Below are 57,278 nucleotides of genomic sequence, written 5' to 3' on the forward strand. Positions count from 1 at the left end.
ATGATCATTGGTGTCAAAAGCAGCACTGAGGTCATGTACTACCAGCAGCGCCACTTGTTGAGACATAATTCTACAAAGCACATTCTTCCATGCTATGAAACTGTATATATCCAGATTGATGATCCGGAAGAGGAGCATCAATCTGCATATGAATAGAGGTGTCAGGTGAAATTCTATTCAAAGTGGAACTTTTGGTTTGATAAATCTGTCCTCAATAAAGATGTGCCTGATAAGAGATTATTACAGAACCGAATTGCAAAAAAGGCAAAGCGTGAAAATACAACTGGTTATGGCGACTAACCTGAAATATACAGAAACACAGTTTTACATGTTGCCGTTCTGGCTACAGGCTTGAACTGTCATGCTTCCTGGCACTTTTGCTTTTAACTGACAGGGACGTGGGAAAAGGTGCGAGTGCTGCTACGTGTACGTGTTGCTATTGGTGGATTAAAATGCAAAAGAGATGTACACATGGTACGGATGGGTTTGTTGCATAGCCAGCCAGATGAAACGTTACTGTGTGGATAATCAAATAACATAAAACATGACAAACACTCGGCCCATATTCACCAAAGATTTCAGATAAAACGGCCAATTACGGCTTGAATATGCAATGATAAGAAAACGTTTTCTGGCGTTGATACAACACTGCACCAAAAACTCTGGAAACTTGCATTTACGTGGAGCTCAATTACGTAAGTGTGATCGTGTGATCAGGTTTTTTTTGAAACGTGTGTGATCATAAATTGACCTGGTTGCCATGATTGAAAGCCGTTGCCCAATATGGGCTTAAAGTATAAAAATTCAATCGCAGATATGGCAAAACAACTTGCACAAAACGTACAGTACTGTACACAATGTAATTATTACAAACCAGTTTTCTCAATTTCGAAATAAAGGAAACAAAATGAAAGCAAATTGTGTTTGTGTTCGAAACCTTCAAAAAAGCAGTAATTGATATTAATAAATTACGCAGTTTGATATTTCAGACCACTCAAACTTCCAACAGAACCATGACAAAATGTTGTGAACTATAACAAGGTTTTTGATGATTTTAACTACTCAAAGAAATGAAATAAACTATGAGATTAAATCAAGCAATTCTATATCTGCATCTTATTCAAAGACAAATAAATGTAATTCATTACGTACGTAACTAATCTAACCAAATCGAAATAGACTTGAAAAATTACGCCTGGAAACCTGCGTCACAATTATATAACCATAATTGAAAGAAATCAACGAATTCAAAATATTGGAAGCTTCCAAATGAAATTTAAGGAACCTAAAACGAACGAGTCTAGAAAATCCTCCAAAGTACGTTACATTTCTGCCAGACAATGATTCCATGGTCATGGGAGTATTCACAGCAATACTATAAAAACGCCGGTATTAAAAGTACACTAATGTGGAGACTACATCATATACATGTATTTACACACATTCTGAGCGTATAGTCTTGCAGCATTACATTTATGTAATTGTTACAATATTTTAAACAGAAATAACGATTGGATTCGTATTTGCGGTATCCGACGTTCAAGTGTATGCAGGCAAACAAATAACAAAAATTCGTTAGCAATTATATCATAGAGTCCTGGTGTCCCGTTATTCACCGGAGAGTTCAAGAAATTGACTAAAATATCACGGTAGTTCAGAAAAAAAAAAATTTTTAGTCTGAATTGTCTTTTTTTTTTTTTTTTTTTTTTTTTTTTTATTATTATTAATAATGACTTCCACAGCCGAGGCCATTTATGGAAGACTGTTAGTAAAAATACAGGTACAGAGTTTAAGCAAGAAGACAAGACGAACAAACTTTAACAAATACTGAAAAATAATGTTTTAAAACATTTTTAAAACCATTTAAATTTACAGAAAAAGGATCAATGTCATTGTATTCGTTTAAAAGCAAATTAAATTGTCTCGGAATTCTACTAAAAAGAGAGTCACGAACACAATTAACTCTACCAAATGGCACATGAAACAAAGTAGTACGCCGAGTTGAAAACCTTGGTACATGAATACTAAAAAATGAAGCTAAAGCATTAACATTAAACTTTGCATTTATGCATTTGTATAAAAATATATAATCAAATATAGTCCTCCTTGATTTTAATGACTGTAAATTGTAAATATTGCACAACGAGTCAATGTCATCACTGTAAAAACCAGTAATTCTTTTATGAAGAAATGTTAAAAATTTATGCTGTACTCTTTCAATTCTATCAGACTGGTGTTTACTAATACTGTTCCAAATAACAGAAGCATATTCAAGCTTAGACCTTACAAGGTAAAGTACAATAATTTTAAAACGTGCACACTGTTAATACAATGGCTATTCCTCATAATAAAACCGAGAGCTTTTCTAGCACCTTGAATCATGTTATTTACATGGTCACAAAAATATAATCTTTGGTCAATAATAACACCGAGATCTCTCATGCTACTGACTCTACTCAATGCATGAGTGTCGAGTTTGTAAGGGAAAATATGAACATTCTTTTCAATGAAACAGTAAGAACTCTACATTTAGTAGGATTAAGATTCAATAACCAAGTGTCGGACCAGCTGACAATTCTATCGATATCAGATTGCAGCAATAAAGAGTCATTATCCGAATCAATGATACGATAAATCTTCATGTCATCGGCAAAAAGTAACGAATCCGACACAAGATTATCAGAGATGTCATTAATGAAAAGAATAAATAAAAGTGGACCAAGGTGAGAACCCTGAGGAACGCCCGAAAGGACGGGAGTCCACTCAGAAAAAGCATTTTTTATAATCACTCTGTGTAGTTTGTTATCAAGATATGAATTAAACCATTTCAGATAAGTGCCCTGGACACCAAAAGAAGTCAACTTATGAAGTAAAAGTTTATGATTTATACTATCGAATGCTTTAGCAAAATCGGTATAAATGATATCACATTGTGATTTGCTGTTAACTGCTAAGAGGAGATCTTTCATAAGAATAGATAAATTAGTGATACAAGATCTACCTGAAACAAAGCCATGCTGATTAGTAGATATGGAATTGGAAACATGATGTGAGAGTTGTCTGTGAACTATCTTTTCAAAGATTTTAGACAGACTTGGTAAAATGGAAATCGGCGGTAATTTTCAACTTTTGAACGACTTCCTAATTTGAAAATAGGGATAATGTTTGCACGTTTCCAGATATCAGGAAAAATCCCCTCTTTAATAGACTTATTGAATAAGATGGTAATTGGTATAGCAAGTTCATTTGCACATTCCCTCAAAAACATATTGGGAATGCCATCACTTCCTATAGCTTTGCTGGTGCTAATGCAAAGCAACTCTTTCCTGACACTATCGACATCAATATCAATAGAAAATTGGTCGTCAATTATAGTAGCAACATCGGGAATATCAGCAGCAATATTGTTATTGAAAACTGAATTGAAAAATTTACAAAACAAATTGGCCTTTTCAAAATCAGAGCTCGCCTTTAAATCATTATTGTACGTAAGAACAGATGGAAAACCTTTTATACGCTTACGTGACTGCAGCAATGTCCAAAAACGCTTAGGATTGGTTGGTATATCATCTGCAATTGAGTTAATGTAAAGAGCATAGTTGTCTTTGACCCTCTTTTTAAAGGAGGACCTAATTTGATTATACCTTTCACGGTTGTGCAAGGTGGATTTTCTTTAAAGATCTCCAATATGCTTCCTTTGTTTTCAAAAGGTCAAAAACCTCGTCATCAAACCATGGTGGAACTGGTTTTTTCGCATGGATAAGAGGAACATGATCTTTTAAAACAGAAAAACAAATGTCATAGAATATATTACACGCGCTATTTAGAGAGTCAGACAACAAAGAACTCCATGGAATGGCATGGAGGTCGGCTTTGATGTCATCCCAGTTAGCCCTCTTGAAATGATAGAATTTACGGTGTGTCGGAAAGCCAATGTTAGAATGGTTATACGTGGGAATACTCAATGTAAGAGAAGAATGATCAGAATCAAGCAAGTTCTCACCAATATAAATTGGAATGCACTCAAATGAAGACAAAACCAGGTCAAGGATATAAATGAAGACAAAACCAGGTCAAGGATATAGGTCTTAGACCTGTTAACCTTGTAGTCAACGAATGCTGAAAACACAGCCACGAAACTATCGCTGGCCGGGCGACAGTCCAGGTCATCACTGCTATCAGTTCACCATACACACTCTGCGCAGAGATTTTTCCTACTCGGGTTAAAACATCGCGCCTACCCGATAATTCACCAAAGTCCAGTTTGGCTTAGCTACACTTCGGCACTGTCACAAACCCACTACCTGAGAGGTCGTCTCTGAAGCACGGAAGTCGGGTTTGGACGTGTCCTCTTTAACCGTTGAGGGCGCCGCATCCACCAAAATCACAGTCCATGGAATTGCCACCCGGCCGACTACACCATTCTGTCACGGTTCCGTTCTTATATGGATACTCTTTACACCAGTTGCAGTTGAAACTGTCAAACTTTTATTACACTTAGAACTGAAACATAGAGAAGAACTGTTTTACATGCTGCTGTTCAGGGCTACAGGCTTGACCTGAGAACATTACAAGCATAAACACACTGAAAGACTAGAGTACTGAAATATACATAAAACAGTTTTACATGCTGCCGTTCAGGGCTACAGGCTTGACCTGAGAACATTACAAACATATTAAAACACTTGAAAAGATTAGACTGTAGAATAATTACATATATATACATTGACTTTTTCGACAAAAAAGAAAAGTATTTGGAAAAATTCTCCTTGGACAAAATACTCTTTGCAAACGTTCACGTTAAAAATTACACATTACACGGTACTAAATTGTGAATTACTTCAGAAATCAATTGCAAAAAAGTTAAGCGTGAAAATACAACTGGTAATGCACACAGTTTTACATGTTGCCTTTCCGGCTACAGGCTTGAACTGGCATCCTCCTGGCACTTTTTATTTTAACTGACAGGGACGCGGGAAAAGGTGCAAATGCTGCTACGTGTACGTTTTGCTATTGGTGGATTAAAATGCAAAAGAGATGTACACATGGTACGGATGGGTTTGTTGCATAGCTAGCCAGATGAAACGTTACTGTGTGGATAATCAAATATAATAAAACATGACAAACAATCGGCCCATATTCACCCAACATTTCAAAAACAAAACGACCAATTACATTCAAGACAATTACCCTGGAACCCAATCAAATTAACGCACAAAATCCAACCGAAAAATTATAAGTGCGACATATGCGATCTACTATCTCTGCACAGACAGCTTCTTAGGGAGCCTGTTTCCATATTTATACTCACAGTGCCTTGTGTACCCACGTTTCTCCAGCCCTTCACTTCGGACGGCCATTGACATTCATAATATGCCGCGTGTACCCATGATTTTTGCTCTCATATAGTTTCCCAACTGTTTGTAGTTCTTATAAGTTCATCAAATCCGATCAATTTTTTTTTATTATTATAAACTTTATTTCGGACTCATTGTCCATATAACAACAAAAGAAAATCTGGTGATAAATATACACAGCTTGGTTAAGTTATACAAAAAGAAGCTTATTCCATAACTTTATCATTTCAGAGTTTAAATATAATGAGTCATACACACATCGTACAATATCATTACTGCTTCTTAGAAGTCTTTGCTTTAAACCATAAATTTGCCTTCGCAGCAATTTATGATCATTGTTGCTCACAGAGATCTTAGTTTTTTCTTGTACTGGTAACTTTCTTCTTTCAACTACGATAAATCTGTCCTTGAAAGGTTAAAGCCGTACACTTTCAAGACAATACACAATGGAGTCCATGCTGGTTGGTATTGCACACTGTTTGTTTGGTTTGTTTGGCGTGTAAGAGGCAGATCGCAAGATGGGTGCAGCAACATAATTACACACGATGGACTCCATAATACATTGTATACGTATTAGTCTACTTTGTTTGAACTGTGAGAAGCAGGTCGCAAAGGTCAGGGCACTGAGTTCTTAAGTTTCATGACGTCACCATCTCACAACCAACAACAATTTCGAAAGAGGGGTAGCATGGAGTGGTCTTATCAAAAGCTATGAAGATGACCAACAATTGTGGATTCTAAACCTAGCCTTCTTAGACGTCATCAGTTTGAAAGGAAAACTTGCTTGATAACGTCGATATCATGTCAACACACATTAATGACCTGAGTACAACACAGGCATACCTATGCCAGGCTAATATTTCATCAGAAATCTAATTGACTCTTGAGAAACGCCTTTTCAGAAAATATGTGCCCACAATTACGCATAAATTTGCTAATGGCCTCACTCATACAAAAGTATGCCCACTAAAACTACTGACAGATACAAATCTTCTGAAAAAGCTAATATTATGAAGATATGATGCTGAAGCCTTAAACTTGTCGGCGTCTGTTTGAGACTTTCATTTGTAACTCGCCTGGGCGTACGCGGTAGTTACTGGCTTCGCTTTTCTCACGTCTTTTCTAAAACCATGTGTTGTTCACCTCGACCATCCACGTTCACTTCACAATTGTGCGATAACATATCCATCAACGGGAGGGTGTCCTTGACTTCATTTCTTCAGTTCACACGGTTATTGGACAAGTTCAACTGAGTATGAAAAGATAATTCATGAAGTTGACAGGCAGAATAATATATCATTGTATCATGTGTTTAATGTTATATTAATACTTCGATTAAATTTTATGTTCATCATGCAAATTTGCCATGACAAAAGACAAGGAAACTTGTTTCCTCCATGTATAATGTATTTGTTTATTCGTATAATGTATTTGTTTATTTATTTATTTGCTTGCTTAATTCTATTATACTTGATACCCCACTATCAAGGTATTCTATCGTGAGTAAGGGAGTACACCAATACATAGATACATTCACATTTCTTTGTAAGGTTATATTGTATGACAATCTTTGAGTAGTATACTCAATACCACACACTGCCACATGTAAACTGTAAATGCAAAGGTTTATCTTTGGGGAGTCTTCGTTTTCACGGACAGCATGGTGTGAAATTTAAAATTTTACTCTAGCTCACAACGAATACTTACGTTGGTCAGAAGCTGGTGCTTATTGTAAAAGACTGCAATTCAAAATCAGAGTACATATTTGTCTTGAATAAAAGTAGAAGAGATAAATCTTTGGTAGTCATCTGAATTGTCAAAACAAAACCATGTATGTGCCATATGTTCCCCAATTTTAGGCAAACACCCAAGATACTGATTAACTAAAAAAGTCAGACTGATGTGGTCATTCAGATACTGGATCTCAGCGCTGCCTTTGACACAGTAGATCATCAAATCTTGCTCCACACTATGAAGGCTGAATTTGGATTAGATAACACAGTTTTGCATTGGCTTTCATCTTATCTAAGTGATAGAACACAAAGAGTACTGATATCCGACAGTTTGTCTGAAAAGTGTGGTATCAGATTTGGTGTTCCACAGGGATCTTGCCTTGGACCGGTTCTGTTTACAGCTTATTCAACTACATTGTTTCACGTCATTAACAAACATTTATTATACAGTCATGGTTATGCAGACGATACACAGCTCCTGAAAGTGTTTGCACCGAGAGCTGATGATGAGACCCAGCACTTGAATGTGTACAAAACTGTGTTTGTGGTATTCAAACTTGGATGTTGGAACATAGGTTGAAACTTAATAATAACAAAACAGAGCTGTTGATTTTGGTGCCAAACAACAGCTCACCAGATTAACTTGTGACCATGTTCAAATTGGTAATGACAGAATCAAAATTGTTAACAAGGTTTCGTAATTTAGGAGGATATCTTGATTCGACCTTGTCGAAGGAGCACCATGTCAACCAGATTTGTAAAAAAGCCAGTCACAGCTTATACAACCTCCGACGTATTCGTCATTATTTGAATCAAGACACTACTGAAATTCTTGTTCACGCTCTCATTAGCTCCCACCTCGACTACGCCAATTCAATCTTATATGGCATGCCAAATCAGCATTTTAATAAATTACAGCGTGTCCAAAATGATGCAGCAAGAGTGGTAATGCATCTGAGAAAGTATGATGGTGTGACTGACTCACTGATCCAACTACACTGGCTTCCAGTAAAGGCCAGGGTTAATTTCAAAATTATCGTGCAGGTCTTTAAGGCTCTAAATGGTATGGCACCACAGTATATTTGTGACTTGGTAGAAAAAGTCAGCGTTATAATCTGCGGATAATTTCCGGTATGAATCTTGTAGTACCAAGATCTTATAAACCATCACTATGCTATACTTTAGTATGTTAACTTCAATGATTCAATGGAAACTGTTTTGACGACACACTAATAACAGATCGACAGGTACATAGAACCGTTAACAATGACATGACCTTACCATTCATCATATCTGGGTCTGTTTCAACTGAACTACCAACTCAGTAGTGGGGTTCGGTAGGTCAGGGCAGAATTAGACTGGCTGTTTGTAGAAAGTGTCCGTTTCAGAATTTAATCATATAGTCAGCGTAAACCATCTACTAATAAAGCAAAGTATTGGATTCAACTGCTCCTGCTACTTACTTCAAAATGTCGCAACTCAACGGCAATTATCACAACTAGAAATCCCTATGGGAATATGGTAGAGTCCGTTGTCATGGAGCTGAATAATGCCTTTCCATTGGCCTATTTCATATATGTGTACATTATCACATTGCATCGTTCAGTTACAGCAAGACAACGAAGGGACATTTTTAAGGTAGGTATTTCGTTCGGATTCAAACTTTGTCCCCTTTCAGCAAATTTTAGATACTTCATTTAACCTTTAATGCTAATAATTCGCAATTCAACATGGAGGCAGATTGTCACCTACATTGCTGAAATATATTGAACTTTGTCGAGATTCATAATTCTCGTTCTTTTAACAAAATTAACTTTTATAAGGGAAGATATCACAAATAGATCGGACTTAATGAACGTTTACCATTTTATATTAACAATTCTGCCAGATTATGAATTTTCCGTAAATTTCATCTTTTTTCTGCCTGATTTGTTTGTAAGCAGCTTAACGACCTAAAGTTACTTTTTACCAGGCGATACATACTAGGAAACGCACATTTTGAAAATTGTCACTATTCGTATTTTACATCATAGCATTAATCTTTACATGAACGATTACATCAACGTTTGTTGGAAGACACTTTCTGTAGCGTTTACTCAGAACGCAATCATGCTCAATCAAGTCGTTTTGCTTTCCGTAGATACAATTAAGTTTCATAGCGTTGCCTGTATCCTGAATGTTATTGTGGATGTATTTAGGTTGCATGGCATGGTACTTCGTTTAAAAATGTACAATGTCAGAAATGTCGGATGTGTGTATTTGTTTATTTGTTGGCTTGTTTGTGATTTTATTAAGTACACAATAAGTACTATTGTAGAATGCAGAAAGGTACCGATAAAGTGTTTTAAATGGCGTACATTTAATGTATTTTTAAATGTACAGTGTCAGTGATTGAGGTCATATTCAGGTGGAAAAAGTATTCCATTTGCTTAGAGAGGAAACGAACCGTCAAACTATCAGTCCTTCGTACGGGCATTTGTCGTCATGGAGATCGTAAATAGAGACGTGATTGTGGTGAGTTTTGAGCATGCGCGCGCACACCTGTTCCCCGTTCCACTGAGCTACGATGTGCTACGATTAGACTCTCCACAGTCGCTGTGCCTTGTTTTGTGCGCGCCCAAGGTGGGCCTGCATTCGAAGGCTACGCTGTGCAGCTAGGAGCACGCGCTGCCAGACACAGCGACTGTCCGTTTTTGCAAGTATATGAATATTCATAAGGGCAGTGACGTCAAAAGAAACATCTATCTAACTGGGCGGAGAGAATATATACTAGTAGCTGGTACACTTATATACGCGGTATGTTTTTATTTTTCATTTTTCATTTTATTTGGCTATGGTACTTGTCTTTTTTATTTTGATTAACGGATGTGCGGAGTTCTATAAAGTACCCGGATCAGGCAGAAATCCAACCGGTCGCTTGCAAGAACGTCCAGACCCTGGGATTCGCGTCGCGTCTCTGAAGGGCGCGCGCGTGTTCTAACAGGGAAGAACGCGAATCGCAGGGTCTCTGCCAGACTATGCTACGATGTGCTACGCTTTCACGATTTGTAATACAATTACCCTAGTTTGGCTCAACCAATCGAGAACGTGAAGAAGATTGGGTTACAGGCCTTTCTGTTTATCGGGTATTTGACCATATACAAAGAAAGGGTACATGGTCTTTAGAAAAAACTTAAATTCTTGTTCACAGGCAATCGGTAAAATGCGCAAATAACTTTGTGTTAGCTATCACCATCATGGCTTTCGTCAGAACAACATTGTCAGTAATTTTCGTCGTCCTGCGTGCGAGCCATACTCCGCTAGACATATTTTGTATAAGATTTGCTATGACCGTGGTATCACTTTTCATGACTAAGCTTATGTATTTTGCCGTTCCCCGTTTCGTCCAAATAGTTGAAATGTGTTATCATTTCTGCCTGATGGACTTGTGGTGTCTTCCAATAATGTAACGAACATTTAATATTTCCATTATCATCAGCCACGGTTTGCAATGCTTGTAGATTTTTTTTGTTTCTGTTTGTTAAAATAATGTAGTGAGTCCAGTATATCTGTGAAGTAGCTATCATAAAGTCGCTAGAAAAGCCTATTGCATTCAGAGATTGACGCATGCGTCCAGACATTCGTTATGAAAGTAGGTTACAGAGGAGTGGAGGGTCAACAAACTTATGTGTTTGTAGGCTACTGTTGGCACGTAAATAAATCACACTGTACAGATCAAATTTAAGTAGATGACGCCATACTATTTGTAGGTTTTGAAATCTTTGTTGTTATGGCTACGGCACTCTTAGGTCACATGACAGTGTGTGGCGTACGTGCTTTCAATAGATTTCTTACGTTTCACCACGATTTTTGGAGGGACCGGGTTTTGCATACAAACAAAGGAAAGAAAAGGTTGCTGACGGGGAATATTGAGAGAAACAGAAGATGAAAGTATTCTGGATATCGCTATAATTGGCGATCTCTGATGTACTATTGAATTTTCAGCGTTTACCGTATTTTTTTTTCCAAATTAATAAGACGTTTGTTTTTCTAATTTGATCTGTCTTGGTGTGTTTTAGTGGCGTTCATCGTTTTCAGTTTGCTTGTTGAGTTTGGACGATTTGTTGATCAGTTTGAATAAAGTAATAAGAAAATAAAAGAAATGAGAAAATAGAATTTATATTCATTAAATGACATATTAAATCATTTAAATGTAATTCCTAGTCATTGACAGTTATTGTGTACTGGGGTATTTATCGTAGAAAAGATCTATCCCTGCATCCAATATATTGTGATTCCGTCGTATACCTTTTAATTCATGTCTTCGCATTATTATCAGACGGAGTTTTCACACAAGTATTTCCTTTAGCTTCAGCTTTATCTTCCACTAGCTTCAGAAGTAATCTTAAAACTTATTTACTGAAGCGTTTGCTTCATAACTATTCAGCGCCTCTGAACTATGGAAACAAAGGATACTGGCTCTTTACAAATAATTGGATTGATTGATTGATTGATTGATTGATTGATTGATTGATTGATTGATTGATTAACGCTTTATTATTTAATCTGTATTACAATGTCATTTATTTTTCTATGTCTTTCCTTTAAATATGAGTAATTAATGATTTACAAACATTTTCCCCTTGTCTTGATTCGACTCTCTACAGGTAAACGAAAGTTTCTAAAACTGTTTTAATCAACTCGTTGAGGATAAAGCCCCTTTGAAGGTTTTTTCAGTCTTTCTGACGTCATACTACAAGTTACAGATTAAAACGTAATGTCCATTATAGAGCTCTGTTTTCTATATAGCCATTGAAACTACAACGTCGTTTACTTTTTTCAGATTATTAGTTCGAAGACTTCCACTGCAACTTGAGAAGATGGAAAAGGCATTTGTACTCTCAATTTTACTCGTCTGCAGTAAGTCATTATACAATATAAAACTTCATGGCACAAACCTTAAGTGCGTTGTTCCACATGCGCAGTCCAAGCTCTTTATTTCACAGTCATGCGATTGTTGCCTGCAAAACAGAACATTCATAACATCACGTTTCTATTGCTCTCTCGAATTGATTTCCAAGCTTGACATTTTAGGCTTTGAAACTAGTCGATAATCCTTAACGTTAAGTTGTAGTGAATTTGTAAGTTTCCAGCAATGTTATAAACCATCAGTGTGAAGCTATCCATTCAGGTATTTGTTTGAATGATACATTCAAATTCATCTTTTCATAATTGCATCGTCTACCGCCTTTCATCGGGTCAAAATACAATATTCTGACCAATCAGAACCAATGATTTAACAATCCTCACGATTCCTCATCATCTCACAATTCTGATTTTTAACACCAGCATCACAGCCTGCAATGATGTGAGATATGTCCTTTTCTTTAATTTCATGAAATACTTTAAGATTTTCAAGACATCAACGTGTTGGCATATATAGACTACCGGTATTAATTAATCAGTTGAATAGAATTTGGTTCAAAGAGACAAAGTCGGCCATTTTTCATGAATTTTATTTGATATGAGACAGTATTTATATTGTTTGACATGTTGAAAGATACTGAATGAATGGGTGACCATGAATATTTGACCGCGGTTTTAGACGATACATGAAACCGACTAGAGAAAGAACAAATTGTCATGACCATTTATTCTTTTTCGGGATGGTTTCATTTTATTTGTCTAAAACCGGGGTCGAATATATGCATGGTCATCCATTCATTCAGTATCTTTCAACATGTCAAACAACGTAAATAGTGTCGCGTATCCAACGAAATTTATGAAAAATGGCCGATTTTGTCCCTTTAATGATTCGTCATTGGATATTGGATATTGCTCACTAACAATTGACCAGATATGGATAATCTTCTGCCGAATTTTGCATTTTCCGTTGTTATCAGTTGTCTTTCAAAAATACATTTCCAGAGAAAAAAACACGTGATTTTCCTTGATCCTCATCCAATGCTTTAATCTAGAAGGGTCATCCATTAAATAGGTTATGCAGAAATCTTTTCTTTTTTCAGTAATGTAATGTGACACATGTCGACTTGATCTCGTGAGACGCGACTTGAACCGAATTAATATGGTCAAATTGTTTTCGAATTACCTTACAGTGTATACAACCTGTGTGCAATCTCTGGAATGTGTATCATGTGACTACGATGAAGTTTGGTACGACACTAATCGAGCCTGTCTCACAGACCCGTCGTCTATCACTACCGTTAGTTGTGACACTCAGTGCTACACCTATGCTTACTATGAATCATGTAAGTAGGGGAATCGAGGGGAGGGGGCCTGGGTAGAGGGCGTCCATGAAACAGGAGCAGAGTGACAACGTTAGACAGAAACATGGCTTAAGGTAGCCGCCATTATTTACGGCCGAGGGTTCGGAGGAATGTGAGGGGGTCACTCAAAAATTGAAAACTTCAAGAGGGTTGCTCAAAATGTGGAGAGGAAGAAGGGGGTTACTCAATTTTTTGTTAAAACACCTCTCAGATTGCATCATTACACACATCAAGTTCTCAAAATTTTCGATTCGAGGTGGCCCTTCTCCCGTGCTCTCCCCCTTGGGGTGTTCTAACAGTTTTACTTAGTAAAAAAACAAATTAAAAACGCCTCTCAGATTACACCAGACTGCACCACTGCACACATCAATATCTCAAAATTTTCCATACAAACTAGGAGAAAGCCCCTCAGACACACTCCCCTCAGCCTCTCGCGTGTTCTCCCCTTGTACTTTCAAATTCTGCCAAGTCAGATATCCTAGTGAAAACCCTGTCGTGATACCCATCTATATTAAACAATATACATGTACTATATGGTTATAGCGTGAGCTTTTATATCTGTATTTTATTGTGCCTTTGAACTTCAGTTTGATAGTTTCACCTTTTTCAACTGTCATGAGGTAACTAATGATAATCTAGTAGGCTTCATTAGGATTCGAAAGGTCTTTACTGTTGCTGTATTTTGTAAATTTTACAAATACATTTATTGGTATTTAACTTTTCTAAGTGTGTGTGTGTGTGGTTGGGAGGGGGTCAGTCAAAATTCCTGTGTTAGAGAGGGGAGTTACTCAAATTCATCCTGGTTTGGGGGGATGTTACTCGAAATTTCGGAGTTTTCGATGAAATTCCTCCGATCCCCCAGGCCGTAAATAATGATGGCTCCCTTAGTGGCAAATAGAATACAGACAAATACTGAGATAAAGGTACAGGAACAAATCAAAGGAAGAAAAGAAGAAGAACGCTATAAACGTGCAAAAATAGTTCCAGTTGCTGTGAGAATTAATTCACAGTTGATAGACTTGAAATACATAAATCACAGTCACTCCATAAAGTGAATAAATATAGCTCAACATTCTAAGGCTCTATGAAGTAAGATAAATTGTCTCTCTGATATACTGAAAAGATTTAATCAGCTGTAAGTTCTTTGAGTAGATTACGTCCACGATTTGATTGCAAATAATACAGAAGTGCAGTATAAACTTAGGAAACAAAACTTCAAGCCTTACTTTTGTTTCCACAACAGCTGTTTTCAGCGATGCACCAGTACTGAATGTGAAGCGAGGTTGCGCCACCAGCAATCAGTTTGCAGATCTTGACAACGAATGTGATAACAGAGCTGTTTACAGTATCTACGAAGGTTACGTGTGTACTTGTAACGATACGGACAGCTGTAATGCAGTCGATACAGGTAGGATTTTCGTTAGGTGTGTACTTGTAACTATACGGACAGCTGTAATGCAGACGATACAGGTAGGATTTTCGTTAGGTGTGTACTTGTAACGATACGTACAGCTGTAATGCAGACGATACAGGTAGGATTTTCGTTACGTGTGCACTTGTAACGACACGTACAGCTATAATGCAGACGATACAGGTAGGATTTTCGTTACGTGTGCACTTGTAACGACACGTACAGCTATAATGCAGACGATACAGGTAGGATTTTCGTTAGGTGTGTACTTGTAACTATACGTACAGCTGTAATGCAGACGATACAGGTAGGATTTTCGTTACGTGTGCACTTGTAACGACACGTAGGCCTACAGCTATAATGCAGACGATACAGGTAGGATTTTCGTTACATGTGAACTTGTAACGACACGTACAGCTATAATACAGACGATACAGGTAGGATTTTCGTTAGGTGTGCACTTGTAACGACACGTGCAGCTATAATGCAGACGATACAGGTAGGATTTTCGTTACGTGTGTACTTGTAACGATACGTACAGCTGTAATGCAGACGATACAGGTAGGATTTTCGTTAGGTGTGTACTTGTAACTATACGGACAGCTGTAATGCAGTCGATACCGATAGGATTTTCGTTAGATGTGTACTTGTGACGATACGTACAGCTGTAATGCAGACGATACAGGTAGGATTTTCGTTACGTGTGCACTTGTAACGACACGTACAGCTATAATGCAGACGATACAGGTAGGATTTTCGTTAGGTGTGTACTTGTAACGATACGTACAGCTGTAATGCAGACGATACAGGTAGGATTTTCGTTAGGTGTGCACTTGTAACGACACGTACAGCTATAATGCAGACGATACAGGTAGGATTTTCGTTACGTGTGCACTTGTAACGACACGTGCAGCTATAATGCAGACGATACAGGTAGGATTTTCGTTAGGTGTGTACTTGTAACGATACGTACAGCTGTAATGCAGACGATACAGGTAGGATTTTCGTTACGTGTGTACTTGTAACGATACGTACAGCTGTAATGCAGACGATACAGGTAGGATTTTCGTTAGGTGTGTACTTGTAACTATACGGACAGCTGTAATGCAGTCGATACAGATAGGATTTTCGTTAGATGTGTACTTGTGACGATACGTACAGCTGTAATGCAGACGATACAGGTAGGATTCCGTTACGTTTGCACTTGTAACGACACGTACAGCTATAATGCAGACGATACAGGTAGGATTTTCGTTAGGTGTGTACTTGTAACGATACGTACAGCTGTAATGCAGACGATACAGGTAGGATTTTCGTTACGTGTGCACTTGTAACGACACGTACAGCTATAATGTAGACGATACAGGTAGGATTTTTGTTAGGTGTGTACTTGTAACTATACGGACAGCTGTAATGCAGACGATACAGGTAGGATTTTCGTTAGGTGTGTACTTGTAACGATACGTACAGCTGTAATGCAGACGATACAGGTAGGATTTTCGTTAGGTGTGTACTTGTAACTATACGGACAGCTGTAATGCAGACGATACAGGTAGGATTTTCGTTAGGTGTGTACTTGTAACGATACGTACAGCTGTAATGCAGACGATACAGGTAGGATTTTCGTTAGGTGTGTACTTGTAACGATACGTACAGCTGTAATGCAGACGATACAGGTAGGATTTTTGTTAGATGTGTACTTGTAACGATACGTACAGCTGTAATGCAGACGATACAGGTAGGATTTTCGTTACGTGTGCACTTGTAACGACACGCACAGCTATGCAGACGATACAGGTAGGATTTTCGTTACGTGTGTACTTGTAACTATATGTACAGCTGTAATGCAGACGCTACAGGTAGGATTTTCGTTACGTGTGCACTTGTAACGATACGGACAGCTATAATGCAGACGATACAGGTAGGATTTTCGTTAGGTGTGTACTTGTAACGATACGGACAGCTGTTATGCAGACGATACAGGTTCACTTGTACAGAAATTTGCGAGAAATTTGCGAGAAATGGACACTTTCTCGCGAGAATACATAACTTTCTCGCAATAACTTAGCGAGAATTTAGTTTTCTCGCAATCAGCTTGCGAGAACTGTGTTTTCTCGCTAAGCATCTGCGAAAAACCACAGAGTAATATCATAGACAGAGTGGCAACAGCTATTGTTTAAGGCGTGAAGCGGTTACGTAAGCAATCCATGTTTGCCTCGCCTCACGAAGCTCTTGGCTCTCTTTTCCGAAGAGTGCCGACCATGCACCCTTCGGTAATTTTCGGATTTTCACCAATTGTTAAGCGAAAGTATGTTCGACAAAGCTTGTGTTGTTGTTGTCGTGTGGTGCTGATCGGAATTGATGTGCTGGCGAAAACGGGAGTGTTTTGAGCTTCAGGAAAGTGGGTTGTACCGTTTTAAAAATTCCTCTCATATTTTTATGAATATATAATGAGTGTGTTTGAACCAAATTTGAAAGTCTTTTATCGATACTGTCTGGTTTTACTCAATGGTTTTACGGTCAGTCATACCGTCTTTTACACGTGCGCCAAGAAAGGACATGTTTATGAAACTGCTGGCGTGTTATGTTTTGATTGGCGTGAGGCAGTGTTTCTGGCCTGAGAGCTCACAAAGTAACTATGGTTGCTACGCGACTGGCAGTACGATGCCATCTCGTCGTATGTTTCGCATAATCTCGTGTAATTATCAACCACAAACCAAGCCTCCAAAAAGTTTAACACCTTTTAAGCTCATTTTAATATGAAAAGCCAATAGTCTACCCAGACGACCATGGAACAAAAGGCATGCAAGTGTTGCCACTCTGTCTATGATATTACTCTGTGCGAAAAACTGAATTCTCGCAATCAATCAGCGAGAAATTTGTTTTCTCGCTTTGCATCTGCGAGAAATTGTATTCTTCTTTGTAAGCATTTCACAAAAATTTCATAATTTCTCGCAGATGCAGAGCGAGAAAACATAGTTCTCGCATGAATGATTGCGAGAATTCAATTTCTAGCAGATGCATGCGAGAAAGCACAGTTCTCGCACTTACTTCTCGCAGTGATACAGTGAGAAATTGTCAATTTCTCACAAATTTTTCGCAAATTTCTGTACTAGTGGTAGGATTTTCGTTACGTGTGTACTTGTAACGATACGGATAGCTGTTATGCAGACGATACAGGTAGTATTTTCGTCCTCTTTTGTAGCATGTTACCGGCTGATTAACAATGCTCTGTACAATGTTCGGTTAGTACCTCTATAACAAGTACGTATTTGCTTTAAACCATGATAGACTAGCATTTTTCTACAGCTCTACCCGGTACATGTCAAATGTTATACCGTGAAAACACTGATTTGATAGTATTTAATAATACTTATTAATTATCAAGAAATACTTCAGACTTGCATACTTAAAAGCAATCTGTTCGTCACATAGCAGTTGCTTCATCAACCACGTAAATTGCACTAGCTCTTGTATGACACTGTTCTCGTTATTTTAAGTTAATATCTTTTGGTTGCTAGGTTACCATCGTTGCCATCAATGCAATACCGATGATGACAGCACGATTATGCCATGTGAAGCCAACGACGACAATTTACACCCTTGTCTTGGCGGAGAACAAGAATGTGGGGCTTTACGCGTTGATTATGACAGCTGTGAGTATATTTGTCCAAGTTGTTGTCAACCTATAAATTACGGAATAGCTAATACCTGGCAGTAAAGTGGATACGAATTGTTTCAAAGTAATCTTTGATCATCATATTGAGTCACTTTTAGTTCTTGTCAGTGCAATTTGTGCTGCAGACAGTGATCCAAGTCGAGTACTACAAAAGCCATACGATCATTCTGACACACTACAACGAATAGTTGATACTGGGTTATAATCAATTCATCACACTTCAATGCCAAGTATTTTTTTTAAAATGGCGTAAACCCTGAACATAAAGACTCGAGTTATATCCCTTCTTTATACGCGTGAATATAAAACAATGATTTAGGCCACACTCGTAACTTCTGTTACGTCGTCACTAAACAATGTAGTATTACCACTACGCAAGTTTGATAACTAGATGTCGACTGAATATACCCTCGTGTTTCAGTCCGTGTAATGTGTGGTGTTGACTGTCAATTGATTCTCTTCTTATGTAGTATGCACAAATTTTAACTTTGTCAAAGAGAAAGTTCTCTGTACGTACAATTGAACGGATAAAGTCGTTCGTTTTTCACCTTTTTGTGATGTTAAGAACACGTACAATGCTTGTATAAAGTCACTCAGTGTACAAAATGATGACCTTACATTGCTTTAAGTGTAAGATTTGCTGAATGCAACCAGATTATTTCAGTTGTGATCTTTTGACACGTTGATATATTCTCATTCCGACGTGGTTTCCTTCAAAAAAGACCGCCATTTTTAGGTGAACGTTGTAATCCTAATCTATATGAAAGACACTGCAATCAAAGTTGTAATCCTAATCTATATGAAAGACACTGCAATCAAAGTTGTAATCCTAATCTATATGAAAGACACTGCAATCAAAGTTGTAATCCTAATCTATATGAAAGACACTGCAATCAAAGTTGTAATCCTAATCTATATGAAAGACACTGCAATCAAAGTTGTAATCCTAATCTATATGAAAGACACTGCAGTCAAAGTTGTAATCCTAATCTATATGAAAGACACTGCAATCAAAGTTGTAATCCTAATCTATATGAAAGACACTGCAATCAAAGTTGTAATCCTAATCTATATGAAAGACACTGCAATCAAAGTTGTAATCCTAATCTATATGAAAGACACTGCAATCAAAGTTGTAATCCTAATCTATATGAAAGACACTGCAATCAAAGTTGTAATCCTAATCTATATGAAAGACACTGCAATCAAAGTTGTAATCCTAATCTATATGAAAGACACTGCAATCAAAGTTGTAATCCTAATCTATATGAAAGACACTGCAATCAAAGTTGTAATCTTAATCTATATGAAAGACACTGCAATCAAAGTTGTAATCCTAATCTATATGAAAGACACTGCAATCAAAGTTGTAATCCTAATCTATATGAAAGACACTGCAGTCAAAGTTGTAATCCTAATCTATATGAAAGACACTGCAATCAAAGTTGTAATCCTAATCTATATGAAAGACACTGCAATCAAAGTTGTAATCCTAATCTATATGAAAGACACTGCAATCAAAGTTGTAATCGTAATCTTATGAAAGACACTGCAGTCAAAGTTGTAATCGTAATCTATATGAAAGACACTGCAATCAAAGTTGTAATCCTAATCTATATGAAAGACACTGCAATCAAAGTTGTAATCCTAATCTATATGAAAGACACTGCAATCAAAGTTGTAATCCTAATCTATATGAAAGACACTGCAATCAAAGTTGTAATCCTAATCTATATGAAAGACACTGCAATCAAAGTTGTAATCCTAATCTATATGAAAGACACTGCAATCAAAGTTGTAATCCTAATCTATATGAAAGACACTGCAATCAAAGTTGTAATCCTAATCTATATGAAAGACACTGCAATCAAAGTTGTAATCCTAATCTATATGAAAGACACTGCAATCAAAGTTGTAATCCTATTCTATATGAAAGACACTGCAGTCAAAGTTGTAATCCTAATGAAAGACACTGCAATCAAGTTGTAATCCTAATCTATATGAAAGGCACTGCAATCAAAGTTGTAATCTTAATCTATATGAAAGACACTGCAGTCAAAGTTGTAATCCTAATCTATATGAAAGACACTGCAATCAAAGTTGTAATCCTAATCTATATGAAAGACACTGCAGTCAAAGTTGTAATCCTAATCTATATGAAAGACACTGCAATCAAAGTTGTAATCCTAATCTATATGAAAGACACTGCAATCAAAGTTGTAATCTTAATCTATATGAAAGACACTGCAATCAAAGTTGTAATCTTAATCTATATGAAAGACACTGCAATCAAAGTTGTAATCCTAATCTATATGAAAGACACTGCAGTCAAAGTTGTAATCCTAATGAAAAGACACTGCAGTCAAAGTTGTAATCCTAATCTATATGAAAGACACTGCAATCAAAGTTGTAATCCTAATCTATATGAAAGACACTGCAATCAAAGTTGTAATCCTAATCTATATGAAAGACACTGCAGTCAAAGTTGTAATCCTAATCTATATGAAAGACACTGCAATCAAAGTTGTAATCTAATCTATATGAAAGACACTGCAATCAAAGTTGTAATCTTAATCTATATGAAAGACACTGCAATCAAAGTTGTATCTTAATCTATATGAAAGACACTGCAATCAAAGTTGTAATCCTAATCTATATGAAAGACACTGCAGTCAAAGTTGTAATCCTAATGAAAGACACTGCAATCAAAGTTGTAATCCTAATCATATGAAAGACACTGCAATCAAAGTTGTAATCCTAATCTATATGAAAGACACTGCAATCAAAGTTGTAATCTTAATCTATATGAAAGACACTGCAATCAAAGTTGTAATCCTAATCTATATGAAAGACACTGCAATCAAAGTTGTAATCCTAATCTATATGAAAGACACTGCAATCAAAGTTGTAATCGTAATCTATATGAAAGACACTGCAATCAAAGTTGTAATCCTAATCTATATGAAAGACACTGCAATCAAAGTTGTAATCCTAATCTATATGACAGGCACTGCAATCAAAGTTGTAATCCTAATCTATATGAAAGACACTGCAATCAAAGTTGTAATCCTAATCTATATGAAAGACACTGCAATCAAAGTTGTAATCCTAATCTATATGAAAGACACTGCAATCAAAGTTTAGAATGTTTTGCATTTTCCCATTTTTTTTGGCGGCCCCTTTCACTATTACGGTTTTTAATGCATCATTGCGAAACGATATAGAACATAAATACAGTATTTAACCCGCTAAAAATACCGATGTTCCAAAACTTTCCATTTTGTTCGTATACTCGGAACAAACATTTAGTGTGGTTCGAGAATATCCCTGTATTCATTATTGCATTACCTCTTGTCTCTTATCCAGGGGTGTTCACTGACGTTACTTATCGCTATTGTACTAGCGACACAGCAGATGATGGTGGTGACTGTGAGGATGATACTCTGTCAAGAAACTGCGCATATAGTTGTAGAGAAGAGGGATGTAATGCCTACCCAGGTGGCGCAGCTTGTTCAACGGTTTCTTTATTTCTCATGGTCGCCATGTTATTCCTTGCATCACGTGTTTAGTTCACTTAGTAAATTCTACGTATCATAACCTTTAGTTAAACATTTATGTTTAGCTCAAATTTATATGGTAGATGTAAACAATCAATGATAAATTAATTACTTTCGTATGACAGGTATTTTTGAGAAGATATTTACTGAAAAGCAAAGCTGTGTTTAGATTGTACCGGGATACTAACTAGCGTGTTAGAATCCTCATTAATAAATATATGTATAACGTCAGCATCTATTCAACATCTTGTACATAACATAATATTATAATCATTTCTCTGTTTTGAATTGTGACATTGTTTTATCTACTCTCAATGAGTATCTTCACTTTAGCATATACTTTACATTGTATATAATTCCATTTCATGGCGCCGCACTGAATGTGTAAAATATTGTGCCATAAATATTCCACATACGAAAAATATAATTTCTATAATGATCCCATAGTTCAGAAAGTATATGCAAGGAAGTATATTTCACAGTTCTTCCTTCTGATGTAGGGTTTCTGTTACAATCGTAAATTCCCAGTGTTTTGGGCAGATGAGCAGGCAGATTGGATTTCGTTTTTCATCAAAAAGTCGTCATAATTGCTGGATATGAAGAGTTTAACAAACATATCATCTACTACTGTCGCATTATCATGTGCCTGCTATGCAAACTTTTGGTACATTCTGCTATGCAAAGTTATAGCATATTCTAATGTTTGTAAAAAGGTTCAGATGACATACCGATTGTGTGTTTGTCTTTTAACATTCGGTGCCTCAATTCTCAGTGTGACCACTAACCTGACTTTGTCGATATTTGTCACTCCGCGTCCTTGTGACATTGTTAATGACAGTAAAACAATAAAACATGGATATCATGGGTATCTAAAGACTACGGTTATATTGTCTCGCTATAATTGTCAGTATATTCCATAGTTTCCAGACGTAATGCTCTAAAGATGCATGATTGAGATTTCCGTCAATGTAGTTTATTGTTTCATAGAGAATTGGCAAAGATATCTATCAGAAGTATACTTAAAAAGGAAAACAACAATACGCTTCGACCGTGATACTGAAACGATTTGGTTTATGTATGCAAGAGATAACTGGGCCACAAACTTAACTATCAGGGAAACCAAACGCGTAAACATTTTGAAATGCTTCCAGTATCATTCAGATCGTTTTATATTTCTATGTGAATTGTGGCTAGTGACAGTCATTGCTCAACAACACACGGAGTGCGGTAAGGCAAAATTACAAAGCTCAAACGTAGTTACATTAACAAAGTTGTCTATGCTGCTGGAGGAGGAAGTAAAGTATGAAAAATATATTTCACAAGAGGTAGTTTATCTTTCAGAGTAGAGATATTAATTAACTTTTCTCTTCAATGGACGTCAGACGTGCGGTATCTCGTCTCGCCTGCCAGATCTCAAACCTGCGTCTGCGCTGGATTTGCGCCACGAACGCCAGCTACCTGTTTTTTCATAAAACGGTTGCGCAGAGACAGCGCAGAGACAGGTTTTAGGTCTGACATGCGAGATCCACTTTTGCTTGCCGAGGTCTCTTGTCAGGGAAGCTTGATTCTCCTCGAAAACAGAGACTATGGTCGAACTAATGACCCCTGGCGAGTGGACAGTGTGCCAGACTAGGCGGCATCGAGTGTTCAATAAAGATTACCGTCACCTTTTCCGAGAGATAAAGTACGGGAGCTTTTAGGGCCACGGTTTCTTGCTTTTCATGCGTTTTCTTTCACATTTTCCTATATTTAGTAACTTCGGTTTTCCTTAGTAGTTTTTTATTTGTTTTTCGTCCGTATTCTTTTATCTCCTTTTCCTTTTGTCTTGGACCATTGCAAATTGTGACATGAGGGCGCACTTTTCAGTTCGGGCAACAAAGGGTATGGTCTGTGCTGTGGTTAATGCAACCTGGATTCGCTGGACTACCAGACGTTGCAATTGTATTCTTGAAAAACCAATTTCCTTTTTTTAAAAACCTTCTTTTTGTAGAAACACATTTTCTTTTTGTAAAAAACTATTTTCTTTTTGTAAAATCCATTTCCTTTGTGTAAAATCCAACGTTTTTCAAGAATATTGGAACGTTTACTGGCCATACTAGACCATGTATCTACTTTTGAGTTGTGATCGTCCACGATGGCTAGGCAGTATAAAATTAGAAATAGATGAGGGGTTGCTGGAGTATCTAGCTAGCAGACGACTTTCTTCATGTAATGCCTTTTTTTATTGTAGACAGGTTGTAAAATCTTGACCCCAGACCAAGTGACGACTGTTGTAAATTCAACGGCCTGATATCATAAGAACTTTTCCAAAATGTTGATATTCAAAGTATTTTAGATGTTCAATACGGCATCGTTCTAAGTATTAGACATTTCAAAATGTCTTCGAAGTGGCTTGGGTTATATTATCGGAAGTACAAAAGTGACAAAAGTCATATGACAGAATTTATTGAAGGACAATTACAATGCTCTGGGCAACTTCGGGATACAGATGGATGCATCCCAGATGTATATAAAGCAGATTATTCGTTGAAAGGTAAACTGTAAAGCTATTTCTGCTGATCCTTGGGCCCGAAGGGCTTCGATTACGTAGCAAACGACGCCTAAGACGTCACGATATTGTGCCTGTTACCACATTTTATTCGGCACCTTGATTCCTACGATGAGGTAAAGGTACAGGATTATTGTAAATTTGTCCATAGATAGATTTTCCTGACACATCTGGATGGAAGCTCACACGACCGACAACGGCCCAAGAGTAATAGTAGGATTCATTGCGGATGCTGAGAATGATGGTTGTCAGAAAGTCTTTGTGCAGACATGGGGATAGACTTGCTCCAAGTCTGTTGGCATATCAGTATCAAAACATGTAATAAATTGAAGGACTAAAACATCAGCAGACCGACGGGCTAGTGGTAAGCTGTTGCGCTGATCGTGGGGTGAGCGCCCTGGCCCGCTCGGCCAGCTAGTAACTCAGCTGCCGAGAAAAGCCAGGCGACTGGGGCAGTCTAACATGGGGACAGAAAACGGCTGTGCCTCTGCTTGGAATCCATACAAAAGTCTCATTAGAAGTCGGCAAGCCCTAAAAATTGAGACTGAAGTGCGCCATCACCGACATTATTAATTGCAATGCGAAAACATGTATTTTCTGCAATGTCGACAAAAAATCAAAATTGGCTACAGTAGAAATTCCGAGGAACAATTACTCATTCTGCCTAGCCTTGGAATGTCATTGGCCGTTATTGTCTTTTCTGTGACACTGTCTTTTCCACTTGTAATCTTGCACTTAAAAGTACGTGTAGTCTTCAACTCATCATAAATTCTACAGATCGCATTCAATGTGACCTGAAAAGTCAGACTATATAACAACCACCAGAAATTCTCTTCACTGGCCAATTATCCGGGAAAGTCACAATCTGTGTTTTAAAATACTTGGTATCACCAACCCGATGGTGACAATCTCAGAAAGCAGAGGCATCCCTGCTCGTTCCACAAAATGCCCCTAATCCTAAGATGCCCCTAATCTGGGATTTTTCAACAAAAAAGATCCCCTTATATTGAGAAATATGGGAGAAAACACGACCAAAAATACCCCTTACTTACAAAATCCAGGGGAGGGAGACGTAATATTAGAGTCAGGTCAATGCTGAATTATGATATTGTTTTCACATATATTAACACATCAGAGTCTGAAAGTAACTGTTAACTTTGAAAAAGGAGTGTCAAACTCATAATATTCATTAGATTTCGAATCAGAGTTTTAAACCAGGTCAAAGCATAGAAAACGCACAATGAAACTTTTGGTGAAGTTTGAGTGTCTGAAAGGTATTTCCTGGGATATTTCAAACCTTTCTTAATCCAGGGTTTTGGAAACGTACCCATTTTCCTCGATTTCACGGACCCGTACGCGTGACAGGGAATAAAAACATTCTCTTCACCGTGATTTCAGGAACACGCATGGATACCCATTTCAACCGACAGTGAAACCGCCGGGGTCACCAACTGCATCAGCGAAAGAGTAGTTACCTATTTATCTGATTTTGACCTCACCTTAAACTAAATAATACACGAGAATAATACTGGAAGCAATAGCACGCAGTCATTCATTGGAATACCGCCCATCCATTTCTGTCTGTATATTAAAATTGATTACATGTACTTTGAAATTTTAAAGCGGGTTTATTTTTCTCATCTTGTGTATTGGTGATGATGTTATCGTTATACAACTGTTTTGTTAATTTTTGTATTAAACTCGATTGGAACTTATTTGAGATAATTGGATGATGAAGTAATGTCGGTTTAATCTGCAAATGTTATCTCATCTGCTTTTCTTTTTAAGAAGTACACTTGTTGTTATGAGTAATCTGCATTGCATCACAACATCCAGCTGTAGGGCACCAAACACTTTTGACAAATTTGAAAAATATGAAAATTCAATTATCCAAAATTAGTTCCACTCATGTTTTTAATGAAAATTTCTGTATTTTAGTATATGTCTTTGTATTTTAATAAAAATGCGTCAAAAAGTTATTTGTTGATGCATAGATTTCCTTAGAGTAGTAAAATTCAAATTCAAGTCTGTCGTCACCATTTCCACAGCTTATACGACACACGTACAATAAGTGACAAGTATCAGTAACTTGAAGTTAAAACGAGGCTGCGTGACTATATATACGAAAGAGTAAAACATGCACGGTAAATTCGCTTTTATATTTGATACTTACGTCGGATACCTATACGATTTCTAAGTTTCTCTAATTTTACAATTGTTTGTTGCCATGGAGCGTTGCCATGGAACAAATACATGTAGATACCTTTCCTCGACACCGGGCAGTGGGAAGTTACAGGTACAACTACAAAGTAACTATAATCATTGTCGACACTGAATTAAACACGTAGTTGTTATCTATCCCATAATAAGTGTAATAACAGACACCTAAGGAGCACATCAAAATGTCATGAATGGGTCAAGCTTTTTAATAATAATAATAATAAACTTTATTTCGAGAACCAGCTCATATGACACACTAAAAAGACTAAAAAAAGAAAGACTAAAACAAACCAACAGAGCGACAATTTAAAAGCAATCTCTGTACAATATTTTCCAAAAAGCACTATTAAGACGCACATACATAGACAACGTAGCAGCAATTAATGGATTTTCACTTTTTTCCAATCTTAAATAAAACCTGGAACGCAAGGTGCGTTGCTTGCTTTCAAAGGTCATGATATTATTATTTACAAAAGTATCCGTTATACTCAATTTTCGGTCAACCCGTAACAGGATTCTGAAAACGTTGTTGTATGCAACTCAGACATCATTTATGCACTTTTTCGTGAAAAGACGCCATAAATGCGAACAATACATAGTACAATATGCTTGAAACAAAGTTATTTTGACTGAATAGGAACAGTTCGAAAATTGACGAACAAGAGAATTGGCATTGATATAAAACGACCTCATCTGACGCTTCATGTCGTCAATATCATTACCCATACAATTCAAAATTACTCCAAGGTATGAATGCTTATCAACAAAAGACAAAATGGTATCATTAAGGTAAACACTGGGGATATGGACAATTTTAAGTCGATCTGGAATAAAGGCAAGGCACTTCGATAATAAAAGATAATATCGTGAATAACAGCATAACTAGAACACGTTTTCAAAAGGCTATTGAGACCTTTAACAGTTGGACAAATCAAAACAATATCGTCAGCATATAACAGATGGTTTGCACATACCACCAACGTGGCAACCAACTTTTGTATTGGTGTCACTGAGCAAATTACTCAGGTTATCAATGTATACAGAAAAGAGACGGGGAGATAGAATACCACCCTGTCTAACACCATTGCGAACTGGAAAACGTTCTGATAAAACAGACCCCAATTTAACACGAAATTCTTGATGTCTGTACCAATAAGTTAAAATTCTAACTATGAAAACAGGTAACCCTCTATCAATTATAATTTTCGAAATAATGTCCAGTGATTCACTCTATCGAACGCCTTAGTGGCGTCTAAAAAGCAAAGAAACACAGGGCTATTGTGCCGATTGTAAAAATCAACAATTTCTTTCAAGAGGAAAACACACATGTCAGTTGAGTGATTTTCTTTGAACCCGAATTGGTGATCAGAGGTATCAAGCAACCTGTCACATTTGTTAAGAATCAAAATTTCATACACCTTGGAAATAACTGTAGCAATGGCGATTGGACGATAATTACTAGGGTCAGTCACATCACCATTTTTGTTTTTAACAAGAGGGATCAAAGTGGTATCAAGCATACGAGAAGGTAAATACCCATGAACATGTGAAGCAGCGAACAAGATAGAAAGGAGAGCATGAAGACGATGATGTGCATATTTCAGATGCTCGGCCACTAAACCATCGGGCCAGAAGCTTTGCCACTTGCGAGCCCTAGAAACACACTCACTGATGACAGTTGGAGAAGTAATCATTTCATCATTAAAAGTAGTTATAGAAAAACTATTTTTTACATAGGATTCATTACTACAGTTTGGAACAGACGATAGTAACTCTGCAAAATGATCACGCCACATTTTCGCTATATCATTACGCCCGTTGCAACCTCAAATAGAAGAAGACAAAGGTGCAGACTTATTTTTGCTACTTGCATTTTTCCAAAATTGCTTGACATTTTTGTTTGAAAGATTGTCAGCCAGAGCATCCGCTCTCATCCGAGACTCGTTATCTCTGCACATCTTAAACATAAATTTGAACTTAACACGAGTCTTTCTCATAAGATCGAAAATTGGACCGTACCGAGGGCTGCCACTTTCTCTCCACAAAAGGAAGGCGTCGCGGGCAATGGAATGATATTCTTTAACATGCTGATTCCAACCAGGGATAGATTTCTCTCTGCATTTAGAATAAGACTTACTAGTGGGAATAAGACTTAGTGGAGATGGAGTGTGATGAAGCCAAAGATAAAGCATGCTCAATATCATCATAAAGTTTAGCAATAGACGAAATATGAACAGGGTCTTTACAATGCGGGTTATGACAGATAAAAGCATCCCTGTTTATATCAATATTGCTCAGATACTTGTTTGAACAATTAAAGTAACAATGCAAAGACTCATTATCGATTTTCGACCAATCAGTTTTGCTCACTGGATGAAAAATCATATTTTTGAAGAAAATTCATATTACAAGACACATTCAGTGGAAAATGGGGCATCATTTTACAAGTGGTATAGCAACAAACTGATGACGTCAAAAACGCCGTACACAAAACACAGACGCCCCGTAATTGCGGCACTGACTAACTAATAAGGTTAAAATAATATAAATTTGCACTTTCTTCAAATCACTGTCACAATTTCCGACTGCTTAGTTTTTGTATCGGGTGAAGTACAGTGGGGCCAGGAATCGGGGTAGCTGACCAAATTGTCGGAACGGAGCGAGCGAAGCGAGCGGAGTTCCGACAATTTGGTCAGCTAACCCCAATTTCTGGCTCCCACTGTGCTTCACCCGACACAAAATCAAGCAAATGAAGACCATCACAGACTTTTTAGGGTTAGGGTTAGTTAGTTCATGTGATCGCGGCAATAATTCCTTCTCATTCCGGGTACAATATGTCCCCTCTTACGTTTTATTCATCAAATTTGTTGTCATGTACAAACTGGCCCCAACGGCAATGGCCATATTGACCCCTTTTCAATATAGCCGTTGCCAAAGACGGCACACAGTTACATAACAGAATTCAGAGTTCATTCAAATGCAAATAATAATCAATGTGACGGTCAAAAAATCTTTGTATGTTTTCATTTGCATTACTTCTTCTACAGACTGAAAATCACACCTGTACATTAGTTCAAACTCTGTTATTGATTGGTTTAATTTTTTGTCCACAATTTTTTTTCCTTTATCTTTGCGATCATGCCTCCCAATAGATTTTTAGTCAGGCTGTATTATGGAAATTTATGAATACACGGATGTAAAAAAAACAACTCTATATAATGAATTCAAGTTCCGGAAGTCCAAATACAGCTTGAGTCGACACAGTGACAGACATTTGGTGATTGGAGTCATTGGTCGCGATATTTGTGCTTGCTTTTTAATTTCTGTTGACCGGCGTACGTAATGCCAATGCTTTATCGAATTGTTCCTCCAGGTTACAGTATTATTCTGATGAGTGACAGGGCCTTATTCTTCGTTGTCCAAGTCTCCTCAGTTCTCTCATTTCACCGCTAATCATTGTCTTCATTTTGTGGATCCTAAAACCTTCGCCCACACCAACACCTTTGAAGGCATGTGGATGCATGCCATGCGAACTTGGATTGGCTTCACATCTTCAGACTTATTTCCAACTTATCTTTATGAGTTCATGTGGCGGAGGCGTTTCGGCGATAAAGCTGTGGCGTGGATTTTACTTGTTCAACATATTTCAATTCTCTGTCCTTCAAGTTTACAGTCAGTCCTTTTCATCGATTCATTGCAACTCTGCACATAACACCATATTATGCCAAATGTTTTGAGACGGTCTAAAAACTAATATCACGCCTAAGTTTACAACTCAGGAGGCCACTGCCGCTGATGTGTGACACTGGGAATGCACAAACCAGACGAAGTTAGTGCTAGTGACAGTGTATGGACCTGAAATTATTATATTTGCAGCGAATTTCGTTTGCTTCTGTATTTAATTCACTTCGTCGATGGGTGGAATTTTTATGTTATTTCCGTGGCATATCCAACGAATTGTTGTTCACGTTTTCATCTACAATAGTAATGAAATATTGCATTTCATACATGTTGAGTGATGAACCACTTTTATATAAAAGTGTATCCTGTCGAAAACGAAACACACACCTTTCGTATTGTAAAAAAGGCAGCAAATGACAAATTCAATAATAAATGTCCAACACAAAGTTTTCAAACATATAAAACATCCTAAACAAGTGACAATTTTATACTTTAACTGTGCAAATACAACAAATAATATGAAAAATATTCAAACAATAACAAATCTGCACAACAAACACGACAATGTAGAGAAAAAAATAAAGACAGGCAATAAAGCAATCAATGCAGAGGCATAAATTCAATAAAAGAAGTAAAATGCGTAAAAGACTTTCAAATCATTACAAGTGAACATTATAAATTAATCAGTTCCTGCTTAGCATTATCATCCTACCTACGTTTATATTAAACATTGCATCCCTCGCAACTTGCTCTCGTGGAGTACAGGTTATAGGTAGTGCTTCACATGCTAGAGGTGCTGGGTTCGACCCCCGGCAGCGTTATAGTTGTTGTGAAAAAAAAAGTAACTAAAAAATAACACTTCCCTCCCTTGTCAGTAATCAACCTTTGCTTCCACATAGGTATCAGGCTGGCTGAAGAAGACGTGGATAGAGTAATAGGATACTACAAAATGAGGGAAAGAGGGTAGATAGCAAAAAATTGGGACCCTTCTTTTCAATCATTTCCCCCTAAGTTTCCAAGCCCCCATTCCTAACTCTTACCCCCAAAATAATTTATCGCCCCTTTTAGAACGTAACCTTTGACCTCGTTCCATAAGTACGCACATCTTTGACGTCATCAGTTGTGGCTATACCACTTGTAAAATGGTGCCGAAAATGGTCGGACTCGAGAAACTCATGAAGAATCTTGATCTCATGAATACTACTATGCGCTCTATGATGGAAATACAATGATCAAGCCAAGATGTTGTATGATGAACCTCGCTATAATAAGTAAAATTACTCTGTTTTCCGTCTAAAAGTTTAACATCTGAACAAATTAAATCATTTGCATCACAGAAAGCTTTCATCTCATTACCAAATTCAGAGTTGATATCGGCATTCCTATCGCCTATGACAAACACACTATTAGATGGAGAGTCATCGATACAAGTATAAATTTTGCCTAAATATTCAACAAAGAGATGAAGATTATCAGTACTAGAGGTCGGCATGTAGACATTTAAAATTATAAGAATACCACCAGAATGTGAAATCTCGAGGCCAATCAAGCGACTGTCGTTAAAACCGTTTAGCTTTAACGGAATCAAGGGATTTCCTCCACACACTGCGACACCCTCCGTATAGACGACCTCGGTGGAGACCGGCTTCCTCATCCATGGCAGTTTCTCCAACAGCATAGAAATCACTGTTTATCTGTGACAATAAGCTGAGTTCAGATTTATTCAGCCAATGTTCCTGAAGAAGAAAGACATCACTATTTTTACAAATGTCATTGACTGTGTGCATTGATGATTTAATACCACGACAATTGTAGGGGCGACTTGCAGCGATTTCGAAGCTGTTATCCAATTGGTTGGCAGAATCTTACCGTTACAATAATATAATACAAATAAACTCCCTAAGTTGCTGTGAATAGTGACAATCGACCAATCAGATATGACCTTGCAAACACGCTGCGAGTCAGCCGCAATTGTATGAGGTAATTGAAAGTTTATCCATGATGATTAATAATATTTACGGATGAGAATGCCCATAGGCGATGATGCAGGATCAAGAATACGACTAACCGACTCACGTGTGGTTTCAACAAGAAAGGAGGCGTACGTATCGTATTTTGTCTTTAGTTTTTCACATTTGACATTCATTTGTAGCGAGCTGCATTGGAACCTGTGTGGTTAGAACTGGACACCGACTGCATACGTTTACCGAGTAACATTGACACCTGTTGATTCCGCGCATACCTCAATGACACTAGGACTGTGTGACACAACTTCAGTGTTCTCATCACTATTTATTTGCGATTTCATACAAATTTTCAAATTGTTGACTTCTTGGCGTAGGTTCTGCAAATCTTCAACAAGTCCATGATCAGATTGTGAAGGAGTGTGTGACTCTTTCAACTGAGTTATTTCCCATCGAAGAGATTTCAATTCTTTGAGTATCACAGAAATGTCAACATGGGTGAAATTCTTCAGCCACAGAAAACGATGAACTGACCACCTTTACTTGATGATACTACTTCTACATCGTCGTCTTTGTCATGTCTTTGACAATGTTTAATTGCATTTTTAGCTCCCATATATGCATATGTATATATGAAAATGGGAGGTATTCTTATGAGGTGGCAAAATGGCGTCTGTGTGTATGTATGTATGTATGTATGTATGTATGTATGTATGTATGTATGTCTGTTAGTCCGGCCAGATCAAAAACTCCTAAACCGCTACAGCTGCCGTCTTAGTATTTGGTGTACAGGTGCTCCTAGGGTTGGAGATGTGAATTTGTTCAAATGAACATGTCAGTGCCAAAAATATGCAAATGAGGGGAAAAAAGGAAAAATCCTGCAAATGGCTAAAACTCAGTAAGCATTGGTCAGATTTGGTTGAAACCTAGTATGCAGATTCCTTTAGGTATTCTAAATTATGTGTGCACAAATTAGGGTGAAATTTGCATGTTTGTATTTTTAGGTATTTTTTCCCGTTTTTAGTCAAAAAATCTTGTTCTCTGAAATCACTCATCTGATCGCTCTGAAAGTTAATATTCATGTTCCTCAGGATGACCTCAGTCAAGTTTGTACAAATTGTATTGATATTATCATATTTGTAATTTCGGGGCAATTATTTTCCCAATTTTTGGTCAAAAAATTTTATCCAAAAACTACTGATCTGATAGCTTTGATATTTGACATACAGGTATCTAAGATTTCTCTCGATATGATGTATTGATAAAGCTAGGTTGAAACTGGCAATGTTTTTATTTTGGGGGCAATTTTTCCCTTGTTTTTGGTCCAAAAAATTTTTCTTCTACAACTACTTATCTGGTAGCTTTGATATTTAGTGTACAGGTTCCTAGGGTTTATGTGAATAAGATATATTGAAATTAGGATGAAATCTGCAATTTTGTATGTCGGGGGCAATTTTTCTCATTTTTGGTCAAAAAATTTGTTTCTCAAAATTTACCGGTCTGATTACTTTGATATTTGGTAAACAAGTTCTTGGAGCTTATGTTAATATGATATATTGAAATTAGGTTGAAATCTGGAATTTTGCAAAACTGTCAATTTTACAGGGATATCTTTCATTTTGTATTTTTTAGATTGTTTTTGGTAAGTTTATACCTGCTAGAACTAAGAGTGTATAATGTGGTGATTTAGTAAGCATTTGATATGGTAAACTGTATTTAGTGTTGAAATGCAGTAAAAAAATCATTAGAAAACATAGCTGAGGTGATTTTAGCAGGTTTGGTTTCTAACAAATATATTCAAAAATGTTTTTCAATGTTTAAGAATATCAAGGTTGTAAATAGTTGACACACTTCCTGCCATCTGGTCATTGTATGTCTCATGCAAAGATGGTCAATACAAAGGGATGGACCATTTGATATCCTGGGTGGGTTTGAAAAAAATTCCAAACAAATGTCAATAAAAAAATCAGCCAGAGAAGGTTTGACAAAAAGAAAAGGTGGGAGAGTGGGGAAAAAAGAATGTACAATGGATCGGATAAAAAAGATAATGTACCTCATCAATCTTCCAGACACCCCCCTTTATCAAATGGTCCACCCCTGATGTATTTTTGCGCGCAATTAACCATGCAGTGTATATTAGTTTAAGATGTCAAGTTAGGTAAGGATTTGAAAGGAATAGTCAAGTTCACCACAGTTAAATTTCTTAACTTTATCTCTTGTGTCATCATCCTTGTGTAATTGGTGAACTTTGTAAGTTGTTCCAGATGTGAATGCACCAGTTGTTCTGGAAGAAAACAATGTTTACTTGTACGTTAATGATTATGTGTTGAAATCTCTCCATGTATCTGGTGTATGGGCAAAATGTAAACATTAGTTGCATGTTATGTATTTCAGTCTATGTCAAATATCCAAAATGAAAAATCAAGAACAGTTTGCTGTGTGCTTGTAAAAGATAACATATTTGTCAATACATAAACTGCCTTGCAGATTGATTATTGTCTTAAAAATTATCACAGAAGTAGAAAAGGAAAAGAAACTTATCAAATTGCTGTAACATATTCACCCTGAGTGCCTGTAGGCCTATATTTAAATATTTTATCATTCAGCTGTTTCAGTGTTTGTTAACATCTTTATCATTCTCCATGGGCCAAGGCACACTTGAGGGCCAATTGTCATCACTCTGTTCCAGTCTGTGTATATCAGTCTGTCTGTATGTATGTCCATGTTTCATACAATTGTTGGCTTGTTTTGATAACTATATGGGAGCGAACAGTGACATTGCCACTATTTTTCTATCCGTGATCATTCAGGCTGCTATAGCGCCCTCTACGGATTTGCCCGAGTGTGTTTCCTTGAAGCTTTGCCCCCCCTCCCCTCTCCCTTCCCCTATCCCACGTACACACAGGCGTGTGGATATGTTATTTGCGCCTGTGCCAAGAACAATGTTCCGTACGGTTTAGTTTGTCCAACTTATTATTGGTTACAAAACGCAAGAGTTAAATGCCACAACGCTGTCCATTCAGCTATTAAATGAGATGAGGAGAAGCAAAATGATGGTTAGAAAAAGTAAGACGCATCCATCAGTCCGAAGGTTTACACCACTATCGGACGCAACGTCCCCATCTTTAACGCTGAGTTCTGTCGTGGATGTCGCTGTTTCCGTTGACCCGTCTGTTGGGGTCACTGCAACGAGACATGTGTAGGTGTCAGCATCATCTGACATCACATCAACTATCCTCAGACTGGCTTGGTTAACGATAGTGTATCTGTACAAGAAAAAATTAAAAACATAAAAGGATGTCACCTACGATCAGTTCCTGATACCTCACAGAACTGATACCTCACACAGTTCTGAACCTTTATATTGTATATATACCTTGCTAAGGTCGTGGACTTGACGTGAAAGATTTCGCCGTCATGGTTGTTATGTAACAATTCAATCCAATTTATGTGAAAATATGATTACTGCACAGAGCATGCGCACTTGTGATCCTTCCGAGTTCATTTTACATTACCTGCCACGCGCAGCACACTGTGATTTTGTTTGTATTTTGTTTACATTTTGAATAGAGCATAATCACTGACGCTGCCAATAGTTGAATACATGATCTACCGATGTGCGAGTATGAAAAACAAAACATTTTCTTTTAAGGTTTATGAGACTTCTAAACCTCAAATGACATACGTATATACGTTTCCTTAATTAAAGGGCCATTATTTGTAACTTTTGACCATTTTTTACCTTCGAAAATTCCATGTTGGAGGCTCATATTTGTTGCAAAATGTTGTTTTACGAAGAAACAAACATGATTAGTGATGTTATAGCCACATAAAACTGCTAATTTTTGTTCAAACGTGTTGCCCTTCCGAGTTCGTTTGTTGACGTCTGGCATGCTCAGCATGCATGCTGGGGAGAACGCAGATATGGTGACGCCGCGATCACGCGAGATGTACAAGTTCACGTTTAATGCGGGATCAAAACAACATTGCGTCGTGGATTGCCAGACATCTGGCTACGCAACGTGCTCGGACAATGGACTACGACGTAAGTACCGGGCATATAAGTAATGAATATTTATTTTGAAATTGCTGTAAATGGCTCGCGCAGGTGCAGAAGAATGCCTATGTTGCAATCCGCGTGTCAACGGAGTTTGTATTTCTGTCCAGACAAAAATTGAAATTTTCGTTGTAAAATCACATGTTATTTAGTTGTAGGGCACGTAATGTTTCCGAATAATATGCGATTCTCTGTTATTTGACAGGCTATTCAACATGAGCCAGTGATCATTTCAATCAAAACTAACGGAAAAATCGCCAGAAGATACAGCTAAGAATGGAACTATAAACCAGAAGTATCTTTTCACTTCTGTTCACCTTTTACTCAAAGTTAAATTCTGCGGGATTTGGGAAACATGGAAATCGTGTGCATATCTGAGGACTTAAGGCGCTGTAAGCTGACAGCGTAACACACTTGACAGTCTGTCCAAAACATGCCTTCAATTTCCAGAAACATTCCGGGCAGAGATAAAAAACGAAACGCAAAAACACTTTGAAAATGTTTTGATATTTCATTGACATTTTTGCTTCTGTTCTCCCCATATTTGCCTTGGAAATTATCAACGTCATAAAATCAAATTTACTTATGTTGCCTTGGAAATTATTAACGAAGTAATTGAGCTTGTCAAACTAAAGCGAATATAAAAACTTTTTAGAATCGCTACATTATTGCCCAGTGGGTCCATTCTCTTACTTTGCGGGATTGGTTGATGTTTCCGAAGGAGGTACTAGCCCACCGGTCGTCTTGCGAGCCAGTAAGCTGCCATCCCGTTTCCAGTCCACAGATATAGCTGGGTTGTCTGATGACGGTGTGATTGTGTAACTGCAGTACAGCAAGACTTGCTGATCACCACTGGTAGCTTCGGTCTTTAGATTTGTCACTACTGTCACCTCAGATGCTACAGTACTCACTGAAACGACCAAAAGCGTACTTTTCACATACTGCGCAGTAAACAAACCAGCAAAGAATGTACAAGATATGCCATGGTATTCTTGAATTCCTTTCTCGTGACTTGTGACGTTTTCTGGAACTTACTTTATTGCCTTCTTACGGAAACTGTGTAGGCCTAGTCATATATTCAACCATAAAAAAACCTCTGGGTTATTTCACTCTCTTAATAATAAATCACTCTCTAAATAGTAAATATTTCAAATATTGACAAATTGCATAGAGAAAATTCATGGTTACCGTAATAATAATCCTTGTTAAATCACTCTCTAAATAGTAAATATTTCAAATATTGACAAATTGCATAGAGAAAATTCATGGTTACCGTAATAATAATCCTTGTGAAAACATGCCGATATCATACTTTGACTGAACCATGTTATGGTTACTTGTTCTCAATTGACAGAAATTAGCAGGCCATTATATTTATGTTTAATCATAGACAGTAGCTCTCTACAGTCTATGGTTAAATCATAGACAGTAGCTCTCTACTAGCTTAGCCCTACGGGTATGGCGAGAGTGTCCGGCTTTGGCTACGCCGTCTCCGAGGCATGTCAGAGCCATCAGAGCACTGTCAGTATCATCAGTCCATAACCTTTGTTTTCAGCTTAGCGTTACATAACAACAGCCCTCACAGAGCAAACACAGATTTCACTTTCAAAAAAATAAAGACTAAAATAAAGTCAGAGGTACGTGGCAAAAGTTAATTTGAAGTAAACACCCACTCTTGTCAATTAGATTATCTGTACCGTCATAAAAATGTGCACCACAAATTTAAACGGTTCACGATGCAGTAATTTTACAATTTTTTTCGATTTTTAATATTATTGTAAATCATTACATAAAATACACATTTGAAACTACGGGATATCATTGCTCAAAAAACTGTATCGATAAAATGTTCTTGTGGTCATTTTATGACGTCATCAACATGACAGGTGGTTCTTCTGAATGTGACAATGTAAACGAATGTTATTACTAATTGAATTTAATTTGATTTGGTTTGATTTATTTAGCACTTAAAAATAAACATACAATACAAACAAGGAAAAAGACATAGACAAAAGTGCTGGGATAACACAGAAAAGTTAAAAACTTATTTCCACTGTGGTCCCACGAAAAATAAAATCACAAGCAAATCGGCACGACAACAATTAATAAAAAACAAAATCATTTTGCTCACGTTGATTCATTGCTTCATAAAAATACTTCTTTAACTTTCTTTTAAACAGAGAATTTGAAGTAATACTCTGTATATTTCTTGGAACTTTGTTCCATTCAACACTAGCTGTATATACAAAACTATTCTGATAAAACCGAGCCCCACCTTGAATAAAAATAGAATAGGGTCCGGATCTCGTTCTATGTACATGACTGTTAAAAACAAAATTATCTGACAAATATTTCGGTGCTAATCCTAAGGTAACTCTATGAACACGAATCAGTTTTATATATGCGACTCTGTGATTAACAGGTAGCCATCCCATTTGTTTGAAGTGAGCAGATTCAAGGTGTGCTCTTGCTGACATACCAAGGACAAACCGTATGACTTAATTTTGGGAAGTTTGAAGTTTTTGTTTGCTTTTTAGAGTCAAGGCACTATACCAGTAAGAGCTTGCATAATCAAAATGGCATTGTATCAAACAGTTAGCCAACAGTTTTATCGTATGAAAACCTACAAACTTCTTATTACGATATAAAAATTTGAAACGAGAGCATCGGCTTTTTAATAACATTAGATGCTACTGTTTCACAAGACAAGGATTGATCCAAGTCAGATATTGCACACACTGCTTTGCAGCGATGTTGACATCCCCACACAAAACCTGCATTTCCGAACACTGTTTTAATTTTTGACTTGAACCAAACAAAATGGATTCTGTTTTACCGACATGAAGAGACAATTTATTATCAATTAGCCATTCATTGAGATACCTCAATGCCTTACTAAGTTTTGTTTGAATTTGTTCAATATCTTTGCCAGACACAAGAAGAGCTGAATCATCAGCATATAAGAGCAGTTTACATGACACTGCTGATTGCATATCATTTACATATATTAAAAAAAGTAAAGGCCCCAGTACAGAGCCTTGTGGGACTCCACAATCAATTGAGTTATTATTGGAAAGAGTACCGTTCACGGCCTGAGTTCTACCAGACAGATATGACTTGAACCACCGTACTGACTCTTTATTCATGCCACATGCATCAAGCTTTTCCAAGAGTATAGCACGGTCAACCGTATCAAAAGCTTTCTGAAGATCTATCAAAACCATACCGGTTAGCTCCCCTTTATCCATATTTGACCTAATATAGTCAGTAAGGTGGATCAGACAGGTGTCCGTAGAAAACCCAGGTCGAAAACCAGATTGAAAATACCACACAGATCTGAGACCAGAGATCATGCTTTGTTAACAGCTATGGTGGGTTAGAGAGACAACACGTATATCACCACTTCACACAGCCAATGTACAATATCGAGTTGTCTGTCAAAGTTCAAATTTCCTGGTGAGAGGGTTTCGACATGGAGAAAGTACGTGAGTGCAAAAGTGGTAAATAGGTTCCAACGAGGCACAGAAAGTGAGACAAAAATTGAAGATAGAAGACGGTTAACAAGGACTATGAATTGTCATCGGTTCTGGTATGGGTTTAAGCATGGAGGTAGAAGGAGAGACTCTTTCTACCTCCATGGTTAAGTTACATGCAAAGAAGCGGCTAGAGTACAATAAGTAAAGAGATGAATAACGATATAGGCAATTATCACCAAGACAGGGACATATATAAACCTGTACACGATTTGATTCATTCCTTCTAGGGATTCATCGATGTAGACGCCACAACTTACCTTTGAAAATCACTGCAAAGAACACTGTTATATACGGTTTGTAAACCATTTTCTCAAGTTTTATGAAAACTTTTAACTCTTTCGGTAGACGGTCCAAAAACCTGGGCTATTACGGTATCCGGAAGTCTTCAGCCTAACAAAAAATCCAACTTTCAGAAAATCCACGTATTGCCAGAAGACGCAACAACCTCAGCCTGCAGAATACTTATGGATCCGTACACAATCTGAAGTCTACACATGCAGAGTATCCTTACATTCTATGAATAGAATGGCAAACGCCAAGTTGACGTAGAAATTGACTTATGGATTGACGGGCTCTCGTTTCCAGTACTCCCATAGTGCTATCAGTTTCCACACTTAAAATACCGATGACCGCTTCGCTTTTCACCTGTGAGCGATATTAGTCCGCGTGAATACATGACCTATCCACCTTTGATTCAAATGAGTCCAAATTAACATATTATAAATATTAAACACTATAGTTAAATATGCGCGCAAGTATGTACCCGGACAAGCGTACTCTTGTTACTTTCGTTTAAGTGAGGGCGCACTCTACATTTTGCCTTTGCACCGTAAAGTGACTGTAGCAGATGAAGGCGACAGGAATCAACGCGTCAGCCGGGATCCATCATCCATGTTAAATCCTTTTTGGAATATCAACAACTGCCTTTTATCAGAACAGTGATTAGAACTAAATACTGAAGAATATCCATGTTTGATGATATGTCTGTACTGTCTTGGTTAATTTGAGAATTTCTAGTTGAAGTTTTCCCTCTTTTCTCTCTAGTTGAAGTTTTCCCTCTTTTCTCTCTACCTGTAGCTTTGAAATGACAAATGGCGTCATTCAGTGTTACACTCTTACTGACAAAATTCAATCATCGTTGGTAGAAATGCCGCCATCTTGGCGTTTTAATTGATTTGAAAACGTAACAAACAAACGTTATTGTTTTATGGACAAACATAATGTCGAGGGAAAATACTGAAAGTGATGTTTCGCAAAAATCTACAAAAGAGAAACACAAAACCTAAGGGCAACATACACTATAGATCCCCGTACACCAATTTATGGTATCGACTTCAACAAAATTAATTTCAACAGATCCCAAGTATACTCTTCAGTAAAACCATCTGCCAGTACATCTGTATGTCAAGAGTTTCGGGTCCATTTTTTGAACTCCAAGTGATATTGATTTTCAAAGCTGTATAGACACACTGTCAACAGAACCTTCCACGACATTTCCTACTCCGTGGAGAATGTAAGGATCTGGAAAATCGAGAAACAAACAAATGAAATCAAGTGAAAACGTTCAACAGATTTGTAGAAACCGGAAATTGCGATATGGTGTGTCGTCGAAGGTCACGATACACACGAGACACTGTCATCAGATCTTGATCTCGTATTTCAATAAATGTGATAAAAGTTGATAAGTTCGGTGACATGCACTGTCACATAATTTGTTTTCAATCGTGAAATTTTGACAGTGGTAGCGAAATAAAATTTAATATAAGAATTGTTCATAAAACAATTTAAAAACCGACGGTATAGTACTAGTATTTGAATTCTTCTTTTTAAACACAGAATCTCTCAATAAGCAATCGTCCATAATTGAGATAAGGAAAAACTTAAATATTGCATTTCAGTTCTAGAAGTCAATGATCAGCTCCTTAGTTTCACCCCTGTTTCACAATGCGATATTCCAGAAGGCCATCACCCCTGTTCCATAATGTGACATTCCATAAAGCCATCACCCCTGTGCCATAATGTCATATTCCACAAAGCCAATCTATTAGAAACGAATGCCAATTTCACACTTTTGTACATTAAATGTGATTTCACAAAAAAATACATACTAACTGTTTCTACATTAATTCTTAAACTTGATCTTCATATGTCGGGCAATCAAATTTGACTTTCAGATACAATTACAGCAACACCAAACACGACTGCCTTGAAAAATGACTGCCCTCAAACGCGACAGCCGTATGACTGCCCTCGAAGACGACTGCCCTCCCAGTAAAGAGTCACAGGCTAAAGCTACTGCACTGTCGAAATCAATCAAGCATTCATTCAATTAAAAACGTCTTTTTTTCTAATTCATGTCATAAAAATACTTTCCACCTTAAGATGACCAGGAATACTGACCAGGCTAGCCCTGCGTACGATGCTGTGTGTTCCGCTACAGCTAATAGCCCCGCTCACCACAGCCCTGCAAAGACCCGTACGTAGAGTTGGTGACTTCAAATCCATTTTTGGACTTGACGCAAAAAGCCAAATTACTGCCGAAATTCAGCGTTCTTGGGCCCAAGTCGTATCCCTGCCTACCTCAGCTACTCGATCGCTTCCAAAAATGCCAGTCTTTTATTCTTTTTTCGTAAATAACCGTCGATGTCGGCAACTCTCTCGCTAGCCCTGCGTACGTACGCAGTGTACGCTGTGCATTCCCTGTGTGCGTTCCTAACACCACAGAGTAACATAACAGAGTGGCAACACTTGCATGCCTTTTGTTCCATGGTCGTCTCGGTAGACTATTGGCTTTTCATATTAAAATGAGCTTAAAAGGTGTTAAACTTTTTGGAGGCTTGGTTTGTGGTTGATAATTACACGAGATTATGCGAAACATACGACGAGATGGCATCGTACTGCCAGTCGCGTAGCAACCATAGTTACTTTGTGAGCTCTCAGGCCAGAAACACTGCCTCATGCCAATCAAAACATAACACGCCAGCAGTTTCATAAACATGTCATTTCTTGGCGCACGTGTAAAAGACGGTATGACTGACCGTAAACCATTGAGTAAAACCAGTTAGTATCGATAAAAGACTTTCAAATTTGGTTCAAACACACTCATTATATATTCATAAAAATATTAGAGGAATTTTTAAAACGGTAAAACCCACTTTCCTGAAGCTCAAAACACTCCCGTTTTCGCCAGCACATCAATTCCGATCAGCACCACACGACAACAACAACACAAGCTTTGTCGAACATACTTTCGCTTAACAATTGGTGAAAATCCGAAAATTACCGAAGGGTGCATGGTCGGCACTCTTCGGAAAGAGAGCCAAGAGCTTCGTGAGGCGAGGCAAACATGGATTGCTTACGTAACCGCTTCACGCCTTAAACAATAGCTGTTGCCACTCTGTCTGATATTACTCTGTGCTAACACACAGCGTACACTGCGTACGTACGCAGGGCTAGCGAGAGAGTTGCCGACATCGACGGTTATTTACGAAAAAAGAATAAAAGACTGGCATTTTTGGAAGCGATCGAGTAGCGGAGGTAGGCAGAGATACGACTTGGGCCCAAGAACGCTGAATTTCGGCAGTAATTTGGCTTTTTGCGTCAAGTCCAAAAATGGATTTGAAGTCACCAACTCTACGTACGGGTCTTTGCAGGGCTGTGGTGAGCGGGGCTATTAGCTGTAGCGGAACACACAGCATCGTACGCAGGGCTACGACCAGGCGTTCAAAAGGAAACATCAAAATTGTCACTAGCTGAGAGTTTGTAAAAAATGGATCGAGTGTTAGGAACCGGACCACACCGACCAGAGTATCTATTTCAAGCATTGAGATAACCTGATAAGGGAATGAATGCTGGACCCCAAAACAGCACTAAATTTTTCTAAAAGCTAATACAGATCAGTTTATAACAAAACATTCCCCGGTCACAATAGATTCTTTACAGTGAATGGTACCGCTACAGGGATTTGCTGACATGAACATAATCAGAATCTTATATACTTTGGGGGAAGCTTTTATGTGTTTGTAGCATGGTGCACTCTGCGTTTCAGCAAAGTGCATTCAGAAGAATGGCGGACTGTCCCATCAAGGCTTTTGTCAGTCAAGCGTGCTACCACTCTTAATGAAGGATACCTGTTATGACGATCGAAGAATTATGATGCCCTTACTTTTCGTTGTTCTTACCAACTTTTAAACTCTAATTTGCTCCTCAAAAATAAAAGTTAAAATGTAATCAATCAATGGTTTCGTCGTTGATAACTTAGCCCTTAAATGCCGCCCTTTTGAATGATTGAAAACCGTTCGATCACAAATCTGATTAAGTACGTGTATATGCCGTGTGTTGTCAACTGTCTGAACAACACACAATTTATTTATTTATTTATGTATTTATTTATTTAATCTCGAACCAACAGGTTGCCCCAATAACAGGTTCGTTTAAAAATAAAAATATAATTCAAAAACGAAAAATATGTAACAGTTGCAACGTAAACAGACAGGAGAAATCACATAAGAAAAAACCAAAAAACAGCAATAAAGCGAAAGATACACAGAAATACATCCAGATAAAAGTAATTATTCAGAAAAAAGGATCTTACATAATCCATGACGAAAATTACTGAAGTTATTAAAAATATCAAAATTTTGCTTGTTACAGATAGAATTAAAATATGCTGAGATCGTGATAAAAATGAGTGTTTCAAGATATTCGTACGTGCTGACACTGGTCTAAAAAGAACAGCACGACGCAATGTAAAAGCAGGAACGTTAAAATGAATCTGTGCAAGAACATCTGGTACACTATAAACTGAGTGAAGGATTTTATAAAGAAAAAAAGTGTCTAAAAATTTTCGCCTGTTCTCCAATGTGGGAAGGCGAAATTCATAACATAGGTTACTATACAGAGCCCTTGAGTAAGCCATCGATGAACGGAAACAAAGATACTTGATTAATTTTATTTGGACTCTTTCTAATTTCTTTATTAAATATAATTGATGAGGGGACCAGATGGGTGAGCAGTATTCAACGTGGCTTCTGACGTAGGAGACATACAATGTTTTTAAAACTTTGATGCTATTAAAATATTTACAAGAACGCTTGATAAATCCAAGCATTTTAAAACTGTCAAATGAAAAGCGTGTCAGGCTGCCATCCATTTACAAGACTGTATGTTTTCTTAAAGACTTATTTGGTCATCTCCGGCCAGTATAATCTTAGGGTCACAGAAATATCGATAAGTACTACTGGCTTAATCCTTGGCCACGCTGGGAGATCTTTTAACGACCGGAAAGATAGTCAGAGAGAGAGAGAGAGAGAGAGAGAGAGAGAGAGAGAGAGAGAGAGAGAGATCTTTTTAATTTCTCGATCCACAATTAGATTTATGTATGATGCATGTCGCTTTCATCGTTTGTTGTCCTTGTCTCGTCGTATACTTAAACTTTTAACATTGTCAATTGGTCGATAAAATATTGCAATATCACTCATCTTAAATAGTTGTATTTTTGAATTTATATTATTAAACAAGTATGGTACCCAATGACTTATAGGACAAAAAACACGCAGCGACAAAAGTTGAATTAACAACTTCATCTTGACTTCAGTAACTTTTGTAAGTTTTGTTCTACAAAAGACCTTTAGCAACGTTGTACTTTCATTTCGAAATTACTATTTCGAAGGTTAAACGCTTTAGGCATAAACGTTTATGGCACAATCTTCTATGCCACTGTTTGGCGTGGCATGTTATGTATCGATAAGTTTTCGTGATTTGACATAAATCAGATAAGAATTACAAAAATTAATCATATTCCAAAGCTCTAGTGCTTCGGAAACTATATATTCGATGTTCGTGTACATTGAACTAGCCGATGTATTCGCATACATGAAAGACCGACGAAAAATACAACACATCGAGGCCGTGCAAGCTGTCCTAATTACGATATTTAACGACGACTGTCCACCGATATTGAGCGAGAATAATTTCGATTCGAAAATGATAATGTATTTTGAGAAAATTGCACCACAGTAGTTACGCCTTCAGTTCATTTTGCAATTTCAAAAAAAATTGACAGCTTTTGCTCAACTGCTCTCTTGTATTTGGCGGCCATTCACTTTCAGCATTGGAATACCAGAGTCCCTTGTCATTGACAGGTTCGACATGAAGTAAATAGTATATCAATGTCGGATATTTCATTTCATATAAAGCAGAGACTCCAAAGATTTGGAAAATATTATTTAACTCCAAAATACAAATAGGCAATTCACATTGGGTGTAGGAGAAACCCTAAACAGAACATACTATAGTGTGCCAGCAATAAACACTTATCGTTTTACTATGTTCTCGCCTTGCCTTCAAGCTTAATGCGTTACGATGGTGTCTCATTACGCTTTCTGTCGCTGCCATCGGGGTTGGGCGTTTCTCGTCAGTGTTGTGAACAGAAGGTATTTCAACATACACCGCCCTTCTCTGAGTCAAAGTTCACGTAAACCAAGAGCCGAAATTCTCTTATTTTACTGACTACACATCAACTTGATTAATAGAACGTGAAAACATCTACAGATACAATTAATATCAATGACTTGCAATATATCAGGCTATCAAAAATTGCTGACTGCAGGAACCACCTCATTACAACAAATGTCACATATACCGTAAAACATCTCAAATTTTAATTGGAAAATGCTGTATGTATAACACAAAGCATTTTCCGTTCGTAAGTTCTGGGGATTCTGTCTTCACGATTCCTTTAGTTATTATAGGATCACTGAAAACATGAAGAAACTTATTGCATGATTATCAGATCGCCTATTTCATTATTTTGTCTCAAAATAGTATACGATGTATCAGTCATTGGACATTTTTATCAATGCCTTGCTGTATGTGATTTGATCAGTAATACAATAGAGTCGATCTGAGCTGTAAGTTTACCGATCACCATGTTGTTCATGAATGTCGTCTGCAAGCTTCTAATCCGAGGAGACAATGCTTTGTTTTGGACAGATTCGCAAAGACAAAACAAACCACACCATAAATCTTCAAGGCGGGCTTTTCCAGGATAAAAAATACATTCTTTGTTTGCAGGCTGGTAAAACCAAATCCGCCATAAATCAATATTTCGATTTCCACCATGCAAACATGAAAACTCACCTGACCCTAATTATGGCAAAATAACACAGGATGAAACAGTCGACAAAGAAAGTTCTTGAAAAAAATTTATTAATGCATCAATTTGGGACGGTCAAATCAAGTACTTCAATATTGAAATTCCGGGGTTTTTTTGTTTTGGATAAAAAGTGCAACAGACTGATAGACGTTAAGTGATACCGTACCATGTGTGTGGAAATACCCTTTCCTAATGATCCAGTTATCATAAAATCAGTTGATCACAAAATCAGTTGATTAGAAATTATATGTACGTTTTATAGCACGAAAGCTGTCATGATGTTTTGGTGTTGGTGCGTATTGTCTTTGAGCCAACATTTGGTACAACGACGTGTACATAGGAACACAGCACACGGTATCACAAAGGTACCTTAAAACGCCGACTCCATGTTTACAACGCAAACTCCTGGCAATCACTCTAACAAACGTCACTTTGTCGTTTCCCATTCATGTCGAATAAACCCGAAGAGATCACCTTGAGACGTTGACGGGGTCAAAAAGGCAGTCTTATGTTTACCATGGTGAAGTCAGCCACTTGACTAGACAGGCGACAAGGTTCCTTTGAAGTTATCAACTAAAATCAACAGAACATTTCAACCAATGCAAAACAAGTCAACGGTAAAGAAAACAGCGCGTGGCATTGTACATCGGGTCTGTCCAGATCCCGTTACAACGACAAAACCGTTTTAAGTATCATTAATAGGGACTGCTTGAATTTCAAATAAGAACAATATTGTGAGTTGCCTTCAGGAAAGAAAGACCAGCAATCTTTGCAGACATAACTTTAATCTCAGCTTTTTTTAATTTTCTGTTTGCAGAAGTGAATAAAAACTTTTAAAAGTAACACTGGAGCAAATTCACGATACATGTATGTTCAGTTTGATTTTTCAAATAAATGCCTTCAAATGTGAAAGTTAGCCAATACACGGTGTTATTTTTTTTAACCAGAGAACCAACCTTTGTCCCGCACGAGATGTTTAAAGTCTGTTCCGAACTGTCGATGGCGAGTCAAATCGTACTTGCTGTCCAATATTTTTCAGAGATAAGTTGGTTTAACACTGTCATTTTAAGTCCAATGATTGAACAAGTTGCTGCTACTCTGCTTTCTCAGTAAGAGAATTCATGACAATTTGTTCCCAAACAACATTTATATGATTGTGAAACGTCGTCAACATTTATATGATTGTGAAACGTCGTAAACGGAATATAAAAAATAGCGAACGTTGAACACACGCAAAATTTCAAAATCTACAGCGTCGCTGACCTAAGACTGAGATTTTCACACCATACAAACACGCCAGGGTTGAATTCACCCAACCTTTGTTCCTTAAAACGAAGCCAAAGAATACTTTCCTTTGCAAAAACAACACAACTACAATTCATTCATTCCTTGTCGGCTTCTTCTTGAACTATTGGTTTATTTACACGGCAATGCTTGGAGTGACAACGCTGACCACTGCCAGACTTACATCGACACCAGGTGCTCCGTCACACAGTCAACATTACACGTGCATCTCATTCTATGAATTGCAGTATTCCTTTGTTTCCCGAAAAGCTATGACAGAGAATACATTCCTGGAAAAAGACCCTTAAATTCCTGTTAGGAATAGTTCAGACTGGACTGGGAGAAATACTATTTGTGGTCTTAATCATCGACTCTATTCCAAGTTGATCAGAAAAACGTGAAATGACATTTAAATTTTACCATGCACTGTCGTCTTCCTCTGTACAAAGTTTGCAAGTAGTCACCGTGTAAGTTATGCGGTGAGCAGTACGCGCCTGTCATTCTTCAAGTAGTCACCGTGTAAGTTATGCGGTGAGCAGTACGCGCCTGTCATTGCAAGTAGTCACCGTGTAAGTTATGCGGTGAGCAGTACGCGCCTGTCATTCTTCACATATTTTCGGAAGAAAAACAAGCGGAGCTGCCGACAATCGTGGGTTCTGCCCTGTTTGTCTTGAGACTGTACTAACCAATGTCTGGGCGCCCGGTCTTCGGAAAGTCCTGATAGTAAAAGTCTTTGGAAGACTGCCACAAATTTGCATACAGCTATGTTTTTCTCCGAGTTTATCTGTTGCAAATTTCACTAAAATTACCTCGCATAATTACCAAGCATAATTATTTAAATATGTACTTTACGGGACTTTGTTCCATTAGAAGTAAGATTCGTTGACAAACAGTAACGTCGAATCTTAAAATCTACGGAGATGCACGGCAATTGTTGTAAATTAATTGCATACCTGGCTGCAACAGAAAATATGGCAAATGCTAACAGATAGCTAGACTTCTCACTTCGAATCGCGACATGGACATCGTGAAGATAGGTCGTGTGAAACTGGACTTCCTTTGATAAAAGTGAAGACAGCGATTAATTGGGAAGAATAATACCGTTTGTTAAATTGTCAGTGGACCTTGCCAAAGTCTATTGAACAACGACAGACTTCAAAGGGTTGTGCAAAACTAAGTCCTTTGGCAATCTAGTGTTGGGAATGCCATGACAGTGTTCATCAAACCTCTAAGGACGTTTTCTTTACATTAAGAAATGATTTATTTTCTGCCTTCGTTCGGAATACGACTGCTAGCGTGATACGACGACGGAACTGATGACAGCAGTGCCAATGGAACTTTTATCCCGGTATGCAAAGCGCGAATGACTTATATGTGGTCACGGTCCCGTGATGTGGTACAGGTGATGGTGAGTTCAAAACGAAGATTTAACGAAGATTACAGGTTCAACATTTCAAGATAATGAATCTTGATCCCATGATTCAGTTCGCTGGTCATCTCATCTCATTTTACTGTGGCAGGATTTATTTCGTCTTTAACCAAACAATGTGAATGTTGTAAGGTATCCAACCCTGCATGCGTGCTGTGGCTGCATGCGTGCTGTGGCTGCACAACAAGGTTTGGATAGATAGAACACAAGAACACAAGTTTAATACGTTCCCGGAGTGAAAACTTTCGATGAAGGGTGTTTGAATCCCTAGATCACCGCGCAATTGAACGTTGAAAACGACCTTTCAATCAATTTCAATCAAAAGGCAATCATTTTGTTTTATTTTCCTCCAGTAAGTTTTGTGGTTTGTTGTTGTTTGTTTTGATACTTTTATTGTACTATTAACTTAAGATCGGCCTCATTGGCCGAGCAAGTTATAGACAGTAAATAAATCTTAATAAATAAATAAATAAATAAATAATAAATAAATAAATAAATAAATAAATAATCATAAGAAATGTTCACAAGACAAATACCACTCAGTGTTGTGAAAGATTGGCATAATGTTATCATCTTAACTTCTCTGTTATACGTACGTGTAACCACCGATTTACGTCAACACCCACGCACGCATGTATGTATGTATGTATGTATGCCTGTGAAAGACGTTGGTCAATGATTATTTTTTTCAATGTACAGAATAAGAGCAGTTACTTCTTTCATCTTTTGAATGATGCTAATTGAATTGTCAGGGATTTCCGCCACATCTGAATCACCATGACAACATATTTTATGGGTTTTTTTGCCACACATATCGATTCAAACACAGCAGGCATAACTCATATTCCAATGACTGGGTAGCTTGAAAAAGGCATGTGAACTTGAAAGTCACAAGGGGTCGACGCAAAATGTTTCAACTTTCAGAAACGCTATGGTAAACGGAGCTTTTATGGTCCAGCCAAGAATTTTAAAACCATGGCTTCTGACCTGCGAAAACATACTCCATTAAAAGATGGAGGTAAGCCTTTGAGTAGAAGGATTAGGGTAAAGTTACAGCAAAGTACCGGACACAATGAGAAATGAACGAACTCAATATAAATGACTGGTGAAATGGAAAGGGTCATTTGTACAGAATACATCAACTACCATCCGAACTTTTCAAATTTGAAGACAAATACTAGATAACTGTGTCAGTAACATTGTAAAAAGAAGAATTGGAACTTGACTCCATTAAAACTTTAGTGGGTTTATCAAGTGTCTGTTGTTTATAAAATATGAGGAGGCTATGAAGTTCGTTGGCAGGCTGGAGTGATTTGAGTACGGATTTAGAAACTGCTGAAGGAGCCGGTTTAACTGGGAAGATTGTGTTTCAACGGCGACACGATTTTTTACTTTGGCGGATTTTGCTAGGAGGAAGTTAATGGTTGTTTTTTTTCACCGAATACAGCTCTGTTTACTATTGTTTACACCTCGGCCGTAAGGTAGAACTCAGCGTCTGAAAACGTACACAAAATAGCCAACAGTATTTGTAGAACTACTGTCTAACAGCGCCCATACCTTGCATATGAATTTTATCGACATTCACCGCATGAAGCATTTGTTTGCGTACCGGAGCAAGTGGAGAACAATTAAGCAGAAACAACTGACTAGCCCAGGGTGACGTATAGCTCAATATACAAAAAGTTTTCTGAATACTTGAAATATTAAACGACACCCTTTTCGATTAAAAGTCGGGGAACGTTAACTAAACAAACTTGAACTCCCTTCAATATTAGACCATCAACATGGATATGTTTTGTTATTTTAGTTCAAATGACATGTTGAAAACTTTGTAATTCTGTCCAAGGCTAAAGCTTTGTTTGAACTGTCGTAATTTTTGGGCAAACAGTGTAAATAAGGTACTTTTGTAATGTCTGTGACTTTGCACAGATACAACGACATTGCTGATTCAAATACAATGTCATGAAGGCCGATGCATAACTCCATCCCATGGAAAGTAACCGTAATGTTTTGCTGAAATAAACATACTGTGCTCTTTTCCGTGTAAAATCTGCGATTATCTCTGTTTGTATAAGATATTGTTTTTATGTGTGACGTTCTCATTTGTTGGAAATCATTCACCAATCATGCCGTAGTGTGCAGAAACCATCATATATTATATTTTTACCTTATTCCACGAACAGGTTTCGTTACAAAAATTGTAAAGAGTAATTACCTTTTGTGTCAGTCTTGTGTGCTTATTAATAAATCAATTTCTGCTTTTGGTTTGACGCCCTCCGAGGCTATGTGCAGTCATGTGTATGTAACTTGAACTAGTACGGTTGCACATTTTGGGAAAGTCTGTCTCAGCTTATAGTCTCCTTGTGATATCCTTTCGTTTGAAGACAGTTATATCATGCAATAGACCACACTAGATTTGAAAAAGGATACATTTTCTGTCAAATTCGTCATCGATGGAATGTGACTGTACAGTCTGCTGACACTTGACTGAATTTTCTCGAAAGACATCTTTCATAAAGTTTCTCCACTGACATTATTTTTCACCTCTATTACCTTTCTCGGCGATTTTCTCAAATCTGTACTTTGACGTGTTTGTCAGCGTTTAAATTTCTACTGCCCGTAAACAAACTAAGAAAACACTCAACACGGTCCTTACAGTGTCCTACTCTGCCGTCACTTACGAGTATATCAATTATTTAGTGAATATAAGACAGTTTCAAATGTTTCTTACGTAAGCTAGAGCCCAACGTTTACATTACTGTTGTTAACAATGAAATACTTAGAACAGAAAATACATATCTGAATGATATGCATAATTATGATGATGGATTTGGGGTTGTAGACCGCTGTTTCCATTCGGTGAAAGTGAAAAAAAATATTATTGGAATTTCGAAAGAAGGGACATATGTAGAAATTGAAACTGCCATAAACCCTCCACAGATGTTTAAGAAGAATTCAATCATTAATCATTTAAATTCCCAGTGATTTTCATATCGATCCACTTTGTTGAAAGTCTTAGCAATTTATTCTTGCAGGATTATTCAGTTTTTCTTCCTCATCTAGTCTTGAAATTCGTACAAAGAAGAAGAAAACAAAAACTGAACAAAGAGTGGTTTCTAAAAAGATGTAAATGTCTTGCAGCTCAATACATGAAGCCGGTTACATACAGTTAGTGGTTGGAGAGCATTGTCACAATGATACGAGTGACCATAATATTAGTGTTATGACCTTGCTACAAGTGACCATAATGTTGTGTTATGGCCTTGATACGAGAGACCATAAATATTAATGTTATGACCATGATACGAGTGACCATAATATTAGTGTTATGACCTTGCTACAAGTGACCATAATGTTGTGTTATGGCCTTGATACGAGAGACCATAAATATTAATGTTATGACCATGATACGAGTGACCATAATATTAGTGTTATGACCTTGCTACAAGTGACCATAATGTTGTGTTATGGCCTTGATACGAGTGACCATAATTATTAGTATTATGACCATGATACCAGAGACCGAAATATTAGTGTTATGACCATGATACGAGTGACCATAATATTAGTGTTATAACCTTGCTACAAGTGACCATAATGTTGTGTTATGGCCTTGATACGAGTGACCATAATATTAGTGTTATGACCAAGTCGAAGAAAAGAAACTTGTTTTCCATCCCGACAATCACTATTACTTTAAACACGATTGGAACTAATTTGGGATAATTGGATGGTAAAGTAATGTCGATTTAATCTACAAATGCAATCTCATCTGCTTTAATTTCTTTTTTCATTACACACTTGTTTTTATGAGTAATTTACAATATTGCAAAATTTCAGCTATATGGCAGCTAACACTTTTGAAAAATTTGATAAATATAAAAATCCAATTATCCCAAATTAGTTCCAATCGTGTTTTTGTTTCTTAAAGCAAGCTTTTCCTTATAAATATTTGTCTTTAGTTTGTTTCAAATATGTAAAATATTCAAAACTTTCCTGAAAGTTTCAGTATTTCATTGAAGTACCAAAAATTGAAGTTTTCCTGGGTTTACATCATGATGAACAATTGTTATCAGACGTGTAACAAATAATTTAGAATTCATCTTCTTTTATAAAATTATTCAATTCACAACAAAAAATGAAACGGAGTAACTTGACTTTTCTTTTTTGACGATGGATGAAAGCAGTGAAGACAGCAGACTTTGTAAGTTTGATGGCATACATTGAAGTATTCAGTCATGTATCGGTACTCCGCCGTTTCCGACTGCCCGGGTGAAGTTGGCGTAGTACCCTTACGCGATAACTGATCACAGTGCACAATGGTGATGGCATTGTGGCCCAGACTTTGGCTTTTACGACTTCTCATTAGCATATTAACAGAGACTTGCAAACTGCTAGAGCAGTTAACGAGTGCATATTAATGTCCTTAAATTTTCTTTCAATGGTTGAAGGAGTAAGCCTTTTCATCCTTTGTTTACCTCGCAGTCGTAACCACACAGTAGCCAAATGCTCAAAATCACAAACTAGTGTAGGATTTTTAGCTTTCATTTTGGCAAAGTCTTGTTTTTTCGCTACGAACTGGATAAATCAAATGTGGTGAAATGTGAAAATGAATGAAGAACAAGCCGACTTTTGTGGCAGATGTTGTGATGTCTGGTTCCATGTTTAAACTTGCCGTGGTAGCGGTGTTTGCGTGGCACTGCAATGTGAATTAACACAATTAAGATTCTTTTGTGAAAAACAGGTCATGTGTAAGTAGCATTGATTTTGTATATAACTCGTTGGGAATACAAGTTGAGGGCAGTCAGCATTGATGTCATTCCACGCAGAGAAATATCCAGTTACCAAAATTATCAACAGTGGTTACTTGATTTGTAGGCATATTTTGATATGCGTTGATAATTAAACAAACAACACAGCTCTGTTTGTGCACAGTCCCTCTATCCAGAGCGACTGTGGTTTGTGGCTTTGTTTTTCTGGAGATAATTTGATCAATTTTGACTAAAATTGTTGGCGAGAGAGAGAGAGAGAGAGAGAGAGAGAGAAGAGTGAGAGAGAGAGAGAGAGAGAGAGAGAGCGAACAGACTTCCAAATGTTACAAGCAGTTACTTTAATACTTGAATATGTGTAAAACAATTAAAGAAAACAAGACGTTTAAAAATGTTTTAAAAGTCTGTCACTTTCGATAGATTACTACTGTAAGTTGCCAAAACCTTGTAAAGCAAGGTACTAGTGTATCTTACATTCATGCGAAATCCTCTGAAATATAACAAAAACATTTGCCAATCTAACTAATATTATGTGCCCCTCATTAATATAAAATGCCTGACTTGGAAACACTCACGAAGTGTTGTAGATATTTTGTGATCTTTGCGATTAGACATGTCGAATAGATCTCTGTTCGTGTAAACTTTGTAAAACGACTTGACTAATTAGATGTCTCCTTTGTAGCTGTGAAAGGCTGACATTATAGGATCTGAGCTTCTATCCATAGTTGTAGTAATTTTCAATTCTAATAGGTAGCCCAGTCAAAGCACAGTTGGCGGCAGTCTGGACCCTAAAACACCTTAATCAATTGAATAATAAATAAGTCAGACAATTCATGCCTCCTTACAGATGACAGTGACAGAACTAACAACAGCAAATAGGGCTAGTTTTCAAGCAAATAGGGCTAGTTTTGATGAAGTTATATAAAACTAATGTGTTTAACCAAGCTAAAATTACATCACAGTAACCATGAGTCCATCATGGTAACTCTGAGTTTCATCATGGTAACAGCGAGTCCATCATGGTAGTCATGGGTCCATGTGAGACAGACACATCTCATTCATTCATCCATGGCAGGTAATTTAATTAAAAACCAAATATCCCCAGTGGGTAGAGGACCTCTCAACGGCAGCTCATTCTGAGTTCCCAGTGGGTAGATGACCTCTGAATGACAGCCCATTCTCAGTTCAACCAAGTAATTATTTTAGTACACAACAAGTTCTCTTTTTTCCATCTCTATTGTATAACAACACAGTGAATGCTACCAGCTGTGTTCTGATCTGACAACCACTGGACAACAAGCATGACAAATTATGTGAAATCACTACAAGCATTCACAATATGTCTTTCAAAGGTTGATAAACTCTGAATATAACACCTTGAGATGTCTCAACTGTTAAACCACAGTTACTCTACCCGGGTATGTAACAGTGGTTTAATCTAGCATCAAAAAAGGATCGGAGGGTGTGTTAGCTATCAAACTGTGACAATTGATTTGATCAAGTAGTGTGTTAGCTATCAGGGCACTACATCAGATTCTGAGACTTGATTTGATGGATAGAAAACCACAGTAAATAACTGCTCCATGGTGAATATCCATCATTAATAGAATCAAGTGACATTTGAAAGGTGTATTCTATTGTTGTAACAGACTTTGGTCAGTTTCTTCATGATCTTAAAACACACTTGAAAGCTGATGCTCACTCAAGCATGAAGCAGACACAATATTAGCAATAAAACCATTCATGCTACTATTTGATCTAAAGCCACATAGTATAAATACAGCAACTAGTAACTCCAAATTAAATCAAAGTAATAAGGCAGTGTTTGACACAGGAATTATTGAACAACTTTGGACGTAAACCATCAACAGATGCAGTGACAGTGGAAGCCAACACTGAACACATTGACTAATGCTCTTATTGATAAAGTCAGCTTTCTGTGCATTGTTATGTAATATGCATGCCAACTGTCTTGGAAACAATTACACATAGATGCATTGTACTTCCCAAGGGACACTGCTAATGAACTACATATACCATTACCAATATTCCTTTTCAAATTTTTTAGAAAAAGAAGAAAATGGTTGCTGCCTTGTATTTTGAGTAGCGCCCCCTTCCCTGCCTCCTGAGGGACAAAGTACTGGGTTGTTGTGAAAGAGAATGCTCTAGAAAATGACATGACACTGTTGAATGGATGTCAGTCTGACTCACTGATTGTCACCTCTTAATGATTGCACTCTTTATATCTGTGGTATTCAATGAAAGTGGTGACTGTGGCTTTAATCCAAAAAGCCTGTAATGCCATTCAAAATGTCAGTCTACAATCTAAATCTGAAGCCATGCACACATTCAAGTGAACTTCTTCATTCCCATCTCTACTTTTCTCTATATGGATAATTTCATTTTTGTCACAGAGTTTGTGCTTTTGCAGTAATACAAGATACTCAGTGTTTTTCTAAAGGAAAGGTGTGGATTACCATTCCAAATGTATTCCAGATTGTCATTTCTAACAAAAAGGAAATGCAGCTGGAATGTCAAATGGAATGCTCTCAATAAGACAAAAACAATACACCTGTTTATTGAACTCTTTTGTTTGTCCTTTGATGCTAATTAGGTTTTGTCTTGAAGGTG

The 57,278-nt window shown here is 37.3% G+C and overlaps 2 protein-coding genes across 2 annotated transcripts; one reads left to right on the forward strand and one right to left on the reverse strand.

Annotated features, from left to right (window-relative positions):
• The first annotated feature begins 8,688 nt into the window (after positions 1–8,688).
• Positions 8,689–22,728, forward strand: LOC139125283 (uncharacterized). The gene is made up of 6 exons (XM_070691366.1): positions 8,689–8,728; positions 11,913–11,989; positions 13,186–13,338; positions 14,600–14,764; positions 18,289–18,423; positions 21,813–22,728. Exons 2-6 carry the CDS (start codon positions 11,950–11,952, stop codon positions 22,013–22,015), a joined length of 696 nt encoding a protein of 231 aa, XP_070547467.1. The 5' UTR covers positions 8,689–8,728; positions 11,913–11,949; the 3' UTR covers positions 22,016–22,728.
• A 9,985-nt stretch (positions 22,729–32,713) lies between these two features.
• Positions 32,714–40,638, reverse strand: LOC139125503 (uncharacterized). The gene is made up of 3 exons (XM_070691571.1): positions 40,267–40,638; positions 37,167–37,383; positions 32,714–35,682 (listed from the first exon to the last, which is right to left on the reverse strand). The coding sequence occupies exons 1-3, from the start codon at positions 40,313–40,315 to the stop codon at positions 35,436–35,438; spliced, it is 513 nt and encodes a 170-aa protein (XP_070547672.1). The 5' UTR covers positions 40,316–40,638; the 3' UTR covers positions 32,714–35,435.
• Positions 40,639–57,278: the final 16,640 nt, after the last annotated feature.

This window comes from Ptychodera flava (assembly GCF_041260155.1).
Source record: "Ptychodera flava strain L36383 chromosome 3 unlocalized genomic scaffold, AS_Pfla_20210202 Scaffold_25__1_contigs__length_14229661_pilon, whole genome shotgun sequence".
NCBI classification, from domain to species: Eukaryota; Metazoa; Hemichordata; class Enteropneusta; family Ptychoderidae; genus Ptychodera; species Ptychodera flava.

Coding starts and splice junctions, on each gene's coding strand:
- LOC139125283 (XM_070691366.1), top strand. CDS start 11,950: ATGGAAAAGGCATTTGTACTCTCAATTTTACTCGTCTGCA. Junction 11,990..13,185: donor CTCAATTTTACTCGTCTGCA/GTAAGTCATTAT, acceptor ATTACCTTACAG/TGTATACAACCTGTGTGCAA. Junction 18,424..21,812: donor ACGCGTTGATTATGACAGCT/GTGAGTATATTT, acceptor TCTCTTATCCAG/GGGTGTTCACTGACGTTACT.
- LOC139125503 (XM_070691571.1), bottom strand. CDS start 40,315: ATGGTTTACAAACCGTATATAACAGTGTTCTTTGCAGTGATTTTCAAA. Junction 37,384..40,266: donor CTTTGCAGTGATTTTCAAAG/GTAAGTTGTGGC, acceptor TGGTCGTTTCAG/TGAGTACTGTAGCATCTGAG. Junction 35,683..37,166: donor ACATCAACCAATCCCGCAAA/GTAAGAGAATGG, acceptor TTTCTTGTACAG/ATACACTATCGTTAACCAAG.